Consider the following 72,089-nt stretch of genomic DNA (forward strand, 5'->3'; position numbering starts at 1 on the left):
GCCATCTGTATGAACATAGAAATATCTACACCGCCTTCTCTATGAAGGTGAGATTATCTACACTGCTATCTGTATGAACATGGAAATATCTACACAGCTATTTGTATGAACATGGAAATATCTACACCGCCATCTGTATTAAGATGGAAATATCTACACCGCTATCTGCATAAACATGGAAATATCTGCACCGCTATCTGTATAAACATGGAAATATCTACACCGCCATCTCTATAAACATGGAAATATCTACACCGCCATCTGTATGAACATAGAAATATCTACACCGCCATCTGTATAAAGGTGGAATTATTTACACCGCTATCTGTATGAACATGGAAATATTTAAACCGCTATCTGTATGAACATGGAAATATCTACACCGCTATCTGTATGAACATGGAAATACCTTCACTGCTATCAGTATGAACGTGGAAATATCTACACTGCTATCTGTATAAACAGGGAAATATCTACACAGCTATCTGTATAAACATGGAAATATCCACACCCCTATCTGTTTAAACATGGAAATATCTACACCGCTATCTGTATAAACATGGAAATATCTACACCACTATCTGTATAAACATAGAAATATCTACACCGCAGTCTCTATAAACTTGGAAATAACTACACCACTATCTCTATAAACATCGAAATATCTAGACCGCCAACTCTATAAACATGTAAATATCTACACCGCTATCTGTAAAAACATGGAAATATCTACACCGCAATCTCTGTAAACATGGAAATATCTACACCGCTTTCTGAATAAACATGGAAATATCTACACCGCCATCTCTATAAACATGGAAATATCTACACCGCCATCTCTATAAACATGGAAATATCTACACCGCCATCTGTATGAACATGTAAATAACTTCACCGCCCTCTGTTTGAACATGGAAATATCTACACCGCTATCTGTATGAATATGGAAACATCTACAGAGCTATCTGCATATACATGGAAATATCTACACCGCTATCTCCATAACGATGGAAATAACTACACCGCTATCTCTATAAATATTGAAATATCTGCATCGCCATCTGTATGAACATGGAAATATCTGCACCGCCATGTGTATAAACATGGAAATATCTACACCGCCATCTGTATTAAGATGGAAATATCTACACCGCTATCTATATGAACATGGAAATATCTACACAGGTATCTGTACCTCATTGGAAATATCTACACTGCTATCTCTATAAATATGGAAATAACTACACCGCTATCTGTATAAACATGGAAATATCTACACCGCCATCTCTATGAACATGGAAATAAATACACCGCCATTTGTATGAACATGGAAATACCTACACCGCCATCTGAATGAACATGGAAATATTTTCACCGCCATCTGTATGAACATAGATATTTCTACACCGCCATCTGGATGAACATGGAAATATCTACACAGCTATCTGTATGAACAAAGTAATATCTCCACAGCTATCTGCATATACATGGAAATATCTACACTGCTATCTCTATAATGTTGGAAATAACTACACCACTATCTCTATAAACATGGAAATATCTACATCACCATCTGTATGAACATGGAAATATCTGCACCGCCATCTGTATGAACATGGAGATATCTACACCGCTATCTGTATTACGATGGAAATATCTACACCGCCATCTGTATAAACATGGAAATATCTACACCTCCATCTATATAAACATGGAAATATCTATACCGCCATCTCTATAAACATGGAAATATCTACACCGCTATCTGTATGAACATGGAAATATCTACACCGCTATCTGTATGAACATGGAAACATCTACACAGCTATCTGCATATACATGGAAATATCTACACCGCTATCTCAATAATCATGGAAATAACTACACCGCTATCTCTATAAACATGGGAATATCTACATCGCTATCTGTATGAACATGGAAATACCTGCACCGCCATCTGTATGAACATGGAAATATCTACACCGCCATCTGTATTAAGATGGAAATATCTACACCGCTATCTGTATAAACATGGAAAATCTACACCGCAATCTGTATAAACATAGAAATATCTACACCGCCATCTGTACAAACATGGAAATATCTACACCGCTATCTGTATAAACATGGAAATACCTACAACGCTATCTCTATAAACTTAGCAATAACTACACCACTATCTCTAGAACATGGACATATCTAGACCACCATCTCTATAAACATGAAAATATCTACAACGCTATATCTATAAACATGGAAATATCTATACCGCCATCTGTATGAAGATAGAAATATCTACACCGCCACCTCTATAAAGGTGAAATTATTTACACCGCTATCTGTATGAACATGGAAATATCTACACCGCTATCTATATGAACATGGAAATATCTACACCGCTATCTGTATGAACATGGAAACATCTACACCGCTATCTGTATGAACATGGAAATATCTACAGCGCTATCTGTATGAACATGGAAATATCTACACAGCTATCTGCATATACGTGGAAATATCTACACTGCTATCTCTATAAAGTTGGAAATAACTACACCACTATCTATATAAAAATGGAAATATCTACATCGCCATCTGTATGAACATGGAAATATCTGCAAAGCCATCTGTATTAACATGTAAATATCTACACTGACATCTGTATTAACATGGAAATATCTACACCGCTATCTGCATAAACATGGAAATATCTGCACCGCTATCTGTATAAACATGGAAATATCTACACCGCCAACTCTATAAACATGGAAATATCTACACCGCCATCTGTATGAACATAGAAATATCTACACCGCCATCTCTATAAAGGTGGAATTATTTACACCGCTATCTGTATGAACATGGAAATATTTAAACCGCTATCTGTATGAACATGGAAATATCTACACCGCTATCTGTATGAACATGGAAATATCTACACTGCTATCAGTATGAACGTGGAAATATCTACACCGCTATCTCTATGAACATGGAAATATCTACCCTGCTATCTGTATAAAATTGGAATTATCTACACAGCTATCTCTATACACATGGAAATATCTACACCGCTATCTGTATGAACATGGAAATATCTACACCGCTATCTGTATGAACATCGAAATATCTACACTGCTATCTGTATGAACATGGTAATATCTACACCGCTATCTGTATGAACATGGAAATATCTACACCGCCATCTGTATTAAGATGGAAATATCTACACCACTATCTCTATAAACATGGAAATATCTACACCGCTATCTGTATGAACATGGAAATATCTACACTGCTATCTGTATGAACATGGAAATATCTACACCGCTATCTGTATGAACATGGAAATATCTACACAGCTATCTGCATATACATGGAAATATCTACACCACTATCTGTATGAACATGGAAATATCTACACGGCCACCCGTAGGAACATGGAAATATCTACACCACTATCACTATGAACACGGAAATATCTACACCGCCATCTCTATGAACATGGAAATATCTACACCGCCATCTATATGAACATGGAAATATCTTCACCGCCATCTGTATTAAGATGGAAATATCTACACCGCTATCTGTATTAACATGGAAATATCTACACCGCTATCTGTGTAAACATGGAAATATCTACACTGTCATCTGAATAAACATGGAAATATCTACACCGCCATCTCTATAAACATGGAAATATCTACACCGCCATCTGTAGGAACATGTACATAACTTCACCGTCATCTGTATGAACATGGAAATATCTACATCGCTATCTGTATGAACATGGAAACATCTACAGAGCTATCTGCATATACATGGAAATATCTACACCGCTATCTCCATAATGATGGAAATAACTATACCGCTATCTCTATAAACATGGAATTATATACATCGCCATCTATAAGAACTTGGAAATATCTGCACCGCCATCTGTATGAACATGGAAATATCTACACCGCCATCTGTATTAAGATGGAAATATCTACACCGATATCTGTATAAACATGGAAAATCTACACTGCTATCTGTATAAACATGGAAATATCTACGCTGCCATCTGTAAACACATGGAAATATCTACACTGCTATCTGTATCAACACGGAACTATCTACAACGCTATCTCTATGAACTTAGAAATAACTACACCACTATCTCTATAAACATGGACATATCTAGACCACCATCTCTATAAACATGGAAATATCTACAACGCTATCTCTATAAACATGGAAATATTAACACCGCTAATTGTATGCACATGGAAATATCTACACCACTATCTGTATGAACATGGAAATATCTACACCGCTATCTCTATGAACATGGAAATACCTACACCGCTATCTGTATGAACCTGGAAATATCTACACCGCTATCTGTATGAACATGGAAATATCTACACCGCTATCTCTATGAACATGCAAATATCTACACCGCCATTTGTATGAACATGGAAATATCTACACCGCCATCTCTATGAACATGGAAATATCTACACCGCCATTTGTATGAACATGGAAATATCTACACCACCATCTGTATGAACATGGAAATATCTTCACCGCCATCTGTATGAACATGGATATATGTACACAGGCATCTGGATGAACATGGAAATATCTACACCGCTATCTGCATGAACATGGAAATATCTACACAGCTATCTGAATATACATGGAAATATCTACACAGATTTCTTTATAAATATGGAAATAACTAAAGCGCTATCTCTATAATCTTCGAAATATCTACACCGCCATCTGTATGAACATGGAAATATCTACACCGCCATCTGTGCAAACATGGACAAATCTACACCGCCATCTGTATTAAGATGGAAATATCTACACTGCTATCTGCATAAACATGGAAATATCCACACCGCTATCTGTGTAAACAGGGAAATGTCTACACCGCTATCTGTGTAAACAGGGAAATATCTACACCGCCATCTGTGTAAACATGAAAATATCTACAGCGCCATCCCTATAAACATGGAAATATCTACACCGCCATCTGTATGAACATGGAAATATCTACACCGCCATCTCTACAAACGTGGAAATATCTACACCGCTATCTGTATAAACATGGGAATAACTATACCGCTATCTGCATAAACATGGAAATATCTACACCGCCATCTCTATGAACATGGAAATATCTACACCGCCATATGTACCAACATGGAAATATCTATACCGCCATCTGTATGAACATGTAAATATCTACACCGCCATCTGTATGAACATGGAAATATCTACAACGCTAACTGTATGAACATGGAAATATCTACACCTCTGTCTGTATGAACATGGAAATATCTACACCGTTATCTGTATGAAGATAGAAATATCTACACCGCTATCTGTATGAACATGGAAATAGCTACACCGCTATCTGTACGAACATGGAAATATCTACACCGCTATCTGTATGAACATGCAAATATCTACACAGCTATCTGTATATCAATGGAAATATCTACACCGCTATCTCTATTAAAATGGAAATAACTACACCGCTATCTGTATAAACATGGAAATACCTACACCGCCACCTGTATGAACATGGAAATATCTACACTGCCATCCGTACAAACATGGAAATGTCTACACCGCCATCTGTATGAACATGTAAATATCTTCACCGCCATCTGTATGAACATGGAAATATCTACACCGCTAAATGTATGAACATGGAAATGTCTACACCGCTATTGGTATGAACATGGAAATATCTACACCGCTATCTGTATGAACATGGAAATATCTACACCGCTATCTGTATGAACATGGAAATATCTACACCGCTATCTGTATGAACATGGAAATATCTACACAGCTATCTGTATATACATGGAAATATCCAGACTGGAATCTCTATAAACATGGAAATAACTTCACTGCTATCTGTATAAACATGGAAATATCTACACGGCCATCTCTATGAACATAGAAATATCTACACCGCCATTTGTATGAACCTGGAAATATCTACACTGCCATCTCTATGTACATGGAAATATCTACACCGCCATTTGTATGAACATGGAAATATCTACACCACTAAATGTATGAACATGGAAATGTCTACACCGCTATTGGTATGAACATGGAAATATCAACACCGCTATCTGTATGAACATGGAAATATATACACCGCTATCTGTATGAACATGGAAATATCTACACCGCTATCTGTGTGAACATGGAAATATCTACACCGCCATCTGTATGAACATGTAAATATCTACACCGCCATCTGTATGAAAATGGGAATATCTACACCGCTAACTGTATGAACATGGAAATATCTACACCGCTATCCGTATGAACATGGAAATATCTACACCGCTATCTGTATGAACATGGAAATAACTACACCGCTATCTCTATAAACATGGAAATATCTACATCGCCATCTGTATGAACATGGAAATATCTGCACCGCCATCTGTATGAACATGGAAATATCTACACCACCATCTGTATTAAGATGGAAATATCTACACCGCTATCTGTATAAACATGGAAAATCTACACCGCTATCTGTATAAACATGGAAATACCTACACCGCCATCTGTAAAAACATGGAAATATCTACACCGCTATCTGTATAAACATGGAAATACCTACAACGCTATCTCTATAAACTTAGCAATAACTACACCACTATCTCTATAAACATGGACATATCTAGACCACCATCTCTTTAAACATGGAAATATCTACAACACTATCTCTATACACATGGAAATATCCAAACCGCCATCTGTATGAACATGGAAATACGTACACTGCCATCTGTATGAACATGGAAATATCAACACTGCTAACTCTATGAACATGGAAATATCTACACCGCCATCTCTATAAACATGGAAATATCTACACCGCCATCTGAATAAACATGGAAATATCTACACCACCATCTGTATAAACATGGAAATATCTACACCGCCATCTCTATAAACATGGAAATAACTACACCGCCATCTGCATGAACATAGAAATATCTACACCGCCCTCTCTATGAAGGTGAGATTATCTACACTGCTATCTGTATGAACATGGAAATATCTACACAGCTATTTGTATGAACATGGAAATATCTACACCGCCATCTGTATTAAGATGGAAATATCTACACCGCTATCTGCATAAACATGGAAATATCTGCACCGCTATCTGTATAAACATGGAAATATCTACACTGCCATCTCTATAAACATGGAAATATCTACACCGCCATCTGTATGAACATAGAAATATCTACACCGCCATCTGTATAAAGGTGGAATTATTTACACCGCTGTCTGTATGAACATGGAGATATTTAAACCGCTATCTGTATGAACATGGAAATATCTACACCGCTATCTGTATGAACATGGAAATACCTTCACTGCTATCAGTATGAACGTGGAAATATCTACACTGCTATCTGTATAAACAGGGAAATATCTACACAGCTATCTGTATAAACATGGAAATATCCACACCCCTATCTGTATAAACATGGAAATATCTACACCGCTATCTGTATAAACATGGAAATATCTACACCACTATCTGTATAAACATAGAAATATCTACACCGCAGTCTCTATAAACTTGGAAATAACTACACCACTATCTCTATAAACATCGAAATATCTAGACCGCCAACTCTATAAACATGTAAATATCTACACCGCTATCTGTAAAAACATGGAAATATCTACACCGCAATCTCTGTAAACATGGAAATATCTACACCGCTTTCTGAATAAACATGGAAATATCTACACCGCCATCTCTATAAACATGGAAATATCTACACCGCCATCTCTATAAACATGGAAATATCTACACCGCCATCTGTATGAACATGTAAATAACTTCACCGCCCTCTGTTTGAACATGGAAATATCTACACCGCTATCTGTATGAATATGGAAACATCTACAGAGCTATCTGCATATACATGGAAATATCTACACCGCTATCTCCATAACGATGGAAATAACTACACCGCTATCTCTATAAATATTGAAATATCTGCATCGCCATCTGTATGAACATGGAAATATCTGCACCGCCATGTGTATAAACATGGAAATATCTACACCGCCATCTGTATTAAGATGGAAATATCTACACCGCTATCTATATGAACATGGAAATATCTACACAGGTATCTGTACCTCATTGGAAATATCTACACTGCTATCTCTATAAATATGGAAATAACTACACCGCTATCTGTATAAACATGGAAATATCTACACCGCCATCTCTATGAACATGGAAATAAATACACCGCCATTTGTATGAACATGGAAATACCTACACCGCCATCTGAATGAACATGGAAATATTTTCACCGCCATCTGTATGAACATAGATATTTCTACACCGCCATCTGGATGAACATGGAAATAACTACACAGCTATCTGTATGAACAAAGAAATATCTCCACAGCTATCTGCATATACATGGAAATATCTACACTGCTATCTCTATAATGTTGGAAATAACTACACCACTATCTCTATAAACATGGAAATATCTACATCACCATCTGTATGAACGTGGAAATATCTGCACCGCCATCTGTATGAACATGGAGATATCTACACCGCTATCTGTATTACGATGGAAATATCTACACCGCCATCTGTATAAACATGGAAATATCTGCACCTCCATCTGTATAAACATGGAAATATCTATACCGCCATCTCTATAAACATGGAAATATCTACACCGCTATCTGTATGAACATGGAAATATCTACACCGCTATCTGTATGAACATGGAAACATCTACACAGCTATCTGCATATACATGGAAATATCTACACCGCTATCTCAATAATCATGGAAATAACTACACCGCTATCTCTATAAACATGGGAATATCTACATCGCTATCTGTATGAACATGGAAATACCTGCACCGCCATCTGTATGAACATGGAAATATCTACACCGCCATCTGTATTAAGATGGAAATATCTACACCGCTATCTGTATAAACATGGAAAATCTACACCGCTATCTGTATAAACATAGAAATATCTACACCGCCATCTGTACAAACATGGAAATATGTACACCGCTATCTGTATAAACATGGAAATACCTACAACACTATCTCTATAAACTTAGCAATAACTACACCACTATCTCTAGAACATGGACATATCTAGACCACCATCTCTATAAACATGAAAATATCTACAACGCTATATCTATAAACATGGAAATATCTATACCGCCATCTGTATGGACATAGAAATATCTACACCGCCACCTCTATAAAGGTGAAATTATTTACACCGCTATCTGTATGAACATGGAAATATCTACACCGCTATCTATATGAACATGGAAATATCTACACCGCTATCTGTATGAACATGGAAACATCTACACCGCTATCTGTATGAACATGGAAATATCTACAGCGCTATCTGTATGAACATGGAAATATCTACACAGCTATCTGCATATACGTGGAAATATCTACACTGCTATCTCTATAAAGTTGGAAATAACTACACCACTATCTATATAAACATGGAAATATCTACATCGCCATCTGTATGAACATGGAAATATCTGCAAAGCCATCTGTATTAACATGTAAATATCTACACTGACATCTGTATTAACATGGAAATATCTACACCGCTATCTGCATAAACATGGAAATATCTGCACCGCTATCTGTATAAACATGGAAATATCTACACCGCCAACTCTATAAACATGGAAATATCTACACCGCCATCTGTATGAACATAGAAATATCTACACCGCCATCTCTATAAAGGTGGAATTATTTACACCGCTATCTGTATGAACATGGAAATATTTAAACCGCTATCTGTATGAACATGGAAATATCTACACCGCTATCTGTATGAACATGGAAATATCTACACTGCTATCAGTATGAACGTGGAAATATCTACACCGCTATCTCTATGAACATGGAAATATCTACCCTGCTATCTGTATAAAATTGGAATTATCTACACAGCTATCTCTATACACATGGAAATATCTACACCGCTATCTGTATGAACATGGAAATATCTACACCGCTATCTGTATGAACATCGAAATATCTACACTGCTATCTGTATGAACATGGTAATATCTACACCGCTATCTGTATGAACATGGAAATATCTACACCGCCATCTGTATTAAGATGGAAATATCTACACCACTATCTCTATAAACATGGAAATATCTACCCCGCTATCTGTATAAACACGGAAATATTCACACTGCTATCTGTGTAAACATGGAAATATCTTCACCGCCATCTGTATAAACATGGAAATAACTACACCGCCATCTCTATAAAAATATAAATATCTACAACGCAATCTGTGTAAACATGGATATATCTACACCGCCATCTCTATAAACAAGTAAATATCTACAATGCTATCTGAGTAAACATGGAAATGTCTACACCACTATCTGTGTAAACATGGAAATATCTACACCGCCATCTCTATAAACATGGAAATATTTACACCTCCATCTCTATAAACTTGGAAATATCTACACCGCCATCTATATGAACATGGAAATATCTACACCCCCATCTCTATAAACTTGGAAATATCTACACCGCTATCTGTATGAACATGGAAATATCTACAATGCTATCTGTATAAAATTGGAAATATCTTCACCGCTATCTGTATGAACATGGAAATACCTAGAAAGCTATCTGTATGAACATGGAAATATCTACACCGCTATCTGTATGAAGATGGAAATATCTACACCGCTATCTGTATGAACATGGAAATATCAATACAGCTATCTGCATATACATTGAAATATCTACACCGCTATCTCTTTAAAGTTGGAAATAACTACACTGCTATCTCTATAAACATAGAAATATCTACACTGCCCTCTCAATGAACGTGAGATTATCTACACTGCTATCTGTATGAACATGGAAATATCTACACCGCTATCTGTATGAGCATGGAAATATCTACACCGCTATCTGTATCAACATGGAAATATCTACACCGCCTTCTCTATAAACATGGAAATATCTACACTGCCATCTGAATAAACATGGCAATATCTACACCACCATCTCTATAAACATGGAAATATCTACATCACCATCTGTATAAACATGGAAATATCTAAACCGCCATCTCTATACACATGGAAATATCTTCACCGCCATCTGTATGAACATAGAAATATCTACACCGCTCTCTCCATGAAAGTGGAATTATCTACACCACTATATGTATGAACAGGGAAATATCTACACCGCTATTTGTATGAACATGGAAATATCTACATCACCATCTGTATGAACATGGAAATATCTGCACCGCCATCTGTATGAACATGGAGATATCTACACCGCTATCTGTATTACGATGGAAATATCTACACCGCCATCTGTATAAACATGGAAATATCTACACCTCCATCTGTATAAACATGGAAATATCTATACCGCCATCTCTATAAACATGGAAATATCTACACCGCTATCTGTATGAACATGGAAATATCTACACCACTATCTGTATGAACATGGAAACATCTACACAGCTATCTGCATATACATGGAAATATCTACACCGCTATCTCAATAATCATGGAAATAACTACACCGCTATCTCTATAAACATGGGAATATCTACATCGCTATCTGTATGAACATGGAAATACCTGCACCGCCATCTGTATGAACATGGAAATATCTACACCGCCATCTGTATTAAGATGGAAATATGTACACCGCTATCTGTATAAACATGGAAAATCTACACCGCTATCTGTATAAACATAGAAATATCTACACCGCCATCTGTACAAACATGGAAATATCTACACCGCTATCTGTATAAACATGGAAATACCTACAACGCTATCTCTATAAACTTAGCAATAACTACACCACTATCTCTAGAACATGGACATATCTAGACCACCATCTCTATAAACATGAAAATATCTACAACGCTATATCTATAAACATGGAAATATCTATACCGCCATCTGTATGAACATAGAAATATCTACACCGCCACCTCTATAAAGGTGAAATTATTTACACCGCTATCTGTATGAAAATGGAAATATCTACACCGCTATCTATATGAACATGGAAATATCTACACCGCTATCTGTATGAACATGGAAACATCTACACCGCTATCTGTATGAACATGGAAATATCTACAGCGCTATCTGTATGAACATGGAAATATCTACACAGCTATCTGCATATACTTGGAAATATCTACACTGCTATCTCTATAAAGTTGGAAATAACTACACCACTATCTATATAAACATGGAAATATCTACATCGCCATCTGTATGAACATGGAAATATCTGCAAAGCCATCTGTATTAACATGTAAATATCTACACTGACATCTGTATTAACATGGAAATATCTACACCGCTATCTGCATAAACATGGAAATATCTGCACCGCTATCTGTATAAACATGGAAATATCTACACCGCCAACTCTATAAACATGGAAATATCTACACCGCCATCTGTATGAACATAGAAATATCTACACCGCCATCTCTATAAAGGTGGAATTATTTACACCGCTATCTGTATGAACATGGAAATATTTAAACCGCTATCTGTATGAACATGGAAATATCTACACCGCTATCTGTATGAACATGGAAATATCTACACTGCTATCAGTATGAACGTGGAAATATCTACACCGCTATCTCTATGAACATGGAAATATCTACCCTGCTATCTGTATAAAATTGTTATTATCTACACAGCTATCTCTATACACATGGAAATATCTACACCGCTATCTGTATGAACATGGAAATATCTACACCGCTATCTGTATGAACATCGAAATATCTACACTGCTATCTGTATGAACATGGTAATATCTACACCGCTATCTGTATGAACATGGAAATATCTACACCGCCATCTGTATTAAGATGGAAATATCTACACCACTATCTCTATAAACATGGAAATATCTACCCCGCTATCTGTATAAACACGGAAATATTCACACTGCTATCTGTGTAAACATGGAAATATCTTCACCGCCATCTGTATAAACATGGAAATAACTACACCGCCATCTCTATAAAAATATAAATATCTACAACGCAATCTGTGTAAACATGGATATATCTACACCGCCATCTCTATAAACAAGTAAATATCTACAATGCTATCTGAGTAAACATGGAAATGTCTACACAACTATCTGTGTAAACATGGAAATATCTACACCGCCATCTCTATAAACATGGAAATATTTACACCTCCATCTCTATAAACTTGGAAATATCTACACCGCCATCTATATGAACATGGAAATATCTACACCCCCATCTCTATAAACTTGGAAATATCTACACCGCTATCTGTATGAACATGGAAATATCTACAATGCTATCTGTATAAAATTGGAAATATCTTCACCGCTATCTGTATGAACATGGAAATACCTAGAAAGCTATCTGTATGAACATGGAAATATCTACACCGCTATCTGTATGAAGATGGAAATATCTACACCGCTATCTGTATGAACATGGAAATATCAATACAGCTATCTGCATATACATTGAAATATCTACACCGCTATCTCTTTAAAGTTGGAAATAACTACACTGCTATCTCTATAAACATAGAAATATCTACACTGCCCTCTCTATGAACGTGAGATTATCTACACTGCTATCTGTATGAACATGGAAATATCTACACCGCTATCTGTATGAGCATGGAAATATCTACACCGCTATCTGTATCAACATGGAAATATCTACACCGCCTTCTCTATAAACATGGAAATATCTACACTGCCATCTGAATAAACATGGCAATATCTACACCACCATCTCTATAAACATGGAAATATCTACATCACCATCTGTATAAACATGGAAATATCTAAACCGCCATCTCTATACACATGGAAATATCTTCACCGCCATCTGTATGAACATAGAAATATCTACACCGCTCTCTCCATGAAAGTGGAATTATCTACACCACTATATGTATGAACAGGGAAATATCTACACCGCTATTTGTATGAACATGGAAATATCTACACCGCTATCTGTATGAACATGGAAATATCTACACTGCTATCTGTATGAACATGGAAATATCTACACCGCTATCTGTATGAACATGGAAATATCTACACAGCTATCTGCATATACATGGAAATATCTACACCACTATCTGTATGAACATGGAAATATCTACACGGCCACCCGTAGGAACATGGAAATATCTACACCACTATCACTATGAACATGGAAATATCTACACCGCCATCTCTATGAACATGGAAATATCTACACCGCCATCTATATGAACATGGAAATATCTTCACCGCCATCTGTATTAAGATGGAAATATCTACACCGCTATCTGTATTAACATGGAAATATCTACACCGCTATCTGTGTAAACATGGAAATATCTACACTGTCATCTGAATAAACATGGAAATATCTACACCGCCATCTCTATAAACATGGAAATATCTACACCGCCATCTGTAGGAACATGTACATAACTTCACCGTCATCTGTATGAACATGGAAATATCTACACCGCTATCTGTATGAACATGGAAACATCTACAGAGCTATCTGCATATACATGGAAATGTCTACACCGCTATCTCCATAATGATGGAAATAACTATACCGCTATCTCTATAAACATGGAATTATATACATCGCCATCTATAAGAACTTGGAAATATCTGCACCGCCATCTGTATGAACATGGAAATATCTACACCGCCATCTGTATTAAGATGGAAATATCTACACCGATATCTGTATAAACATGGAAAATCTACACTGCTATCTGTATAAACATGGAAATATCTACGCTGCCATCTGTAAACACATGGAAATATCTACACTGCTATCTGTATCAACACGGAACTATCTACAACGCTATCTCTATGAACTTAGAAATAACTACACCACTATCTCTATAAACATGGACATATCTAGACCACCATCTCTATAAACATGGAAATATCTACAACGCTATCTCTATAAACATGGAAATATTAACACCGCTAATTGTATGCACATGGAAATATCTACACCACTATCTGTATGAACATGGAAATATCTACACCGCTATCTCTATGAACATGGAAATACCTACACCGCTATCTGTATGAACCTGGAAATATCTACACCGCTATCTGTATGAACATGGAAATATCTACACCGCTATCTCTATGAACATGCAAATATCTACACCGCCATTTGTATGAACATGGAAATATCTACACGGCCATCTCTATGAACATGGAAATATCTACACCGCCATTTGTATGAACATGGAAATATCTACACCACCATCTGTATGAACATGGAAATATCTTCACCGCCATCTGTATGAACATGGATATATGTACACAGGCATCTGGATGAACATGGAAATATCTACACCGCTATCTGCATGAACATGGAAATATCTACACAGCTATCTGAATATACATGGAAATATCTACACAGATTTCTTTATAAATATGGAAATAACTAAAGCGCTATCTCTATAATCTTCGAAATATCTACACCGCCATCTGTATGAACATGGAAATATCTACACCGCCATCTGTACAAACATGGACAAATCTACACCGCCATCTGTATTAAGATGGAAATATCTACACTGCTATCTGCATAAACATGGAAATATCCACACCGCTATCTGTGTAAACAGGGAAATGTCTACACCGCTATCTGTGTAAACAGGGAAATACCTACACCGCCATCTGTGTAAACATGAAAATATCTACAGCGCCATCCCTATAAACATGGAAATATCTACACCGCCATCTGTATGAACATGGAAATATCTACACCGCCATCTCTACAAACGTGGAAATATCTACACCGCTATCTGTATAAACATGGAAATAACTATACCGCTATCTGCATAAACATGGAAATATCTACACCGCCATCTCTATGAACATGGAAATATCTACACCGCCATATGTACCAACATGGAAATATCTATACCGCCATCTGTATGAACATGTAAATATCTACACCGCCATCTGTATGAACATGGAAATATCTACAACGCTAACTGTATGAACATGGAAATATCTACACCTCTGTCTGTATGAACATGGAAATATCTACACCGTTATCTGTATGAACATAGAAATATCTACACCGCTATCTGTATGAACATGGAAATAGCTACACCGCTATCTGTACGAACATGGAAATATCTACACCGCTATCAGTATGAACATGCAAATATCTACACAGCTATCTGTATATCAATGGAAATATCTACACCGCTATCTCTATTAACATGGAAATAACTACACCGCTATCTGTATAAACATGGAAATATCTGAACCGCCACCTGTGTAAACATGAAAATTTCTACACCGCCATCCGTATAAACATGGAAATATCTACACCGCCATCTGTATGAACATGGAAATATCTACACCGCCATCTCTATAAACATGGAAATATCTACACCGCTATCTGTATGAACTTGGAAATATCTACACTGCTCTCTGTATAAAATTGAAATTATCTACACCACTATCTCTATAAACATGGAAATATCCACACTGCTATCTGTATAAACATGGAAATATCTACACCGCTATCTGCATGAACATGGAAATATCTACACAGCTATCTGAATATACATGGAAATATCTACACAGATTTCTCTATAAATATGGAAATAACTACAGCACTATCTCTATAAACTTCAAAATATCTACACCGCCATCTGTATGAACATGGAAATATCTACACCGCCATCTGTTGAAACATGGAAATATCTACACTGCCATCTATATTAAGATGGAAATATCTACACCGCTATCTGTATAAACATGGAAATATCTGCCCAACTATCTGTATAAACATGGAAATATCCGCACCGCTATCTGTATAAACATGGAAATATCTACACTGCTATCTGCATAAACATGGAAATATCCACACCGCTATCTGTGTAAACACGGAAATGTCTACACCGCTATCTGTGTAAACATGGAAATATCTACACTGCCATCTGTGTAAACATGAAAATATCTACACCACCATCCCTATAAACATGGAAATATCTACACCGCCATCTGTATGAACTTGGAAATACCTACACTGCTCTCTGTATAAAATTGAAATTATCTACACCACTATCTCTATAAACATGGAAATATCTACACTGCTATCTGTATAAACATGGAAATATCTACACCGCTATCTGTATAAACATGGAAATATCTTCACCGCTATCTGTATAAACATGGAAATATCTACAACGCTGTCTCTGTAAAATTGGAAATAACTACACCACTACCTCTGTAAACATGGAAATATCTAGACCGCGATCTCTATAAACATGGAAATATCTACACCACCATCTGTATAAACATAGAAATATCTATACCGCTATCTGCATAAACATGGAAATATCTACACCGCCATCTCTAAGAACATGGAAATATCTACACCGCCATCTGTACGAACATGGAAATATCTATACCGCCAGCTGTATGAACATGTAAATATCTACACCGCCATCTGTATGAACATGGAAATACCTACACCGCTAACTGTATGAACATGGAAATATCTACACCACTATCTGTATGAACATGGAAATATTTACACCGTTATCTGTATGAACATGGAAATATCTACACCGCTATCTGTATGAGCATGGAAATATCTACACCGCTATCTGTACGAACATGGAAATATGTACACCGGTATCTGTATGAACCTGCAAATATCTACACAGCTATCTGTATATCAATGGAAATACCTACACTGCTCTCTCTATAAAAATGGAAATATCTACACTGCTATCTGTATAAACAGGGAAATATCTACACCGCCACCTGTATGAACATGGAAATATCTACACTGCCATCCGTACGAACATGGAAATATCTAAACCGCCATCTGTATGAACATGTAAATATCTACACCGCCATCAGTATGAACATGGAAATATCTACACCGCTAACTGTATGAACATGGAAATATCTACACCGCTATTGGTATGAACATGGAAATATCTACACCGCTATCTGTATGAACATGGAAATATCTACACCGCTATCTGTATGAACATGGAAATATCTACAACGCTACCTGTATGAACATGGAAATATCTACACCACCATCTGTATGAACATGGAAATATCTACACCGCTAACTGAACATGGAAATATCTACACCGCTGTCTGTATGAACATGGAAATATCTACACCGCTATCTGTATGAACATGGAAATATCTACACCGGTATCTGTATGAACATGGAAATATCTACACCGCTATCTGTATGAACATGGAAATATCTAGACCGCTAACTTTATGAAAATGCAAATATCTACACAGCTATCTGTATATCAATGGAAATATCTACACTGCTATCTCTATAAACATGGAAATAACTACACCGCTATCTGTATAAACATGGAAATATCTACACCGCCATCTCTATGAACTTGGAAATATCTACACCGCCATTTGTATGAACATGGAAATATCTACACCGCCATCTCTATGAACATGTAAATATCTACACAGCCATTTGTATGAACATGGAAATATCTACACCGCCATCTGTATGAACATGGAAATATCTTCACCGCCATCTGTATGAACATGGATATATGTGCACCGGCATCTGGATGAACATGGAAATATCTACACCGCTATCTGCATGAACATGGAAATATCTACACAGCTATCTGAATATACTTGGAAATATATACACAGATTTCTCCGTAAATATGGAAATAACTACAGCGCTATCTCTATAAACTTCGAAATATCTACACCGCCATCTGTATGAACATGGAAATATCTACACTGCCATCTGTACGAACATGGACATATCTACACCGCCATCTGTATTAAGATGGAAATATCTACACCGCTATCTGTATAAACATGGAATTATCTGCCCAACTATCTGTATAAACATGGAAATATCCGCACCGCTATCTTCATAAACATGGAAATATCTACACTGCTATCTGCAAAAACATGGAAAATCCACACCGCTATCTGTGTAAACATGGAAATGTCTACACCGCTATCTGTGTAAACATGGAAATACCTACACCGCCATCTGTGTAAACATGAAAATTTCTACACCACCATCCGTATAAACATGGAAATATCTACACCGCCATCTGTATGAACATGGAAATATCTACACCGCCATCTCTATAAACATGGAAATATCTACATCGCTATCTGTATGAACTTGGAAATATCTACACTGCTCTCTGTATAAAATTGAAATTATCTACACCACTATCTCTATAAACATGGAAATATCTGCACCACTCTCTGTATAAACATGGAAATATCCACACCGCTATCTGTATAAACATGGAAATATCTACACCGCTATCTGCCTAAACATGGAAATATCCACACCGCTATCTGTGTAAACATGGAAATGTCCACACCGCTATCTGTGTAAACATGGAAATATCTACACCGCCATCTGTGTAAAGATGAAAATATCTACACTGCCATCTCCATAAACATGGAAGTATCTACACCGCTATCTGTATGAACATGGAAATATCTTCAACGCCATCTCTATAAACGTGGAAATATCTACACAGCTATCTGTATGAACTTGGAAATATCTACACTGCTATCTGTATAAAATTGGAATTATCTACACCACTATCTCTATAAACATGGAAATATCTACACCGCTATCTGTATAAACATGGAAATATCTACACCGCTATCTGTATAAACATGGAAATAACTTCACCGCTATCTGTAAACATGGAAATATCTACAACGCTGTCTCTATAAACTTGGAAATAACTACACCACTATCTCTATAAATATGGAAATATCTAGACCGCCATCTCTACATACATGGAAATATCTACACCACCATCTGTATAAACATGGAAATATCCATACCGCTATCTGCATAAACATGTAAATATCTACACCGCTGACTATATGAGCATGGAAATATCTACAACGCTATCTGTATGAACATGGAAATATCTACACCGCTATCTGTATGAACATGGAAATAACTACACCGCTATCTGTGTGAACACGGAAATATCTACACCTCTCTCTGTATGAACATGGAAATATCTACACCGCTATCTTTACGAGCATGCAAATATCTACACAGCTATCTGTATATCAATGGAAATATCTACACTGCTATCTCTATAAACATGGAAATAACTACACTGCTATCTGTATAAACATGGAAATATCTACACCGCCACCTGTATGAACATGGAAATATCTACACTGCCATCCATACGTACATGGAAATATCTACACCGCCATCTGTATGAACATGTAAATATCTACACCGCCCTCTGTATGAACATGGAAATATCTACACGGCTAACTGTATGAACATGGGAATATCTGCACAGCCATCTGTACGAACATGGAAATAACTACACCGCAATTTGTATGTACATGGAAATATCTACAACGCCATCTCTATGAACATGTAAATATCTACACCGCCATTTGTATGAACATGGAAATATCTACACCGCTATCAGTATGAACATGGAAATATCTTCACTCCCATCTGTATGGACATGGATATATCTACACCGGCATCTGGATGAACATGGAAATATCTACACCGCTATCTGTATAAACGTGGAAATATCTACACCGCTATCTGTATGAACATGGAAATATCTACACCGCTAACTGTAAGAACATGGAAATATCTACACCGCTATCTGTATGAACATGGAAATATCTACACCGCTATCTGTATAAACATGGAAATATCTACAAAGCTCTCTGTATTAACATGGAAATATGTACACCGCTATCTGTATGAACATGGAAATAACTACACCCCTATCAGTATGAACATGCAAATACCTACACCGGCATCTGGATGAACATGGAAATATCTACACCGCTATCTGCATGAACATGGAAATATCTACACAGCTATCTGCATGTGCATGGAAATATCTACACAGATTTCTCTATAAATATGGAAATAACTACAGCGCTATCTCTATAAACTTCGAAATATCTACACCGCCATCTGTATGAACATGGAAATATCTACAACGCCATCTGTACGAACATGGACATATCTACACTGCCATCTGTATTAAGATGGAAATATCTACACCGATATCTTTATAAACATGGAAATATCTGCACCACTATCTGTATAAACATGGAAATAACCGCACCGCTATCTGTATAAACATGGAAATATCTACAGCGCTATCTGCATAAACATGGAAATATCCGCACCGCTATCTGTATAAATATGGAAATATCTACACCGCTATGTGCATAAACATGGAAATATCCACACTGCTAACTGTGTAAACATTAAAATGTCTACACCACTATCTGTGTAAACATGGAAATATCTACACCGCCATCTGTGTAAACGTGAAAATATCTACATCGCCATCTCTATAAACATGGAAAATCTACACCGCCATCTGTATGAACATGGAAATATCTACACCGCCATCTCTATAAACGTGGAAATATCTAAACTGCTATCTGTATGAACTTGGAAATATCTACACTGCTATCTGTATAAAATTGAAACTATCTACACCACTATCTCTATAAACATGGAAATATCCACACTGCTATCTGTATAAACATGGAAATATCTACACCGCTATTTGTATAAAAATGGAAATATCTTCACCGCTATCTGTATAAACATGGCAATATCTACAACGCTGTCGCTTTAAATTTGGAAATAACTACACCACTATCTCTATAAACATGGAAATATCTAGACCGCCATCTCTATAAACATGGAAATATCTACACCACCATCTGTATAAACATGGAAATATCTATACCGCTCTCTGCATAAACATGGAAATATCTACACCGCCATCTCTATGAACATGGAAATATCTACACCGCCATCTGTACGAACATGGAAATATCAACACCGCCATCTGTATGAACATGTAAATATCTACACCGCCATCTGTATGAGCATGGAAATATCTACACCGCTAACTGTATGAACATGGAAATATGTACACCGCTATCTGTATGAACATGGAAATATCTACACCGCTATCTGTATGAACATGGAAATATTTACACAGCCATCTGTATATCAATGGAAATACCTAAACTGCTATCTCTATAAACATGGAAATAACTACACTGCTATCTGTATAAACAGGGAAATATCTACACCGCCACCTGTATGAACATGGAAATATCTACACTTCCATCCGTACGAACGTGGAAATATCTACTCCGCCATCTGTATGAACATGTAAATATCTACACCGCCATCTGTATGAACATGGAAATATCTACACTCCTAACTAAATATGGAAATATCTACACCGCTATTGGTATGAACATGGAAATATCTACACCTCTATCTGTATGAACATGGAAATATCTACACTGCTATCTGTATGAACATGGAAATATCTATACCGCCAGCTGTATGAACATGTAAATATCTACACCGCCATCTGTATGAACATATAAATATCTACACTACTAACTGTATGAACATGGAAATATCTACACCGCTATCTGTATGAACATGGAAATATCTACACAGTTATCTGTATGAACATGGAAATATCTACACCGCTATCTGCATGAACATGGAAATATCTACACCGCTATCTGTATGAACATGGAAATACCTACACGGCTATCTGTATGAACATGCAAATATCTACACAGCTATCTGTATCTCAATGAAAATATCTACACAGCTATGTCTATAAACATGGAAATAACTACACTGCTATCTGTATAAACATGGAAATATCTACACCGCCACCTGTATGAACATGGAAATATCTACACTGCCATCCGTACGAACATGGAAATATCTACACCGCCATGTGTATGAACATGTAAATAGCTACACCGCCATCTGTATGAACATGGAAATATCTACACCGCTAACTGTATGAACATGGAAATATCTGCACCGCTATCTGTATGAACATGGAAATATCTACACTGCTATCTGTATGAACATGGAAATATCTACACCGCCATCTCTATGAACATGGAAATATCAACACCGCCATCTGTATGAACATGTAAATATCTACACCGCCATCTGTATGAACATGGAAATATCTACACCACTAACTGTATGAACATGGAAATATTTACACCGCTATCTCTATGAACATGGAAATATCTACACCGCTATCTGTATGAACATGGAAATATCTGCACCGCTATCTGTATTAACATGGAAATATCTACACCGCTATCTGAATGAACACGCACATATCTACACAGCTATCAGTATATCAATGGAAATATCAACACTGCTATCTCTATAAACATGGAAATAACTACAATGCTATCTGTATAAACAGGGAAATATCTACACCGCCACCTGTATGAACATGGAAATATCTACACTGCCATCCGTACGAACATGGAAATATCTACACCGCCATCTGTATGAACATGTAAATATCTACACCGCCATCTGTATGAACATGGAAATACCTACACTGCTAACTGTATGAACATGGAAATATCTACACCGCTATTGGTATGAACACGGAAATATCTACACCGCTATCTGTATGAACACGGAAATATCTACACCGCTATCTGTATGAAGATGGAAATATCTACACCGCTATCTGTATGAACATGGAAATATCTACACTGCCATCTGAATGAACATGGAAATATCTACACCGCCATCTCTATATCAATGGAAATTTCTACACTGCTATCTCTATAAACATGAAAATAACTACACCGCTATCTGTATAAACATGGAAATATCTACACCGCCATCTCTATGAACATGGAAATATCTACACCACCATTTGTATGAACATGGAAATATCTACACCACCATCTCTATGAACATGTAAATATCTACACAGCCATTTGTATGAACATGGAAATATCTACCCCGCCATCTGTATGAACATGGAAATATCTTCACCGCCATCTGTATGAACATGGATATATGTGCACCGGCATCTGGATGAACATGGAAATATCTACACCGCTATCTGCATGAACATGGAAATATCTACACAGCTATCTGAAAATACATGGAAATATCTACACAGATTTCTCTATAAATGTGTAAATAACTACAGCGCTATCTCTATAAACTTCGAAATGTCTACACCACCATCTGTATGAACATGGAAATATCTACACCGCCATCTATACAAACATGGACATATCTACACCGGCATCTGTATTAAGATGGAAATATCTACACCGCCGTCTGTATAAACATGGAAATATCTGCCCAACTATCTGTATAAACATGGAAATATCCGCACCGCTATCTGTATAAACATGGAAATATCTACAATGGTATCTGCAAAAACATGGAAATATCCACACCGCTATCTGTGTAAACATGGAAATGTGTACACCGCTCTCTGTGTAAACATGGAAATATCTACACCGCCATCTGTGTAAACATGATAATATCTACACCGCCATCCCTATAAACATGGAAATATCTACACCGCCATCTCTATGAACTTGGAAATATCTACACCGCCATCTGTACGAACATGAAAATATGTATACCGCCAGCTGTATGAACATGTAAATATCTACACCGCCATCTGTATGAACATGGAAATATCTACACTACTAACTGTATGAACATGGAAATATCAACACCGCTATCTGTATGAACATGGAGATATCTACACCGTTATCTGTATGAACATGGAAATATCTACACCGCTATCTGTATGAACATGGAAATATCTACACCGCTATCTGTATGAACATGGAAATATCTACACCGCTATCTGTATGAACATGCAATATCTACACAGCTATCTGTATATCAATGAAAATACCTACACAGCTATCTCTATAAACATGGAAATAACTACACTGCTATCTGTATAAACATGGAAATATCTACACCGCCACCTGTATGAACATGGAAATATCTACACTGCCATCCGTACGAAGATGGAAATATCTACACCGCCATGAGTATAAACATGTAAATATCTACACTGCCATCTGTATGAACATGGAAATATCTACACCGCAAACTGTATGAACATGGAAATATCTGCACCGCTATCTGTATGAACATGGAAATATCTACACCGCTATCTGTATGAACATGGAAATATCTACACCGCCATCTGTATGAACATGGAAATATCTACACAGAAATCTGTATGAACATGGAAATATCTACACCGCCATCTGTATGAACATGGAAATAACTACACCACTAACTGTATGAACATGGAAATATCTACACCCCTATCTGTATGAACATGGAAATATCTACACCGCTCTCTGTATGAACATGGCAATATCTACACCGCTATCTGTATGAACATGGAAATATCTACACCGCTCTCTGTATGAACATGGCAATATCTACACCGCTATCTGTATGAACATGAGAATATCTTCACCGCCATCCCTATAAACATGGAAATATCTACACCGCCATCTCTATGAACATGGAAATATCTACACCGCCATCTCTATAAATGTGGAAATATCTACACTGCTATCTGTATGAACTTGGAAATATCTGCACTGCTCTCTGTATAAAATTGAAATTTTCTACTCCACTATCTCTATAAACATGGAAATATCTACACTGCTATCTGTAGAAACATGGAAATATCTACACCGCTATCTGTACAAACATGGAAATATCTTCACCGCTATCTGTATAAACATGGAAATATCTACAACGCTGTCTCTATAAACTTGGAAATAACTACACGACTATCTCTGTAAACATGGAAATATCTAGACCGCCATCTCTATAAACATGGAAATATCTACACCACCATCTGCATAAACATGGAAATATCTATACCGCTATCTGCATAAACATGGAAATATCTACACCGCCATCTCTATGAACATGTAAATATCTACACCGCCTTCTCTACGAACATGGAAATACCTACACTGCTAACTGTATGAACACGGAAATATTTACACCGCTATCTGTATAAACATGGAAATATATACACCGTTATCTGTATGAACATGGAAATATTTACACCGATATCTGTATGAACATGGAAATATCTACACCGACATCTGTACGAACATGGAAATATCTACACCGCTATCTGTATGAACATGCAAATATCTACACAGCTATCTGTATATCAATGGTAATATCTACACAGCTATCTCTATAAACATGGAAATAACTACACTGCTATCTGTATAAACATGGAAATATCTACACCGCCACCTGTATGAACATGGAAATATCTACACTGCCATCCGTACGAACATGGAAATATCTATACCGCCCTGTGTATGAACATGTAAATATCTATACCGCCATCTGTAAGAACATGGAAATATCTACACCGCTAACTGTATGAACATGGAATTATCTACACCGCTATCTGTATAAACATGGAAATATCTTCACCGCTATCTGTAAAAACATGGAAATATCTACAACGCTGTCTCTATAAACTTGGAAATAACTACACCACTATCTCTGTAAACATGGAAATATCTACTCCGCCATCTCTATGAACATGGAAATATCTACACCGCCATCTGTATGAACATGGAAATATCTATACCGCCATCTGTATGAACATGTAAATATCTACACCGCCATCTGTATGAACATGGAAATATCTACACCGTTAACTGTACGCACATGGAAATATCTACACCGCTATCTGTACGAACATGGAAATATCTACACCGCTATCTGTATGAACATGCAAATATCTATACAGCTATCTGTATATCAATGGAAATATCTACACAGCTATCTCCATTAACAAGGAAATAACTACACTGCTATGTGTATAAACATGGAAATATCTACACCGCCACCTGTATGAACATGGAAATATCTACACTGCCATCCGTACAAACATGGAAATGTCTACACCGCCATCTGTATGAACATATAAATATCTTCACCGCCATCTGTATGAACATGGAAATATCTACACCACTAAATGTATGAACATGGAAATGTCTACACCGCTATTGGTATGAACATGGAAATATCTACACCGCTATCTGTATGAACATGGAAATATCTACACCGCTATCTGTATGAACATGGAAATATCTACTCCGCCATCTGTATGAACCTGGAAATATCTACACCGCCATCTGTATGAACATGGAAATATCTACACCGCCATCTGTATGAACATGGGAATATCTACACCGCTAACTGTATGAACATGGAAATATCTACACCGCTATCTGTATGAACATGGAAATATCTACACCGCTATCTGTATGAACATGGAAATATCTACACCGCTATCTGTATGAACATGGAAATATCTACACCGCTATCTCTATGAACATGCAAATATCTAAACCGCCATCTCTATGAACATGGAAATATCTACACCGCCATCTCTATGAACATGGAAATATCTACACCGCCATTTGTATGAACATGGAAATATCTACACCACCATCTGTATGAACATGGAAATATCTTCACCGCCATCTGTATGAACATGGATATGTGCACACAGGCATCTGGATGAACATGGAAATATCTACAACGCTATCTGCATGAACATGGAAATATCTACACAGCTATCTGAATATACATGGAAATATCTACACAGATTTCTCTATAAATATGGAAATAACTAAAGCGCTATCTCTATAATCTTCGAAATATCTACACCGCCATCTGTATGAACATGGAAATATCTACACCGCCATCTGTACAAATATGGACAAATCTACACCGCCATCTGTATTAAGATGGAAATATCTACACTGCTATTTCCATAAACATGGAAATATCCACACCGCTATCTGTGTAAACAGGGAAATGTCTACACCGATATATGTGTAAACAGGGAAATATCTACACCGCCATCTGTGTAAACATGAAAATATCTACAGCGCCATCCCTATAAACATGGAAATATCTACACCGCCATCTGTATGAACATGGAAATATCTACACCGCCATCTCTACAAACGTGGAAATATCTACACCGCTATCTGTATGAACTTGGAAATATCTACACTGCTCTCTGTATAAAATTGAAATTATCTACACCATTATCTCTATAAACATGGAAATATCTACACTGCTATCTGTAGAAACATGGAAATATCTACACCGCTATCTGTATAAACATGGAAATATCTTCACCGCTATCTGTATAAACATGGAAATATCTACAACGCGGTCTCTATAAACTTGGAAATAACTACACCACTATCTCTGTAAACATGGAAATATCTAGACCGCCATCTCTATAAACATGGAAATATCTACACCACCATCTGTATAAACATGGAAATAACTATACCGCTATCTGCATAAACATGGAAATATCTACACCGCCATCTCTATGAACATGGAAATATCTACACCGTTATCTGTATGAACATGGAAATATCTACAGCGCTATCTGTATGAACATGGAAATATCTACACCGCTATCTCTATAAACGTGGAAATATCTACACGGCTATCTGTATGAACTTGGAAATATCTACACTGCTCTCTGTATAAAATTGAAATTATCTACACCACTATCTCTATAAACATGGAAATATCTACACTGCTATCTGTATAAACATGGAAATATCTACACCGCTATCTGTATAAACATGGAAATATCTACAACGCTGTCTCTATAAACTTGGAAATAACTACACCACTATCTCTGTAAACATGGAAATATCTACACCGCCATCTCTATGAACATGGAAATATCTACACCGCCATCTGTATGAACATGGAAATATCTATACCGCCATCTGTATGAACATGTAAATATCTACACTGCCATCTGTATGAACATGGAAATATCTACACCGCTAACTGTACGAACATGGAAATATCTACACCGCTGTCTGTATGAACATGGAAATATCTACACCGTTATCTGTATGAACATGGAAATATCTACACCGCTATCTGTATGAACATGGAAATATCTTCACCGCTATCTGTATGAACATGGAAATATCTATACCGCCATCTGTACGAACATGGAAATATCTACACCGCTATCTGTATGAACATGGAAATATCTACACCGCTATCCGTACGAACATGGAAATATCTACACCGCTATCAGTATGAACATGCAAATATCTACAGAGCTATCTGTATATCGATGGAAATATCTACACAGCTATCTCTATAAACATGGAAATAACTACATTGCTATCTGTATAAACATGGAAATATCTACACCGCCACCTGTATGAAAATGGAAATATCTACACTGCCATCCGTACGAACATGGAAATAACTACACCGCCATGTTTATGAACATGTAAATATCTACACCGCCATCTGTATGAACATGGAAATATCTACACCGCTGACTGTATGAACATGGAAATATCTACACCGCCATCTGTATGAACATGGAAATATCTACACCGCCATCTCTATGAACATGGAAATATCTACACCGCCATCTCTATGAACATGTAAATATCTACACCGCCTTCTCTACGAACATGGAAATACCTACACTGCTAACTGTATGAACACGGAAATATTTACACCGCTATCTGTATAAACATGGAAATATATACACCGTTATCTGTATGAACATGGAAATATTTACACCGATATCTGTATGAACATGGAAATATCTACACCGACATCTGTACGAACATGGAAATATCTACACCGCTATCTGTATGAACATGCAAATATCTACACAGCTATCTGTATATCAATGGTAATATCTACACAGCTATCTCTATAAACATGGAAATAACTACACTGCTATCTGTATAAACATGGAAATATCTACACCGCCACCTGTATGAACATGGAAATATCTACACTGCCATCCGTACGAACATGGAAATATCTATACCGCCCTGTGTATGAACATGTAAATATCTATACCGCCATCTGTAAGAACATGGAAATATCTACACCGCTAACTGTATGAACATGGAATTATCTACACCGCTATCTGTATAAACATGGAAATATCTTCACCGCTATCTGTAAAAACATGGAAATATCTACAACGCTGTCTCTATAAACTTGGAAATAACTACACCACTATCTCTGTAAACATGGAAATATCTACTCCGCCATCTCTATGAACATGGAAATATCTACACCGCCATCTGTATGAACATGGAAATATCTATACCGCCATCTGTATGAACATGTAAATATCTACACCGCCATCTGTATGAACATGGAAATATCTACACCGTTAACTGTACGCACATGGAAATATCTACACCGCTATCTGTACGAACATGGAAATATCTACACCGCTATCTGTATGAACATGCAAATATCTATACAGCTATCTGTATATCAATGGAAATATCTACACAGCTATCTCCATTAACAAGGAAATAACTACACTGCTATGTGTATAAACATGGAAATATCTACACCGCCACCTGTATGAACATGGAAATATCTACACTGCCATCCGTACAAACATGGAAATGTCTACACCGCCATCTGTATGAACATATAAATATCTTCACCGCCATCTGTATGAACATGGAAATATCTACACCACTAAATGTATGAACATGGAAATGTCTACACCGCTATTGGTATGAACATGGAAATATCTACACCGCTATCTGTATGAACATGGAAATATCTACACCGCTATCTGTATGAACATGGAAATATCTACTCCGCCATCTGTATGAACCTGGAAATATCTACACCGCCATCTGTATGAACATGGAAATATCTACACCGCCATCTGTATGAACATGGGAATATCTACACCGCTAACTGTATGAACATGGAAATATCTACACCGCTATCTGTATGAACATGGAAATATCTACACCGCTATCTGTATGAACATGGAAATATCTACACCGCTATCTGTATGAACATGGAAATATCTACACCGCTATCTCTATGAACATGCAAATATCTAAACCGCCATCTCTATGAACATGGAAATATCTACACCGCCATCTCTATGAACATGGAAATATCTACACCGCCATTTGTATGAACATGGAAATATCTACACCACCATCTGTATGAACATGGAAATATCTTCACCGCCATCTGTATGAACATGGATATGTGCACACAGGCATCTGGATGAACATGGAAATATCTACAACGCTATCTGCATGAACATGGAAATATCTACACAGCTATCTGAATATACATGGAAATATCTACACAGATTTCTCTATAAATATGGAAATAACTAAAGCGCTATCTCTATAATCTTCGAAATATCTACACCGCCATCTGTATGAACATGGAAATATCTACACCGCCATCTGTACAAATATGGACAAATCTACACCGCCATCTGTATTAAGATGGAAATATCTACACTGCTATTTCCATAAACATGGAAATATCCACACCGCTATCTGTGTAAACAGGGAAATGTCTACACCGATATATGTGTAAACAGGGAAATATCTACACCGCCATCTGTGTAAACATGAAAATATCTACAGCGCCATCCCTATAAACATGGAAATATCTACACCGCCATCTGTATGAACATGGAAATATCTACACCGCCATCTCTACAAACGTGGAAATATCTACACCGCTATCTGTATGAACTTGGAAATATCTACACTGCTCTCTGTATAAAATTGAAATTATCTACACCATTATCTCTATAAACATGGAAATATCTACACTGCTATCTGTAGAAACATGGAAATATCTACACCGCTATCTGTATAAACATGGAAATATCTTCACCGCTATCTGTATAAACATGGAAATATCTACAACGCGGTCTCTATAAACTTGGAAATAACTACACCACTATCTCTGTAAACATGGAAATATCTAGACCGCCATCTCTATAAACATGGAAATATCTACACCACCATCTGTATAAACATGGAAATAACTATACCGCTATCTGCATAAACATGGAAATATCTACACCGCCATCTCTATGAACATGGAAATATCTACACCGTTATCTGTATGAACATGGAAATATCTACAGCGCTATCTGTATGAACATGGAAATATCTACACCGCTATCTCTATAAACGTGGAAATATCTACACGGCTATCTGTATGAACTTGGAAATATCTACACTGCTCTCTGTATAAAATTGAAATTATCTACACCACTATCTCTATAAACATGGAAATATCTACACTGCTATCTGTATAAACATGGAAATATCTACACCGCTATCTGTATAAACATGGAAATATCTACAACGCTGTCTCTATAAACTTGGAAATAACTACACCACTATCTCTGTAAACATGGAAATATCTACACCGCCATCTCTATGAACATGGAAATATCTACACCGCCATCTGTATGAACATGGAAATATCTATACCGCCATCTGTATGAACATGTAAATATCTACACTGCCATCTGTATGAACATGGAAATATCTACACCGCTAACTGTACGAACATGGAAATATCTACACTGCTGTCTGTATGAACATGGAAATATCTACACCGTTATCTGTATGAACATGGAAATATCTACACCGCTATCTGTATGAACATGGAAATATCTTCACCGCTATCTGTATGAACATGGAAATATCTATACCGCCATCTGTACGAACATGGAAATATCTACACCGCTATCTGTATGAACATGGAAATATCTACACCGCTATCCGTACGAACATGGAAATATCTACACCGCTATCAGTATGAACATGCAAATATCTACAGAGCTATCTGTATATCGATGGAAATATCTACACAGCTATCTCTATAAACATGGAAATAACTACATTGCTATCTGTATAAACATAGAAATATCTACACCGCCACCTGTATGAAAATGGAAATATCTACACTGCCATCCGTACGAACATGGAAATAACTACACCGCCATGTTTATGAACATGTAAATATCTACACCGCCATCTGTATGAACATGGAAATATCTACACCGCTGACTGTATGAACATGGAAATATCTACACCGCCATCTGTATGAACATGGAAATATCTACACCGCCATCTCTATGAACATGGAAATATCTACACCGCCATCTGTATGAACATGGAAATATCAACACCGACATCTGTATGAACATGGAAATATCTACACCGCTAACTGTATCAACATGGAAATATCTACACCGCTATTTGTATATCAATGGAAATATCTACACTGCTATCTCCATAAACATGGAAATAACTACACGGCTACCTGTATAAATATGGAGATATCTACACTGCCATCTCTATGAACATGGACATATCCACACCGCCATTTGTATGAATATGGAAATATATACACCGCCATCTCTATGAACATGGAAATATCTACACCGCCATTTGTATGAACATGGAAATATCTACACCACCATCTGTATGAACTTGGAAATATCTTCACTGCCATCTTTGTGAACATGGATATATGTATACCGGCATCTGGATGAACATGGAAATATCTACACCGCTATCTGCATGAACATGGAAATATCTACACAGCTATCTGAATATACATGGAAATATCTACACAGATTTCTCTATAAATATGGAAATAACTACAGCGCTCTCTCTATAAACTTCAAAATATCTACACCGCCATCTGTATGTACATGTAAATATCTACACCGCCGTCTGTACAAACATGGAAATATCTACACTGCCATCTGTATTAAGATGGAAATATCTACACCGCTATCTGTATAAACATGGAAATATCTGCACAACTATCTGTATAAACATGGAAATATCCGCACCGCTATCTGTATAAACATGGAAATATCTACACTGCTATCTGCATAAACATGGAAATATCCACACCGCTATCTGTGTAAACATGGAAATGTCTACACCGCTATCTGTGTAAACATGGAAATATCTACACTACTATCTGTGTAAACATGAAAATATCTACACCGCCATCCCTATAAACATGGAAATATCTACACTGCCATCTGTATGAACATGGAAATATCTACACCTCCATCTCTATAAACGTGGAAATATCTACACCACTATCTGTATGAACTTGGAAATACCTACACTGCTCTCTGTATAAAATTGAAACTATCTACACCACTATCTCTATAAACATGGAAATATCTACACTGCTATCTGTATAAACATGGAAATATCTACACCGCTATCTGTATAAACATGGAAATATCTTCACCGCTATCTGTAAAAACATGGAAATATCTACAACGCTGTCTCTATAAACTTGGAAATAACTACACCACTATCTCTGTAAACATGGAAATATCTACTCCGCCATCTCTATGAACATGGAAATATCTACACCGCCATCTGTATGAACATGGAAATATCTATACCGCCATCTGTATGAACATGTAAATATCTACACCGCCATCTGTATGAACATGGAAATATCTACACCGCTAACTGTACGCACATGGAAATATCTACACCGCTATCTGTACGAACATGGAAATATCTACACCACTATCTGTATGAACATGCAAATATCTATACAGCTATCTGTATATCAATGGAAATATCTACACAGCTATCTCCATTAACAAGGAAATAACTACACTGCTATGTGTATAAACATGGAAATATCTACACCGCCACCTGTATGAACATGGAAATATCTACACTGCAATCCGTACAAACATGGAAATGTCTACACCGCCATCTGTATGAACATATAAATATCTTCACCGCCATCTGTATGAACATGGAAATATCTACACTACTAAATGTATGAACATGGAAATGTCTACACCGCTATTGGTATGAACATGGAAATATCTACACCGCTATCTGTATGAACATGGAAATATCTACACCGCTATCTGTATGAACATGGAAATATCTACTCCGCCATCTGTATGAACCTGGAAATATCTACACCGCCATCTGTATGAACATGGAAATATCTACACCGCCATCTGTATGAACATGGGAATATCTACACCGCTAACTGTATGAACATGGAAATATCTACACCGCTATCTGTATGAACATGGAAATATCTACACCGCTATCTGTATGAACATGGAAATATCTACACCGCTATCTGTATGAACATGGAAATATCTACACCGCTATCTCTATGAACATGCAAATATCTAAACCGCCATCTCTATGAACATGGAAATATCTACACCGCCATCTCTATGAACATGGAAATATCTACACCGCCATTTGTATGAACATGGAAATATCTACACCACCATCTGTATGAACATGGAAATATCTTCACCGCCATCTGTATGAACATGGATATGTGTACACAGGCATCTGGATGAACATGGAAATATCTACAACGCTATCTGCATGAACATGGAAATATCTACACAGCTATCTGAATATACATGGAAATATCTACACAGATTTCTCTATAAATATGGAAATAACTAAAGCGCTATCTCTATAATCTTCGAAATATCTACACCGCCATCTGTATGAACATGGAAATATCTACACCGCCATCTGTACAAATATGGACAAATCTACACCGCCATCTGTATTAAGATGGAAATATCTACACTGCTATTTCCATAAACATGGAAATATCCACACCGCTATCTGTGTAAACAGGGAAATGTCTTCACCGCTATATGTGTAAACAGGGAAATATCTACACCGCCATCTGTGTAAACATGAAAATATCTACAGCGCCATCCCTATAAACATGGAAATATCTACACCGCCATCTGTATGAACATGGAAATATCTACACCGCCATCTCTACAAACGTGGAAATATCTACACCGCTATCTGTATGAACTTGGAAATATCTACACTGCTCTCTGTATAAAATTGAAATTATCTACACCATTATCTCTATAAACATGGAAATATCTACACTGCTATCTGTAGAAACATGGAAATATCTACACCGCTATCTGTATAAACATGGAAATAACTTCACCGCTATGTGTATAAACATGGAAATATCTACAATGCGGTCTCTATAAACTTGGAAATAACTACACCACTATCTCTGTAAACATGGAAATATCTAGACCGCCATCTCTATAAACATGGAAATATCTACACCACCATCTGTATAAACATGGAAATAACTATACCGCTATCTGCATAAACATGGAAATATCTACACCGCCATCTCCATGAACATGGAAATATCTACACCGTTATCTGTATGAACATGGAAATATCTACAGCGCTATCTGTATGAACATGGAAATATCTACACCGCTATCTCTATAAACGTGGAAATATCTACACGGCTATCTGTATGAACTTGGAAATATCTACACTGCTCTCTGTATAAAATTGAAATTATCTACACCACTATCTCTATAAACATGGAAATATCTACACTGCTATCTGTATAAACATGGAAATATCTACACCGCTATCTGTATAAACATGGAAATATCTTCACCGCTATCTGTACAAACATGGAAATATCTACAACGCTGTCTCTATAAACTTGGAAATAACTACACCACTATCTCTGTAAACATGGAAATACCTACACCGCCATCTCTATGAACATGGAAATATCTACACCGCCATCTGTATGAACATGGAAATATCTATACCGCCATCTGTATGAACATGTAAATATCTACACTGCCATCTGTATGAACATGGAAATATCTACACCGCTAACTGTACGAACATGGAAATATCTACACCGCTGTCTGTATGAACATGGAAATATCTATACCGCCATCTGTATGAACATGGAAATATCTACACCGCTATCTGTATGAACATGGAAATATCTATACCGCCATCTGTATGAACATGGAAATATCTACACCGCTATCTGTATGAACATGGAAATATCTACACCGCTATCCGTACGAACATGGAAATATCTACACCGCTATCAGTATGAACATGCAAATATCTACAGAGCTGTCTGTATATCGATGGAAATATCTACACAGCTATCTCTATAAACATGGAAATAACTACATTGCTATCTGTATAAACATGGAAATATCTACACCGCCACCTGTATGAAAATGGAAATATCTACACTCCCATCCGTACGAACATGGAAATAACTACACCGCCATGTGTATGAACATGTAAATATCTACACCGCCATCTGTATGAACATGGGAATATCTACACCGCTGACTGTATGAACATGGAAATATCTACAACGCCATCTGTATGAACATGGAAATATCTACACCGCTATCTCTATGAACATGGAAGTATCTACACCGCCATCTGTATGAACATGGAAATATCAACACCGCCATCTGTATGAACATGGAAATATCTACACCGCTAACTGTATGAACATGGAAATATCTACACCGCTATTTGTATATCAATGGAAATATCTACACTGCTATCTCCATAAACGTGGAAATAACTACACGGCTACCTGTATAAATATGGAAATATCTACACAGCTATCTCTTTACACATGGAAATATCTACACCGCCATTTGTATGAACATGGAAATATCTACACCACCATCTTTATGAACTTGGAAATATCTTCACCGCCATCTGTGTGAACATGGATATATGTATACCGGCATCTGGATGAACATGGAAATATCTACACCGCTATCTGCATGAACATGGAAATATCTACACAGCTATCTGAATATACATGGAAATATCTACACAGATTTCTCTATAAATATGGAAATAACTACAGCGCTCTCTCTATAAACTTCAAAATATCTACACCGCCATCTGTATGAACATGGAAATATCTACACCACCGTCTGCACAAACATGGAAGTATCTACACTGCCATCTGTATTAAGATGGAAATATCTACACTGCTATCTGCATAAACATGGAAATATCCACACCGCTATCTGTGTAAACAGGGAAATGTCTACACCGCTATCTGTGTAAACAGGGAAATATCTACACCGCCATCTGTGTAAACATGAAAATATCTACAGCGCCATCCCTATAAACATGGAAATATCTACATCGCCATCTGTATGAACATGGAAATATCTACACCGCCATCTCTACAAACGTGGAAATATCTACACCGCTATCTGTATGAACTTGGAAATATCTACACTGCTCTCTGTATAAAATTGAAATTATCTACATTATCTCTATAAACATGGAAATATCTACACTGCTATCTGTAGAAACATGGAAATATCTACACCACTATCTGTATAAACATGGAAATATCTTCACCGCCATCTGTATAAACATGGAAATATCTACAACGCGGTCACTATAAACTTTGAAATAACTACACCACTATCTCTGTAAACATGGAAATATCTAGACCGCCATCTCTATAAACATGGAAATATCTACACCACCATCTGTATAAACATGGAAATAACTATACCGCTATCTGCATAAACATGGAAATATCTACACCGCCATCCCAATGAACATGGAAATATCTACACCACCATCTGTACGAACATGGAAATATCTATACCGCCATCTGTATGAACATGTAAATAACTACACCACCATCTGTATGAACATGGAAATATCTACAACGCTAACTGAATGAACATGGATATATCTACACCGCTGTCTGTATGAACATGGAAATATCTACACCGTTATCTGTATGAACATAGAAATATCTACACCGCTATCTGTATGAACATGGAAATAGCTACACCGCTATCTGTACGAACATGGAAATATCTACACCGCTATCTGTATGAACATGCAAATATCTACACAGCTATCTGTATATCAATGGAAATATCTACACCGCTATCTCTATTAACATGGAAATAACTATACTGCTATCTGTATAAACATGGAAATATCTACACCGCCACCTGTATGATCATGGAAATATCTACACTGCCATCCGTACAAACACGGAAATATCTACACCGCCATCTGTATGAACATGTAAATATCTTCACCGCCATCTGTATGAACATGGAAATATCTATACCGCTAAATGTATGAACATGGAAATGTCTACACCGCTATTGGTATGAACATGGAAATATCTACACCGCTATCTGTATGAACATGGAAATATCTACACCGCTATCTGTATGAACATGGAAATATCTATACCGCTATCTGTATGAACATGGAAATATCTACACAGCTATCCGTATATACATGGAAATATCCAGACTGGTATCTCTATAAACATGGAAATTATTTCACTTCTATCTGTATAAACATGGAAATATCTAGTCGGCCATCTCTATGAACATAGAAATATCTACACCGCCATTTGTATGAACCTGGAAATATCTACATTGCCATCTCTATGAATATGGAAATATCTACACTGCCATTTGTACGAACATGGAAATATCTACAAAACTAAATGTATGAACATGGAAATGTCTACACCGCTATTGGTATGAACATGGAAATATCTACACCGCTATCTGTGTTAACATGGAAATATCTACACCGCTATCTGCATGAACATGGAAATATCTACACAGCTATCTGAATATACATGGAAATATCTACACAGATTTCTCTGTAAATATGGAAATAACTACAGCGCTATCTCTATAAACTTCGAAATATCTACACCGCCATCTGTATGAACATGGAAATATCTACACCGCCATCTGTATAAACATGGACATACCTACACCGCCATCTGTACTAAGACGGAAATATCTACACCGCTATCTGTATAAACATGGAAATATCTGCCCAACTAACTGTATAAACATGGAAATATCCACACCGCTATCTGTGTAAACATGGAAATGTCTACACCGCCATCTGTATAAACATGGAAATATCTACACCGCCATCTGTGTAAACATGAAAATATCTACACCGCCATCACTATAAACATGGAAATATCTACACCGCCATCTGTATGAACATGGAAATATCTACACCGCCATCTCTATAAACGTGGAAATATCTACACCGCTATCTGTATGAACTTGGAAATATCTACACTGCTCTCTGTATAAAATTGAAATTATCTACACCACTATCTCTATAAACATGGAAATATCTACACTGCTATCTGTTTTAACGTGGAAATATCTACACCGCTATCTGTATAAACATGGAAATATCTACACCGTTATCTGTATGAACATGGAAATATCTACACCGCTATCTGTATGAACATGGAAATATCTACACCGCTATCTGTACGAACATGGAAATATCTACACAGCTATCTGTATAACAATGGAAATATCTACAAAGCTATCTCTATAAACATAGAAATAACTACACTGCTATCTGTATAAACATGGAAATATCTACACCGCCACCTGTATGAACATGGAAATATCTACACTGCCATCTGTATGAACATGGAAATATCTACACCGCTATCTGTATGAACATGGAAATATCTACAACGCTGTCTCTAAAAACTTGGAGATAACTACACCACTATCTCTATAAACATGGAAATATCTAGACCGCCATCTCTATAAACATGGAAATACCTACACCACCAACTGTATTAACATGGAAATATCTATACCGCTGTCTGCATAAACATGGAAATAACTACACCGCCATCGCTATGAACATGCAAGTATCTACACGGCCATTTGTACGAACATGGAAATATCTACACCGCCATCTGTACGAACATGGAAATATCTACACCGCCATCTGTATGAACATGGAAATATCTACACCGCTAACTGTATGACCATGGAAATATCTACACCGCTATCTGTATGAACACGGAGACATCTACACCGCTATCTGTATGAACATGGAAATATCTACAACGCTATCTCTATGAACATGGAAATATCTACACCGCTATCTGTACGAACATGGAAATATCTACACCGCTATCTGTATGAACATGCAAATATCTACACAGCTATCTGTATGAACATGGAAATATCTACACCGCCATCTCTGTGAACATGGAAATATCTACACCGCCATCTCTATGAACATGGAAATATCTACACCGCCATTTGTATGAACATGGAAATATCTACACCGCCATCAGTATGAACATGGAAATATCTACACCGCCATCTCTATAAACGTGGAAATATCTACATCGCTATCTGTATGAACTTGGAAATATCCACACTGCTCTCGGTATAAAATTGAAATAATCAACAGCACTATCTATATAAGCATGGAAATATCTACACTGCTATCTGTATAAACATGGAAATATCTACACCGCTATCTGGATAAACATGGAAATATCTTCACCGCTATCTGTATAAACATGGAAATATCTAGACTGCCATCTGTATAAACATGGAAATATCTACACCACCATCTGTATAAACATGGAAATATCTATACCGCTATCTGCATAAACATGGAAATATCTACACCGCCATCTCTATGAACATGGAAATATCTACACCGCCATCTGTATGAACATGGAAATATCTACACGGCCATCTGTATGAACATGTAAATATCTACACCGCCATCTGTATGAACATGGAAATATCTACACCGCTATCTGTATGAACATGGAAATATCTACACCGTTATCTGTATGAACATGGAAATTCCTGCCCCGCTATCTGTATGAACATGGAAATATCTACACCGCTATCTGTACGAACATGGAAATATCTACACCGCTATCTGTATGAACATGCAAATATCTACACCGCTATCTGTATGAACATGCAAATATCTACACAGCTATCAGTATATCAATGGAAATTTCTACACTGATATCTCTGTAAACATGGAAATAACTACACTGCTATCTGTATAAACATGGAAATATCTACAGTGCCATCTCTATGAACATGGAAATATCTACACCGCCATTTGTATTAACTCGGAAATATCTACACCGCCATCTCTATGAACATGGAATTATCTACACCGCCATTTGTATGAACATGGAAATACCTACACCGCCATCTGTATGAACATGGAAATATCTTCACCGACATCTGTTTGAACATGGATATATCTACACCGGCATCTAGATGAACATGGAAATATCTACACCGCTATCTGCATGATCATGGAAATATCTACACAGCTATCTGCATATACATGGCAATATCTACACATATTTCTCTATAAATATGGAAATAACTACAGTGCTATCTCTGTAAACTTCGAAATATCTACACCGCCATCTGTATGAACATGGAAGTATCTTCACCGCCATCTGTACAAACATGGACATATCAACAAAGCCATCTGTATTAAGATGGAAATATCTACACAGTTATCTGTATAAACATGGAAATATCTGCCCAACTATCTGTATAAACATGGAAATATCAGCACCGCTATCTGTATAAACATGGAAATATCTACACCGCTACCTGCATAAACATGTAAATATCCACACCGCTATCTGTGTAAACATGAAAATATCTACACTGCCATCTCTATAAACATGGAAATATCTACACCGCCACCTGTATGAACATAAAAATATCTACACCGCCATCTCTATAAACGTGGAAATATCTACACTGCTGTCTGTATGAACTTGGAAATATCTACACTGCTATCTGTACAAAATTGAAATTATCTACACCACTATCTCTATAAACATGGAAATATCTACACTGTTATCTGTATAAACATGGAAATATCTACACCGCTATCCGCATAAACATGGAAATATCTACACCGCCATCTCTATGAACATGGAAATATCTACACCGCCATCTGTACGAACATGGAAATATCTACAACGCCATCTGTATGAACATGTAAATATCTACACCGCCATCTGTATGAACATGGAAATATCTACACCGCTAACTGTATAAACATGCAAATATCTACACAGCTATCTGTATGAACATGGAAATATCTACACCGCTATCTGTATAAACATGCAAATATCTACACCGCTATCTGTATGAACATGGAAATATCTACAACGCTATCTGTATGAACATGGAAATATCTACACAGCTATCCGTATGAACATGGAAATATCTACACCGCTATCTGTATAAACATGCAAATATCTACACAGCTATCTGTATGAACATGCAAATATCTACACAGGTATCTGTATATCAGTGGAAATATCCAGACAGGTATCTCCATAAACATGGAAATAACTACACTGCTATCTGTATAAACATGGAAATATCTACACCGCCATCTCTATGAACATGGAAATATCTACACCGCCATTTGTAAGAACCTGGAAATATCTACACCGCCATCTCTATGAACATGGAAATATCTACACCGCCATTTGTATGAACATGGAAATACCTACACCGCCATCTGTATGAGCAAGGAAATATCTTCAACGCCATTTGTATGAACATGGATATATGTACACCGGCATCTGGATGAACATGGAAATATCCACACCGTAATCTGCATGAACATGGAAATATCTACACAGCTATCTGAAGATACATGGAAATATCTACACAGATTTCTCTATAAATATGGAAATATCTACATCGCTATCTCTATAAACTTCGAAATATCTACACCGCCATCTGTATAAACATGGAAATATCTACACCGCCATCTGTACGATCATGGACATATCTACACCGCCATCTGTATTAAGTTGGAAATATCTACACCACTATCTGTATAAACATGGAAATATTGGCCCAACTATCTGTATAAACATGGAAATATCCGCACCGCTATCTGAATAAACATGGAAATATCCGCACTGCTATCTGTATAAACATGGAAATATCTACACTGCAATCTGCATAAACATGGAAATATCCACACCGCTATCTGTGTAAACATGGAAATGTCTACACCGCTATCAGTGTAAACATGGAAATATCTACACCGCCATCTGTGTAAACATGAAAATACACCGCCATCCCTATAAACATGGAAATGTCTACACTGCCATCTCTATAATCGTGGAAATATCTACACCTCTATCTGTATGAACTTGGAAATATCTACACTGCTCTCTGTATGAAATTGAAATTATCTACAACACTATCTCTATAAACATGGAAATATCTACACTGCTATCTGTATAAACATGGACATATCTTCACCGCTATCTGTATAAACATGGAAATATCTACAACGATGTCTCTATAAAGTTTGAAATAACTACACAACTATCTCTGTAAACATGGAAACATCTAGACCGCCATCTCTATAAACATGGAAATATCTAAACCACCATCTGTATAAACATGGAAATATCTATACCGCTATCTGCATAAACATGGAAATATCTACACCGCCATCTCTATGAACATGGAAATATCTACACCGCCATCTGTACAAACATGGAAATATCTATACCGCCATCTGTATGAACATGTAAATATCTACACCGCCATCTGTATGAACATGGAAATATCTACACCGCTAACTGTATGAACATGGAAATATCTACACTGCTATCTGTATGAACATGGAAATATCTACACCGTTATCTGTATGAACATGGAAATATCTACACCGCTATCTGTATGAACATGGAAATATATACACCGCTATCTGTACGAACATGGAAATATCTACACCGCTATCTGTATGAACATGCAAATATCTACACAGCTATCTGTATATCAATGGAAATATCTACACAGCTGTCTCTATAAACATGGAAATAACTACAGTGCTATCTGTATAAACATGGAAGTATCTACACCGCCACCTGTATGAACATGGAAATATCTACACTGCCATCCGTACGAACATGGAAATATCTACACCGCCATCTGTATGAACATGTAAATATCTACACCGCCATCTGTATGAACATGGAAATATCTACACCGCTAACTGAATGAACATGGAAATATCTACACCGCTATTGGTATGAACATGGAAATATCTACACAGCTATCTGTATGAACATGGAAATATCTACACCGCTATCTGTATGAACATGGAAATATCTACACCGCTATCTGTATGAACATGGAAATATCTACACCGCCAACTGTATGAACATGAAAATATCTATACCGACATCTGTATGAACATGGAAATAACTACACCGCTAACTGTATGAACGTGGAAATATCTACACCGCTCTCTGTATGAACATGGAAATACCTACACCGCTATCTGTATGAACATGGAAATATCTACACCGCTATCTCTATGAACATGCAAATATCTGCACCGCTATCTCTATGAACATGCAAATATCTACACAGCTATCTGTATATCAATGGAAATATCTACACTGCTATCTCTATAAACATGGAAATAACTACACTGCTATCTCTATAAATATGGAAATATCTACACCGCCATCTCTATGAACATGGAAATATCTACACCGACATTTGTATGAACATGGAAATATCTACACCACCATCTATATGAACATGGAAATACCTTCACCGCCATCTGTATGGACATGGATATATGTACACAGGCATCTGGATGAACATGGAAATATCTACACCGCTATCTGCACGAACATGGAAATATCTACACAGCTATCTGAATATACATGGAAATATCTACACAGATTTCTCTATAAATATGGAAATAATTAAAGCGCTATCTCTATAAACTTTGAAATATCTACACCGCCATCTGTATGAACATGGAAATATCTACACCGCCATCTGTACAAACATGGACATATCTACACCACCATCTGTATTAAGATGGAAATATCTACACCGCTATCTGTATAAAGATGGAAATTTCTGCCCAACTACCTGTATAAACTTGGAAATAACCGCATCGCTATCCGTATAAACATGGAAATATCTACACTGCTATCTGCATAAACATGGAAATATCCACACCGCTATCTGTGTAAACATGGAAATGTCCACACCGCTATCTGTGTAAACAGGGAAATATCTACACCGCCATCTGTGTAAACATGAAAATATCTACACCGCCATCCCTATAAACATGGAAATATCTACACCGCCGTCTGTATGAACATGGAAATATCTACACCGCCATCTCTATAAACGTGGAAATATCTACACCGCTATCTGTATGAACTTGGAAATTTCTACACTGCTCTCAGTATAAAACTGAAATTATCTACACCATTATCTCTATAAACATGGAAATATCTACACTGCTATCTGTATAGACATGGAAATATCTAAACCGCTATCTGTATAAACATGGAAATATCTTCACCGCTATCTGTATAAACATGGAACTATCTACAACGCTGTCTCTATAAACTTGGAAATAACTACACCACTATCTCTGTAAACATGGAAATATCTAGACCGCCATCTCTATAAACATGGAAATATCTACACCACCATCTGTATAAACATGGAAATATCTATACCGCTATCTGCATAAACATGGAAATATCTATACCGCCATCTGTATGAACTTGTAAATATCTACACCGCCATCTGTATGAACATGGAAATATCTACACCGCTAACTGTATGAACATGGAAATATCTACACCACTGTCTGTATGAACATGGAAATATCTACACCATTATCTGAATGAACATAGAAATATCTACACCGCTATCTCTATGAACATGGAAATAGCTACACCGCTATCTGTACAAACATGGAAATATCTACATCGCTATCGGTATGAACATGCAAATATCTGCACAGCTATCTGTATATCAATGGAAATATCTACACCGCTATCTCTATTAACATGGAAATAACTACACTGCTATCTGTATAAACATGGAAATATCTAAACCGCCACCTGTATGAACATGGAAATATCTACACTGCCATCCGTACAAACATGGAAATATCTACACCGCCATCTGTATGAACATGTAAATATCTTCACCGCCATCTGTATGAACATGGAAATATCTACACCACTAAATGTATGAACATGGAAATGTCTACACCGCTATTGGTATGAACATGGAAATATCTACACCGCTATCTGTATGAACATGGAAATATCTACACCGCTATCTGTATGAACATGGAAATATCTACACCGCTATCTGTATGAACACGGAGACATCTACACCGCTATCTGTATGAACATGGAAATATCTACAACGCTATCTCTATGAACATGGAAATATCTACACCGCTATCTGTACGAACATGGAAATATCTACACCGCTATCTGTATGAGCATGCAAATATCTACACAGCTATCTGTATGAAAATGGAAATATCTACACCGCTATCTGTATGAACATGGAAATATCTACACCGCTATCTGTATGAACATGGAAATATCTACACCGCCATCTCTGTGAGCATGGAAATATCTACACCGCCATCTCTGTGAACATGGAAATATCTACACCGCCATCTCTATGAACATGGAAATATCTACACCGCCATTTGTATGAACATGGAAATATCTACACCGCCATCAGTATGAACATGGAAATATCTACACCGCCATCTCTATAAACGTGGAAATATCTACATCGCTATCTGTATGAACTTGGAAATATCCACACTGCTCTCGGTATAAAATTGAAATAATCAACACCACTATCTATATAAGCATGGAAATATCTACACTGCTATCTGTATAAACATGGAAATATCTACACCGCTATCTGGATAAACATGGAAATATCTTCACCGCTATCTGTATAAACATGGAAATATCTAGACTGCCATCTGTATAAACATGGAAATATCTACACCACCATCTGTATAAACATGGAAATATCTATACCGCTATCTGCATAAACATGGAAATATCTACACCGCCATCTCTATGAACATGGAAATATCTACACCGCCATCTGTATGAACATGGAAATATCTACACGGCCATCTGTATGAACATGTAAATATCTACACCGCCATCTGTATGAACATGGAAATATCTTCACCGACATCTGTTTGAACATGGATATATCTACACCGGCATCTAGATGAACATGGAAATATCTACACCGCTATCTGCATGATCATGGAAATATCTACACAGCTATCTGCATATACATGGCAATATCTACACATATTTCTCTATAAATATGGAAATAACTACAGTGCTATCTCTGTAAACTTCGAAATATCTACACCGCCATCTGTATGAACATGGAAGTATCTACACCGCCATCTGTACAAACATGGACATATCAACAAAGCCATCTGTATTAAGATGGAAATATCTACACCGTTATCTGTATAAACATGGAAATATCTGCCCAACTATCTGTATAAACATGGAAATATCAGCACCGCTATCTGTATAAACATGGAAATATCTACACCGCTACCTGCATAAACATGTAAATATCCACACCGCTATCTGTGTAAACATGAAAATATCTACACTGCCATCTCTATAAACATGGAAATATCTACACCGCCACCTGTATGAACATAAAAATATCTACACCGCAATCTCTATAAACGTGGAAATATCTACACTGCTGTCTGTATGAACTTGGAAATATCTACACTGCTATCTGTATAAAATTGAAATTATCTACACCACTATCTCCATAAACATGGAAATATCTACACTGTTATCTGTATAAACATGGAAATATCTACACCGCTATCCGCATAAACATGGAAATATCTACACCGCCATCTCTATGAACATGGAAATATCTACAACGCCATCTGTACGAACATGGAAATATCTACAACGCCATCTGTATGAACATGTAAATATCTACACCGCCATCTGTATGAACATGGAAATATCTACACCGCTAACTGTATGAACATAGAAATATCTACACCGCTATCTGTATGAACATGGAAATATCTACACAGCTATCTGTATGAACATGGAAATATCTACACCGCTATCTGTATAAACATGCAAATATCTACACAGCTATCTGTATGAACATGCAAATATCTACACAGGTATCTGTATATCAATGGAAATATCCAGACTGGTATCTCTATAAACATGGAAATAACTACACTGCTATCTGTATAAACATGGAAATATCTACACCGCCATCTCTATGAACATGGAAATATCTACACCGCCATTTGTAAGAACCTGGAAATATCTACACCGCCATCTCTATGAACATGGAAATATCTACACCGCCATTTGTATGAACATGGAAATACCTACACCGCCATCTGTATGAGCAAGGAAATATCTTCAATGCCATTTGTATGAACATGGATATATGTACACCGGCATCTGGATGAACATGGAAATATCCACACCGTAATCTGCATGAACATGGAAATATCTACACAGCTATCTGAAGATACATGGAAATATCCACACAGATTTCTCTATAAATATGGAAATATCTACATCGCTATCTCTATAAACTTCAAAATATCTACACCGCCATCTGTATAAACATGGAAATATCTACACCGCCATCTGTACGATCATGGACATATCTACACCGCCATCTGTATTAAGATGGAAATATCTACACCGCTATCTGTATAAACATGGAAATATTGGCCCAACTATCTGTATAAACATGGAAATATCCGCACCGCTATCTGAATAAACATGGAAGTATCCGCACCGCTATCTGTATAAACATGGAAATATCTACACTGCAATCTGCATAAACATGGAAATATCCACACCGCTATCTGTGTAAACATGGAAATGTCTACACCGCTATCAGTGTAAACATGGAAATATCTACACCGCCATCTGTGTAAACATGAAAATACACCGCCATCCCTATAAACATGGAAATGTCTACACTGCCATCTCTATAATCGTGGAAATATCTACACAGCTATCTGTATGAACTTGGAAATATCTACACTGCTCTCTGTATGAAATTGAAATTATCTACAACACTATCTCTATAAACATGGAAATATCTACACTGCTATCTGTATAAACATGGAAATATCTTCACTGCTATCTGTATAAACATGGAAATATCTACAACGATGTCTCTACAAACTTTGAAATAACTACACAACTATCTCTGTAAACATGGAAACATCTAGACCGCCATCTCTATAAACATGGAAATATCTACACCACCATCTGTATAAACATGGAAATATCTATACCGCTATCTGCATAAACATGGAAATATCTACACCGCCATCTCTATGAACATGGAAATATCTACACCGCCATCTGTACGAACATGGAAATATCTATACCGCCATCTGTATGAACATGTAAATATCTACACCGCCATCTGTATGAACATGGAAATATCTACACCGCTAACTGTATGAACATGGAAATATCTACACCGCTATCTGTATGAACATGCAAATATCTACACAGCTATCTGTATATCACTGGAAATATCTACACTGCTATCTCTATAAACATGGAAATAACTACACTGCTATCTCTATAAATATGGAAATATCTACAACGCCATCTCTATGAACATGGAAATATGTACACCGACATTTGTATGAACATGGAAATATCTACACCACCATCTATACGAACATGGAAATATCTTCACGGCCATCTGTATGAACATGGATATATCTACACAGGCATCTGGATGAACATGGAAATATCTACACCGCTATCTGCACGAACATGGAAATATCTACACAGCTATCTGAATATACATGGAAATATCTACACAGATTTCTCTATAAATATGGAAATAATTAAAGCGCTATCTCTATAAACTTTGAAATATCTACACCGCCATCTGTATGAACATGGAAATATCTACACCGCCATCTGTACAAACATGGACATATCTACACCACCATCTGTATTAAGATGGAAATATCTACACCGCTATCTGTATAAAGATGGAAATTTCTGCCCAACTACCTGTATAAACATGGAAATAACCGCACCGCTATCCGTATAAACATGGAAATATCTACACTGCTATCTGCATAAACATGGAAATATCCACACCGCTATCTGTGTAAACATGGAAATGTCCACACCGCTATCTGTGTAAACAGGGAAATATCTACACCGCCATCTGTGTAAACATGAAAATATCTACACCGCCATCCCTATAAACATGGAAATATCTACACCGCCGTCTGTATGAACATGGAAATATCTACACCGCCATCTCTATAAACGTGGAAATATCTACACCGCTATCTGTATGAACTTGGAAATTTCTACACTGCTCTCAGTATATAATTGAAATTATCTACACCATTATCTCTATAAACATGGAAATATCTACACTGCTATCTCTATAAACATGGAAATATCTAAACCGCTATCTGTATAAACATGGAAATATCTTCACCGCTATCTGTATAAACATGGAACTATCTACAACGCTGTCTCTATAAACTTGGAAATAACTACACTGCTATCTGTATAAACATGGAAATATCTACACCGCCATCTCTATGAACATGGAAATATCTACAACGCTATTTGTATGAACATGGAAATATCTACACCGCCATCTCTATGAACATGTAAATATCTACACAGCCATTAGTATGAACATGGAAATATCAACACCGCCATCTGTATGAACATGGAAATATCTTCACCGCCATCTGTATGAACATGGATATATGTGCACCGGCATCTGGATTAACATGGAAATATCTACCCCGCTATGTGCATGAACATGGAAATATCTACACAGCTATCTGAATATACATGGAAATATCTACACAGATTTCTCTATAAATATGGAAATAACTACAGCGCTATCTCTATAAACTTCGAAATATCTACACAGCCATCTGCATGAACATGGAAATATCTACACCACCATCTGTATAAACATGGACATCCCTACACCGCCTTCTTTACTAAGACGGAAATATCTACACCGCTATCTGTATAAACATGGAAATATCTGCCCAACTATCTGTATAAACATGGAAATATCCACACCGCTATCTGTGTAAACATGGAAATGTCTACACCGCTATCTGTGTAAACATGGAAATATCTACACCGCCATCTGTGTAAACATGAAAATATCTACACCGACATCCCTATAAACGTGGAAATATCTACACTGCCATCTGTATGAACATGGAAATATCTACACCGCCATCTCTATAAACGTGGAAATATCTACACCGCTAACTGTATGAACATGGAAATATCTAAACCGCTATCTGTATGAACATGGAAATATCTACACTGCTATATGTATGAACATGGAAATATCTACACTGCCATCTGTATGAACATGGAAATATCTACACCGCCATATGTATGAACATGTAAATATCTACACTGCCATCTGTAAGAACATGCAAATATCTACACCGCTAACTGCATGAACATGGAAATATCTACACCGCCATCTCTATAAACATGGAAATATCTACACCACCATCTGTATAAACATGGAAGTATCTATACCGCTATCTGCATAAACATGGAGATATCTACACCGCCATCTCTATGAACATGGAAATATCTACAACGCCATCTGTACGAACATGGAAATATCTATACCGCCATCTGTATGAACATGTAAATATCTACACCGCCATCTGTATGAACATGGAAATATCTACACCGCTAACTGTATAAACATGGAAATATCTACACCGCTATCTGTATGAACATGGAAATTTCTACACCGTTATCTGTATGAACATGGAAATATCTACACTGCTATCTGTATGAACATGGAAATATCTACACCGCTATCTGTAGGAACATGGAAATATCTACACCGCTATATGTATGACCATGCAAATATCTACACAGCTATCCGTATATCAATGGAAATATCTTCACTGCTATCTCTATAAACATGGAAATAACTACACTGCTATCTGTATAAATATGGAAATATCTACACCGCCATCTCTATGAACATGGAAATATCTACAACGCCATCTGTATGAACATGGAAATATCTACACAGCTAATTGTATGAACATGGAAATATCTACACCGCTATCTGCATGATCATGGAAATATCTTCGCCATCTGTATGAACTTGGAAATATCTACACCGCTAAATATATGAACATGGAAATGTCTACACCGCTATTGGTATGAACATGTAAATATCTACACAGCTATCTATATGAACATGGAAATATCTACACCGCTATCTGTATGAACATGGAAATATATACACCGCTATCTGTATGAACATGGAAATAACTACACCGCCATCTGTATGAACATCTAAATATCTACACCGCCATCTGTATGAACATGGAAATATCCAAACCGCTAACTGTATGAACATGGAAATATCTACACCGCTATCTGTATGAACATGGAAATATCTACACCGCTATCTGTATGAACATGGAAATATCTACACCGCTATCTGTATGAACATAGAAATATCTACACCGCTATCTGTATGTACATGGAAATATCTACACCGCTATCTCTATGAACATGCAAATATCTACAGAGCTATCTGTATAAACATGGAAATATCTGCACTGCTATCTCTAGAAACATGGAAATAACTACACAGCTATCTCTATAAATATGGAAATATCAACACCGCCATCTCTATGAACATGGAAATATCTTCACTGCCATTTGTATGAACATGTATATATCTACACCGCCATCTCTATGAACATGGAAATATCTACACCGCCATTTGTATGAACATAGAAATATCTACACCACCATCAGTATGAACATGGAAATATCCACACCGCCATCTCTATAAACGTGGAAATATCTACACCGCTATCTGTATGAACGTGGAAATATCTACACTGCTCTCGGTATAAAAGTGAAATTATCTACACCACTATCTCTATAAACATGGAAATATCTACACTGCTATCTGTATAAACATGGAAATATCTACACCGCTATCTGTATAAACATGGAAATATCTTCACCGCTATCTGTATAAACATGGAAATATCTACAACGCTGTCTTTATAAACTTGGAAATAACTACACCACAGTCTCTATAAAGATGGAAATATCTAGACTGCCATCTCTACAAACATGGAAATATCTACAACACCATCAGTATAAACATGGAAATATCTATACCGCTATCTGCATAAACATGGAAATATCTACACCGCCATCTCTATGAACATGGAAACATCTACACTGCCATCTGTATGAACATGGAAATATTTACACCGCCATCTCTACGAATATGTAAATATCTACACCGCCATCTGTATGAACATGGAAATATCTACACCGCTATCTGTATGAACATGCAAATACCTACACAGCTATCTGTATATCAATGGAAATATCTACACTGCTATCTCTATAAACATGGAAATAACTACACTGCTATCAGTATAAACATGGAAATATCTACACCGCCACATGTATGAACATGGAAATATCTACACTGCCATCCATACGAACATGGAAATATCTACACCGCCATCTGTATGAACATGTAAATATCTACACTGCCATCCGTACGAACATGGAAATATCTACACCGCCATCTGTATGAACATGTAAATATCTACACTGCCATCTGTATGAACATGGAAATATCTACACCGCTAACTGTATGAACAGGGAAATACCTACACCGCTATCTGTATGAACATGGAAATATCTACACTGCTATCTCTATAAACATGGTAATAACGACACTGCTATCTGTATAAAGATGGAAATATCTACACCGTCATCTCTATGAACATGGAAATATCTACACCGACAATTGTATGAACATGGAAATACCCACACCGCTATCTGTGTAAACATGGAAATGTCTACACCGCTATCTGTGTAAACATGGAAATATCTACACCGCCATCTGTGTAAACATGAAAAAATCTACACCGCCATCCCTATAAACGTGGAAATATCTACTCTGCCATCTGTATGAACATGGAAATATCTACACCGCCATCTCTATAAACGTGGAAATATCTACACCGCTAACTGAATGAACATGGAAATATCTACACCGCCATCTGTATGAACATGGAAATATCTAAACCTCTCTCTGTATGAACATGAAAATATCTACACCGCTATCTGTATGAACATGGAAATATCTACACTGCCATCTGTATGAACATGGAAATATCTACAACGCCATCTGTATGAACATGTAAATATCTACACTGCCATCTGTAAGAACATGGAAACATCTACACCGCTAACTTCATGAACATGGAAATATCTATACCGCCATCTCTATGAACATGGAAATATCTACACCGCCATTTGTATGAACATGGAAATATCTACACTGCCATCTCTATAAACATGGAAATATCTACACCGCCATTTGTATGATCATGGAAATATCTACACCGCCATCTGCATGAACATGGAAATATCTACACCGCCATCTCTATAAACGTGGAAATATCTACACCGCTGTCTGTATGAACTTGGAAATATCTACACTGCTCTTGGTATACATTGAAATTATCTACACCACTATCTCTATAAACATGGAAATATCTACACTGCTATCTGTATAAACATGGAAATATCTACACCGCTATCTGTATAAACATGGAAATATATTCACCGCTATCTGTATAAACATGGAAATATCTACAACGCTGACTCTATAAACTTGTAAATAACTACACCACTATCTCTGTAAACATGGAAATATCTAGACCGCCATCTCTATAAACATGGAAATATCTACACCACCGTCTGTATAAACATGGAAATATCTATACCGCTATCTGCATAAACATGGAAATATCTACACCGCCATGTCTATGAACATGGAAATACCTACACCGCCATCTGTACGAACATGGAAATACCTACACCGCCATCTGTATGAACATGTAAATATCTGCACCGCCATCTGTATGAACAGGGAAATATCTACACCGCTAACTGTATGAACATGGAAATATCTACACCGCCGTCTGTATGAACACGGAAATATCTACACCGGTATCTCTATGAACATGTAAATATCTACACCGCTAACTGTATGAACATGGAAATATCTACACCGCTATCTGTATGAACATGGAAATATCTACACCGCTAACTGTATGAACATGGAAATATCTACACCAATATCTGTATGAACATGGAAATATCTACACCGCTATCTGTATAACAATGGAAATATCCACACTGCTATCTCTATAAACATGGAAATAACAACACTGCTATCTGTATAAACTTGGAAAGATCTACACCGCCATCTCTATGAACATGGAAATATCTATACCGCTATCTGCATAAACATGGAGATATCTACACCGCCATCTCTATGAACATGGAAATATCTACAACGCCATCTGTACGAACATGGAAATATCTATACCGCCATCTGTATGAACATGTAAATATCTACACCGCCATCTGTATGAACATGGAAATATCTACACCGCTAACTGTATGAACATGGAAAAATCTACACCGCTATCTGTATGAACATGGAAATATCTACACCGTTATCTGTAGGAACATGGAAATATCTACACCGCTATCTGTATGAACATGGAAATATCTACACCGCTATCTGTACGAACATGGAAATATCTACACCGCTATCTGTATGACCATGCAAATATCTACACAGCTATCCGTATATCAATGGAAATATCTTCACTGCTATCTCTATAAACATGGAAATAACTACACTGCTATCTGTATAAATATGGAAATATCTACACCGCCATCTCTATGAACATGGAAATATCTACAACGCCATTTGTATGAACATGGAAATATCTACACAGCTAATTGTATGAACATGGAAATATCTACACCGCTATCTGCATGATCATGGAAATATCTTCGCCATCTGTATGAACTTGGAAATATCTACACCGCTAAATATATGAACATGGAAATGTCTACACCGCTATTGGTATGAACATGGAAATATCTACACAGCTATCTATATGAACATGGAACTATCTACACCGCTATCTGTATGAACATGGAAATATATACACCGCTATCTGTATGAATATGGAAATAACTACACCGCCATCTGTATGAACATCTAAATATCTACACCGCCATCTGTATGAACATGGAAATATCTACACCGTTAAATGTATGAACATGGAAATATCTACACCGGTATCTGTATGAACATGGAAATATCTACACCGCTATCTGTATGAACATGGAAATATCTACACCGCTATCTGTATGAACATGGAAATATCTACACCGCTATCTGTATGTACATGCAAATATCTACACCGCTATCTCTATGAACATGCAAATATCTACAGAGCTATCTGTATATCAATGGAAATATCTGCACTGCTATCTCTAGAAACATGGAAATAACTACACAGCCATCTCTATAAATACGGAAATATCAACACCGCCATCTCTATGAACATGCAAATATCTTCACGGCCATTTGTATGAACATGTAAATATCTACACAGCCATCTCTATGAACATGGAAATATCTACACCGCCATTTGTATGAGCATAGAAATATCTACACCACCATCAGTATGAACATGGAAATATCTACACCGCCATCTCTATAAACGTGGAAATATCTACACCGCTATCTGTATGAACGTGGAAATATCTACACTGCTCTCGGTATAAAAGTGAAATTATCTACACCACTATCTCTATAAACATGGAAATATCTACACTGCTATCTGTATAAACATGGAAATATCTACACCGCTATCTGTATAAACATGGAAATATCTTCACCGCTATCTGTATAAACATGGAAATATCTACAACGCTGTCTCTATAAACTTGGAAATAACTACACCACAGTCTCTATAAAGATGGAAATATCTAGACTGCCATCTCTACAAACATGGAAATATCTACAACACCATCAGTATAAACATGGAAATATCTATACCGCTACCTGCATAAACATGGAAATATCTACACCGCCATCTCTATGAACATGGAAACATCTACACTGCCATCTGTATGAACATGGAAATATTTACACCGCCATCTCTACGAATATGTAAATATCTACACCGCCATCTGTATGAACATGGAAATATCTACACCGCTATCTGTATGAACATGCAAATACCTACACAGCTATCTGTATATCAATGGAAATATCTACACTGCTATCTCTATAAACATGGAAATAACTACACTGCTATCTGTATAAACATGGAAATATCTACACCGCCACATGTATGAACATGGAAATATCTACACTGCCATCCGTACGAACATGGAAATATCTACACCGCCATCTGTATGAACATGTAAATATCTACACTGCCATCTGTATGAACATGGAAATATCTACACCGCTAACTGTATGAACAGGGAAATACCTACACCGCTGTCTGTATGAACATGGAAATATCTACACTGCTATCTCTATAAACATGGTAATAACTACACTGCTATCTGTATAAAGATGGAAATATCTACACCGTCATCTGTATGAACATGGAAATATCTACACCGACAATTGTATGAACTTGGAAATATCCGAACCGCTATCTGTGTAAACATGGAAATGTCTACACCGCTATCTGTGTAAACATGGAAATATCTACACCGCCATCTGTGTAAACATGAAAAAATCTACACCGCCATCCCTATAAACGTGGAAATATGTACTCTGCCATCTGTATGAACATGGAAATATCTACACCGCCATCTCTATAAACGTGGAAATATCTACACCGCTAACTGTATGAACATGGAAATATCTACACCGCCATCTGTATGAACATGTAAATATCTACACCACCGTCTGTATGAACATGGAAATATCTACACTGCTCTCTGTATAAAACTGAAATTATCTACACCATTATATCTATAAACATGGAAATATCTACACAGCTCTCTGTATAAACATGGAAATATCTTCACCGCTATGTGTATAAACATGGAAATATCTACAATGCTGTCTCTATAAACTTGGAAATAACTACACCACTATCTCTGTAAACATGGAAATATCTAGACCGCCATCTCTATAAACATGGAAATATCTACACCACCATCTCTATAAACATGGAAATATCTATACCGCTATCTGCATAAACATGGAAATATCTACACCGCCAGCTCTATGAACATGGAAATATCTACACCGCCATCTGTATGAACATGGAAATATATACACCGCTATCTGTATATCAATGGAAATATCTACACTGCTATCTCTATAAACATGGAAAAAACTACACTGCCATCTCTATAAATATGGAAATATCTACACCGCCATCTCTATGAACATGGAAATATCTACACCGCCATTTGTATGAACATGGAAATATCTTCACCGCCATCTCTATGAACATGGAAATATCTACACCGCCATTTGTATGAACATGGAAATATCTACACCACCATCTGTATGAACATGGTAATATCTTCACCGCCATCTGTATGAACATGGATATATGTACGCCGGCATCTGGATGAACATGGAAATATCTACACCGCTATCTGCATGAACATGGAAATATCTACACAGCAATCTGAATATACATGGAAATATCTACACAGATTTCCCTATAAATATGGAAATAACTACAGCGCCATCTCTATAAACTTCGAAATATCTACACCGCCATCTGTATGAACATGGAAATATCTACACCGCCATCTGTACAAACATGGACATATCTACACCGCCATTTGTATGAATATGGAAATATCTACACCGCTCTCTGTATAAACATGGAAATATCTGCCCAACTATTTGTATAAACATGGAAATATCCACACTGCTATCTGTGTAAACATGGAAATGTCTACACCGCTATCTGTGTAAACATGGAAATATCTACACCGCAATCTGTGTAAACATGAAAATATCTACACCGCCATCCCTATAAACATGGAAATATCTACACCGCCATCTGTATAAACATGGAAATATCTACACCGCCATCTCTATAAATGTGGAAATATCTACACCGCTATCTGTATGAACTTGGAAATATCTACACTGCTATCTGTATAAAATTGGAATTATCTACACCACTATCTCTATAAACATGGAAATATCTACACTGCTATCTGCATAAACATGGAAATATCTACACCGCTATCTGTATAAACATGGAATTATCTTCACCGCTATCTGTATAAACATGGAAATATCTACAACGCTGTCTCTATAAACTTGGAAAAAACTACACCACTATCTCTATAAACATGGAAATATCTAGACCGCCATCTCTATAAACATGGAAATATCTACACCACCATCTATATAAAGATGGAAATATCTATACCGCTATCTGCATAAACATGGAAATATCTACACCACCATCTCTATGAACATGGAAATATCTACACCGCCATTTGTATATAAATGGAAATATCTACAACGCCATCTCTATGAAGATGGAAATATCTACACCGCCATTTGTAGGAACATGGAAATATCTACACCGCCATCTGTATGAACATGGAAATATCTACACCGTTATCTGTATGAACATCGAAATATCTACACCGCTATCTGTATGAACATGGAAATATCTACACCGCTATCAGTACAAACATGGAAATATCTACACTGCTATCTGTATGAACATGCAAATATCTACTAAGCTATCTATATAACAATGGAAATATCTACACTGCTATCTCTATAAACATGGAAATAACTACACTGTTATCTGTATAAACATGTAAATATCTACACCGCCATCTGTATGAACATGGAAATATCTACACCGCTAACTGTATGGACATGGAAATATCCACACCGCTATTGGTATGAACATGGAAATATCTACACCGCTATCTGTATGAACATGGAAATATCTACACCGCTATCTGTATGAACATAGAAATATCTACCCCGCTATTTGTATGAAGATGGAAATATCTACACCGCTATCTGTATGAACATGCAAATATCTACCCAGCTTTCTGTATAAAATTGAAATTATCTTCACCGCTATCTCTATAAACATGGAAATAAGTACACTGTTATCTGTATAAACATGGAAATATCTACAACGCCATCTCTATGAACATGGAAATATCTACACCGCCATTTGTATGAGCATGGAAATATCTACACCGCCATCTCTATGAACATGGAAATATTTACACCGCCATTTTTATGAACATGGAAATATCTACACCGTCATCTGTATGAACATGGAAATATCTTCACCGCCATCTGAATGAACATGGATATATCTACACCGGCATCTGGATGAACATGGAAATATCTACACCGCTATCTGCATGAACATGGAAGTATCTACACCGCTATCTGTATGAACATGGAAATATATACACCACCATCTGTACAAACATGGACATATCTACACCGCCATCTGTATTAAGATGGAAATATCTACACCGCTATCTATATAAACATGGAAATATCTGCCCAACTATCTGTATAAATATGGAAATATCCACACCGCTATCTTTATAAACATGGAAATATCTACACCGCTATCTGCATAAACATGGAAATATCCACACCACTTTCTGTGTAAACATGGAAATGTCTACAACGCTATCTGTGTAAACATGGAAATATCTACACCGCCATCTATGTAAACATGAAAATATCAACACCGCCATCTCTATAAACATGGAAATATCTACACCGCCATCAGTAAGAACATGGAAATATCTACACCGCCATCTCTATAAAGGTGGAAATATCTACACCGCTATATGTATGAACTTGGAAATATCTACACAGCTATCTATATATCAATGGAAATATCTACAGTGCTATCTCTATAAACATGGAAATAACTACACTACTATCTGTATAAATATGGAAATATCTACACCGCCATCTCTATGAACGTGGAAATATCTACACCGCTAACTATATGAACATGGAAATATCTACACCGCTATCTGCATGAACATGCAAATATCTTCGCCATCTGTATGAACATGGAAATATCTACACCGCTAAATATATGAACATGGAAATGTCTACACCGCTATTGGTATGAACATGGAAATATCTACACCGCTATCTGTATGAACATGGAAATATCTACACCGCTATCTGTATGAACATGGAAATATCTACACCGCTATCTGTATGAACATGGAAATAACTACACCGCCATCTGTATGAACATGTAAATATATACACCGCCATCTGTATGAACATGTAAATATCTACACCGCCATCTGTACAAACATGGACATATCTACACCGCCATCTGTATTAAGATGGAATTATCTACACCGCTATCTCTATAAACATGGAAATATCTGCCCAACTATCTGTATAAACATGGAAATATCCGCACCGCTATCTGAATAAACATGGAAATATCCACACCGCTATCTGTATAAACATGGAAATATCTACACTGCTATCTGAATAAACATGGAAATATCCACACCGCTATCTGTGTAAACATTGAAATGTCTAAACCGCTATCTGTGTAAACATGGAAATATCTACACCGCCATCTGTGTAAACATGAAAATATCTACACCGCCATCCCTATAAACATGGAAATATCTACACCGTCCTCTGTATGAACATGGAAATATCTACACCGCCATCTCTATAAACGTGGAAATATGTACACCGCTATCTGTATGAACTTGGAAATATCTACACTGCTCTCTGTATGAAATTGAAATTATCTACAACACAATCCTATAAACATGGAAATATCTACACTGCTATCTGTATAAACACGGAAATATCTACACAGCTATCTGTATAAACATGGAAATATCTACACCGCCATCTCTATGAACATGGAAATATCTACACCGCTAACTGTATGAACATGGAAATATCTACACCGGTATCTGTATGAACATGGAAATATCTTCGCCATCTGTATGAACATGGAAACATCTACACCGCTAAATATATGAACATGGAAATGTCTACACCTCTATTGGTATGAACATGGAAATATCTACACCGCTATCTGTATGAACATGGAAATATCTACACCGCCATCTGTATGAACATGGAAATATCTGCACCGCTAACTGTATGAACATGGAAATATCTACACCGCTATCTGTATGAACATGGAAATATCTACACCGTTATCTGTATGAACATGGAAATATCTACACCGCTATCTGTATGAACATGGAAATATCTACATCGCTATCTGTACGAACATGGAAATATCTACACCGCTATCTGTATGACGACACAAATATCTACACAGCTATCTGTATATCAATGGAAATATATACACTGCTATCTCTATAAACATGGAAATAACTACACTGCTATCTGTATAAATATGGAAATATCTACACCGCCATCTCTGTGAACATGGAAATATCTACACCGCCATTTGAACGAACATGGAAATATCTACACCGCCACCTGTATGAATATGCAAATATCTACACTGCCATCCGCACGAACATGGAAATATCTACACCACAATCTGTATGAACTTGTAAATATCTACACCGCCATCTGTATGAACATGGAAATATCTACACCGCTAACTGTATGGACATGGAAATGTCTACACCGCTATTGGTATGTACCTGGAAATATCTAGACCGCTATCTGTATGAACATGGAAATATCTACACCGCTATCTGTATGAAGATGGAAATCTCTACACCGCTATCTGTTTGAACATGGAAATATCTACACCGCCATCTGTATGAACATGTAAATATCTATACTGCCATCTGTATGAACATGGAAATATCTACACCGCTAACTGTATGAACATGGAAATATCTACACCGCTATCTGTATGAACATGGAAATATCTACACCGCTATCTGTATGAACATGGAAATATCTACACCGCTATCTGTATGAACATGCAAATATCTACACCGCTATCTGTATGAACATGCAAATATCTACACCGCTATCTGTATGAACATGGAAATAACTACACCGCTATCTGTATGAACATGTAAATATCTACACAGGTATCAGTATATCAATGGAAATATCCACACTGGTATCTCTATAAACATGGAAATAACATCACTGCTATCTGTATAAACATGGAAATATCTACACGGCAATCTCTATGAGCATGGAAATATCTACACCGCCATGTGTATGAACATGTAAATATCTACACCGCCATCTGTATGGACATGGAAATATCTACACCGCTATCTGTATGAACACGGAAATGTCTACACCGCTATCTATATGAACATGGAAATATCTACACCGCTATCTGTATCAACATGGAAATATATACACCGCTATCTGTATGAACATGGAAATATCTAGACCGCTATCTGTATGAACATGCAAATATCTACACAGCTATGTGTATATCAATGAAAATATCTACACTGCTATCCCTATAAACATGGAAATAACTACACTGCTATCTGTATAAATATGGAAATATCTACACCGCCATCTGTATGAACATGGAAATATCTACACTGCCATTTGTATGAACATGGAAATATCTACACCGCCATCTCTATGAACATGGAAATATCTACACCGCCATTTGTATGAACATGGAAATATCTACACCACCATCTGTATGAACATGGAAATATCTTCACCGCCATCTGTATGAAAATGTATATATGTACACTGGCATCGGGATGAACATGGAAATATCTACACCGCTATCTCTATAAACATGGAAATAACTACACTGCTATCTCTATAAATATGGAAATATCTACACTGCCATCTCTATGAACATGGAAATATCTACACCGCCATTTGTACGAACATGGAAATATCTACACCGCCATCTCTATGAACATGGAAATATCTACACCGCCATTTGTATGAACGTGGAAATATCTACACCACCATCTGTATGAACATGGAAATATCTTCACCGTCATCTGTATGAACATGGATATATGTACACAGGCATCTGGATGAACATGGAAATATCTACACCGCTATCTGCATGAACATGGAAATATCTACCCAGCTATCTGAATATACATGGAAATATCTACACAGATTTCTTTATAAATATGGAAATAACTAAAGCATTATCTCTATAAACTTCGAAATATCTACACCAACATCTGTATGAACATGGAAATATCTACACCTCCACCTGTACAAACATGGACATATCTACACCGCCATCTGTATTAAGATGGAAATATCTACACCGCTATCTGTATAAACATGGAAATATCTGCCCAGCTATCTGTATAAACATGGAAATATCCGCACCGCTATCTGTATAACCATGGAAATATCTACACTGCTATCTGCATAAACATGGAAATATCCACACCGCTATCTGTGTAAACATGGAAATGTCTACACCGCTATCTGTGTAAACAGGGAAATATCTACACCGCCATCTGTGTAAACATGAAAATATCTACACCGCCATCCCTATAAACATGGAAATATCTACACCGCCATATGTATGAACATGGAAATATCTACACCGCCATCTCTATAAACGTGGAAATATCTACACCGCCATCTCTATAAACGTGGAAATATCTACACCGCTATCTGTATGATCTTGGAAATATCTACACTGCTCTCTGTATAAAATTGAAATTATCTACACCATTATATCTATAAACATGGAAATATCTACACTGCTATCTGTATAAACATGGAAATATCTTCACCGCTATTTGTATAAACATGGAAATATCTAAAACGCTGTCACTATAAACTTGGTAATAACTACACCACTGTCTCTGTAAACATGGAAATATCTAGACCGCCATCTCTATAAACATGGAAATATCTACACCGACATCTGTATGAACATGGATATATCGAAACCGGCATCTGGATGAAAATGGAAATATCTACACCGCTATCTCCATGAACATGGAAATATCTACACAGCTATCTGCATATACATGGAAATATCTACACAGATTTCTCTATAAATATGGAAATAACTACAGCGCTATCTCTATAAACTTCGGAATATCTACACTGCCATCTCTATGAACATGGAAATATCTACACCGCCATCTGTACGAACATGGAGATATCTACACCGCCATCTGTATTAAGATGGAAATATCTACACTGCTATCTGTATGAACTTGGAAATACCTACACCGCCTTTTGTATGAGCATGGAAATATCTACACCACCATCTGTATTGAGATGGAAATATCTACACCGCTATCTGTATAAACATGGAAATACCTTCACCACTATCTGTAAAGACTTGGAAATGTCTACACCGCTATCTGTATGAACATGGAAATATCTACACTGCTATCTGTATAAAATTGGAATTATCTACACCGCTATCTCCATAAACAAGGAAATATCTACACCGCTATCTGTATAAACTAGAAAATATCTAGGCCGCCATCACTATAAACATGTAAGTATCTACACCGCTATCTGTATAAACTTGGAAATAACTACACCACTATCTCTATAAACATGGAAATATCTAGACCGCCATCTCTATAAACATGGAAATATCTACAACACCATCTGTATAAACATGGAAATATCTATACCGCTATCTGAATAAACAAGGAAATGTCTACATCGCTATCTCTATAAACATTGAAATATCTACACCGCTATCTCTATCAACTTGGAAATATCTACACCGCTATGTGTATCAACATGGAAATATCTACACCGCTATTTGTGTAAACATAGAAATATCTAAACCGACCTCTGTATAAACATGGAAATATCTACACCGCCATCTCTATAAACATGGAAATATGTACTCCTCCACCTGTATGAACATGGAAATATCTACACTGCCATCCGTATGAACAAGTAAATATCTACACTGCCATCTCTATGAACAAGGAAATATCTACACCGCCATCTCTATGAACATGGAAATATCTACAACGCCATCTGTATGAACATGGAAATAACTTCACTGCCATCTGTATGAACATGTATATATCTACACCGCCATCTGGATGAACAGGGAAATATCTACACCGCTATCTGGATGAACAGGGAAATATCTACACTGCTATCTGTATGAACATGGAAATAACTACACAGCTATCAGGATATACATGGAAATATCTACAAAGCATTCTCTATAAACATGGAAATAACTACACCGCTATCTCTATAAAACTGGAAATATATACACCGCCATCTGTATGAACATGGAAATACCCACACCGCCATCTGTATTAACATGGAAATATCTACACCGCTATCTGTATGAACATGCAAATATCTACACAGCTATCTGTATATCAATGGAAATATCTACACTGCTATCTCTATAAACATGGAAATAACTACACTGCTATCTGTATAAACATGGAAATATGTACACCGATTTATACATAAACATGGAAATATCCACACCGCTATCTGTGTAAACATGGAAATGTCTACACGGCCATCTGTGTAAACATGAAAATATCTACACCGCCATCTCTATAAACATGGAAATATCTACACCGCCATCTCTATGAACATGGAAATATCTACACCGCCATTTGTATGAACATGGAAATATCTACAAGGCCATCTCTATGAACATGTAAATATCTACACCGCCATTTGTATGAACATGGAAATATCTACACCGCCATCTGTATGAACATGGAGATATCTTCACCGCTATCTGTATGAACATGGATATATCTACACCGGCATCTGGATGAACATGCAAATATCTACACCGCTATCTGCATGAACATGGAAATATCTTCACAGCTATCGGCATATACATGGAAATATCTACACAGATTTCTCTATAAATATGGAAATAACTAAAGCGCTATCTCTATAAACTTCGAAACATCTACACCGCCATCTGTATGAACATCAAAATATCTACACCGCCATCTGTACGAACATTTACATATCTACACCGCCTTCTGTATTAAGATGGAAATATCTACACCGCTATCTGTATAAACATAGAAATATCTGCACCGCTATCTGTATAAACATGGAAATAACCGCACCGCTATCTGTATAAACATGGAAATATCTACTCCGCTATCTGCATAAACATGGAAATATCCACACCGCTATCTGTGTAAACATGGAAATGTCTACACCGCTATCAGTGTAAACATGGAAATATCTACACCGCCATCTGCAGAAACATGAAAATATCTACACCGCCATCTCTATAAACATGGAAATATCTGCACCGCCATCTGTATGAACATGGAAATATCTACACCGCCATCTCTATAAACGTGGAAATATCTACACCGCTATCTGTATGAACTTGGAAATATCTACACCGCTATCTGTATAAAATTGGAATTATCTACACCACTATCTCTATAAACATGGAAATATCTACACGGCTATCTGTATAAACATGGAAATATCTACACCGCTATCTGTATAAACATGGAAATATCTTCACTGCTATCTGTATAAACATGGAAATATCTACAACGCTGTCTCTATAAACTTGGAAATAACTACACGATTATCTCTATAAACATGGAAATATCTACACCACCATCTGTATAAACATGGAAATATCTATACCGCTATCTACATAAACATGGAAATATCTACACCGCCATCTCTATGAACATGGAAATATCTACACCGCCATCTGTACGAATATGGAAATATTTACACTGCCATCTGTATGAACATGGAAATATCTACAATGCTAACTGTATGAACATGGAAATATCTACACCGCTAACTGTATGAACATGGAAATATCTACACAGCTATCTGCATATACATGGAAATATCTACACAGATTTCTCTATATATATGGAAATAACTACAGCGCTATCTCTATAAACTAAGAAATAGCTACACTGCCATCTGTACGAACATGGAAATATCTACACCGCCATCTGTACAAACATGGAGATATCTACACCGCCATCTGTATTAAGATGGAAATATCTACACTGCTATCTGTATAAACATGGAAATATCTGCCCAACTATCTGTATAAACATGGAAATATCCGCACCGCTATCTGTATGAACATGAAAATATCTACACCGCTATCTGCATTAACATGGAAATATCCACACCGCTATCTGTGTAAACACGGAAATGTCTACACCGCTTTCTGTGTAAACATGGAAATATCTACACCGCCATCTGTGTAAACATGAAAATATCTACACCGCCATCGATATAAACATGGAAATATCTACAGCGCCATCTGTATGGACATGGAAATATCTACACCGCCATCTGTATAAACGTGGAAATATCTACAACGCTATCTGTATTAACTTGGAAATATCTACACTGCTATCTGTATAAAATTGGAATTATCTACACCACTATCTCTATAAACCTGGAAATATCTACACTGCTATCTGTATAAACATTTAAATGTCTACACCACTATCTGTATAAACATGGAAATATCTTCCCCGCTATCTGTATAAACATGGAAATATCTACAATGCCATCTCTAAAAACTTGGAAATAACTACACTACTATCTCTATAAACATCGAAATATCTAGACCGCCATCTCTATAAACATGGAAATATCTACACCACCATCTGTATAAATATGGAAATATCTATACCGCTATCTGCATAAACATAGAAATATCTACGCCACCATCTCTATGAACATGGAAATATCTACACCGCCATCTGTACGAACATGGAAATATCTACACCGCCATCTGTATGAACATGTAAATATCTGCACCGCCATCTGTATGAACATGGAAATATCTACACCGCTAACTGTATGAACATGGAAATATCTACACCGCTACCTGTATAAACATGGAAATATCTACACCGTTATCTGTATGAACATGGAAATATCTACACCGCTATCTGTATGAACATGCAAGTATCTACAAAGCTATCTGTATATCAACGGAAATATCTACACTGCTATCTCTATAAACATGGAAATAACTACACTGCTATCTGTAAAAACATGGAAATATCTACACCGCCACCTGTATGAACATGGAAATATCTACACTGCCATCCATACGAACATGGAAATATCTACACCGCCATCTGTATGACCATGGAAATATCTACACCGCCATCTGTATGAACATGGAAATATCTACACCGTTATCTCTATGAACATGGAAATATCTACACCGCTATCTGTATGAACATGGAAATATCTACACCGCTATCTGTATGAACATGGAAATATCTACACCGCTATCTGTATGAACATGCAAATATCTACACCGCTATCTGTATGAACATGCAAATATCTACACAGCTATCCGTATATCAATGGAAATATCTACACTGCTATCTCTATAACCATGGAAATAACTACACTGCTATCTGTATAAACATGGAAATATCTACACCGCCATCTCTATGAACATGGAAATACCTACACCGCCATTTGTATGAACATGGAAATATCTACACCTCCATCTGTATGAAAATGGAAATATCTTCACCGCCATCTGTATGAACATGGATAAATCTACACCAGCATCCAGATGAACATGGAAATATCGACACTGCTATCTGCATGAACATGGAAATATCTACACAGCTATATGCATATACATGGAAATATCTACACAGATTTCTCTATAAATATGGAAATAACTACAGCGCTATCTCTATAAACTTCGAAATATCTACACCGCCATCTATATGAACATGGAAATACCTACACCGCAATCTATATGAACATGGACATATCTACACCGCCATCTGTATTAAGATGGAAATATCTACACCGCTATCTGTATAAACATGGAAATATCTGCCCAACTATCTGTATAAACATGGAAATATCCACACCGCTATCTGTAAAAACATGGAAATATCTACACCGCTATCTGCATAAACATGGAAATATCCACACCGCTATCTGTGTAAACATGGAAATGTCTACACCGCTATCTGTGTAAACATGGAAATACCTACACCGCCATCTGTGTAAACATGAAAATATCTACTCCGCCATCTGTATAAACATGCAAATATCTACACTGCCATCTGTATGAACATGGAAATATCTACACCGCCATCCCTATATACGTGGAAATATCTACCCCGCTATCTGTATGAACTTCGAAATATCTACACTACTATCTGTAAATAATTGGAATTATCTACACCACTATCTCCATAAACATGGAAATACCTACACCGCTATCTGTATAAACATGGAAATATCTACACCAATATCTGTATAAACATGGAAATATCTTCACCGCTATCTGTATAAACATGGAAATATCTGCAACGCAGTCTCTATAAACTTGGAAATAACTACACCACTATCTCTATAAACATGGAAATATCTAGACCGCCACGTATATAAACATGGAAATATGTACACCACCATCTGTATAAACATGGAAATAGCTATACAGCTATCTGCATAAAATTGGAAATATCTACACGGCCATCTCTATGAACATGGAAATATCTACACCGCCATCTGTACGAACATGGAAGTATCTACAATGCTAACTGTATGAACATGGAAATATCTACACCGCTAACTGTATGAACATGGAAATATCTACACAGTTATCTGTATGAACATGGAAATATCTACACCGCCATCTGTATGAACATGGAAATATCTTCACCGCCATCTGTATGAACTTGAATATATCTACAGCGGCATCTGGATGAACATGGAAATATCTACACCGCTATCTGCATGAACATGGAAATATCTACACAGCTATCTGCATATACATGGAAATATCTACACAGATTTCTCTATATATATGGAAATAACTACAGCGCTATCTCTATAAACTAAGAAATAGCTACACTGCCATCTGTACGAACATGGAAATATCTACACCGCCATCTGTACAAACATGGAGATATCTACACTGCCATCTGTATTAAGATGGAAATATCCACACTGCTATCTGTATAAACATGGAAATATCTGCCCAACTATCTGTATAAACATGGAAATATCCGCACCGCTATCTGTATGAACATGAAAATATCTACACCGCTATCTGCATTAACATGGAAATATCCACACCGCTATCTGTGTAAACACGGAAATGTCTACACAGCTTTCTGTGTAAACATGGAAATATCTACACCGCCATCTGTGTAAACATGAAAATATCTACACCGCCATCGATATAAACATGGAAATATCTACAGCGCCATCTGTATGGACATGGAAATATCTACACCGCCATCTGTATAAACGTGGAAATATCTACAACGCTATCTGTATTAACTTGGAAATATCTACACTGCTATCTGTATAAAATTGGAATTATCTACACCACTATCTCTATAAACATGGAAATATCTACACTGCTATCTGTATAAACATTTAAATGTCTACACCGCTATCTGTATAAACATGGAAATATCTTCCCCGCTCTCTGTATAAACATGGAAATATCTACAATGCCATCTCTATAAACTTGGAAATAACTACACTACTATCTCTATAAACATCGAAATATCTAGACCGCCATCTCTATAAACATGGAAATATCTACACCACCATCTGTATAAATATGGAAATATCTATACCGCTATCTGCATAAACATAGAAATATCTACGCCACCATCTCTATGAACATGGAAATATCTACACCGCCATCTGTACGAACATGGAAATATCTACACCGCCATCTGTATGAACATGTAAATATCTGCACCGCCATCTG

The sequence above is a fragment of the Gorilla gorilla genome, chromosome 21 (genome assembly GCF_029281585.2).
Source record: "Gorilla gorilla gorilla isolate KB3781 chromosome 21, NHGRI_mGorGor1-v2.1_pri, whole genome shotgun sequence".
Taxonomy (NCBI): domain Eukaryota; kingdom Metazoa; phylum Chordata; class Mammalia; order Primates; family Hominidae; genus Gorilla; species Gorilla gorilla.